The 72,089-nt window shown below is 44.8% G+C and overlaps 3 pseudogenes; all 3 read left to right on the top strand.

Moving 5' to 3' along the window:
* Positions 1–5,210: 5,210 nt before the first annotated feature.
* LOC135051916 (5S ribosomal RNA) lies at positions 5,211–5,329 on the top strand (annotated as a pseudogene).
* Positions 5,330–18,558: 13,229 nt separating this feature from the next.
* LOC135053526 (5S ribosomal RNA) lies at positions 18,559–18,677 on the top strand (annotated as a pseudogene).
* A 193-nt stretch (positions 18,678–18,870) lies between these two features.
* Positions 18,871–18,989, top strand: LOC135052185 (5S ribosomal RNA; annotated as a pseudogene).
* The last annotated feature ends 53,100 nt before the right edge of the window (positions 18,990–72,089 follow it).

Below are 72,089 nucleotides of genomic sequence, written 5' to 3' on the forward strand. Positions count from 1 at the left end.
TGTGTGTCAGGGCGTCATATTGTGAAAAAGCTGATGCCAGCGGTCCCTCCGTGGAAGACGTGTTTTGCCCGTATGGGCTTGTTCACTTCCTGGTTCTGAGGGGCGGGTGGAAATGAGGGGTTTAAAAGCCACTCCAATTAGGATGCAGACGAATCGCTGCTGACAATGTCAAAGCGAACGTAGTGGGCGGAAGTAAGATTACTTCCGCTGTTACGCGTCCGTCTGCAGCGTCATCTAACCAATAAGGAACGTAGGCGGGGATATAAGCCGGGGATAGTGAATCATAATGTCAGAATCCATAAATGCTATCTTGGTATAGGGATTAAGGTGGCGAAGCTGAGAATAATGAGATATAGGTAGCGTAAAGTGGAGTTATTATAAGTAAGTAAACGGATAACATCACAGAAATTATAATAAGTAGGTGATTGGCATGAATAACGTCATATATCAAAGGAAGGCAGAGGCGTGGGCGGGGATGGAAACCGGAAATCCTGGTCAGGATTAAGAATCATAAACCCCATCTTAGATTAGGGCTTTAAACCTGGCAAGACTATATAAAATATAAAATGAGGAGGTAGTAAAGGATATGAAGAATATAAATAGATAATACTCAAATTACTAGAAAAAGAATACAAATAAAATAAATACATTAAAAAGTTGGAGGCGATAAGCGCCATCATAAATTGGGGATGGAATAAACATGGGAGTGAATAAAGTGGTGAGAATGTGAAAAAAATTGTTGTGAAGGAATTGAATGAAAATGTCAATTGATTTCAAATAAACAGGGAGTGAAAGATGTGAGTGTCGCTCCAACTGTTAAAAGCATAAGTGACGCCCTAAAGGCTGAGGCCGATGTTAAAAGGATGGGAATAAAAAGGGGCATGGGTGAGTGAGGAGGCAAAAAGGTAAATTATGATTTATGGATTAGTAGTGGGAACATACTCACGGTTTTGTGACCATGGTTGTACAAAAAATTATATATAAAAACGTGACTGAGTCGGTGTAAAAAGAAGGAGTATGAGGAAGACAGGCTAACGTGACGAGTGAAAGCTCAGAAATGAGTGTGGTGACCATATTGGAGGGTAAGGTGTACTTTAACTACAAGTGTAGAAAGAAATGGGTAGAGAATACCCATGGTGTTATTTATCTATGGGTGACTACATTAGAAGTGGAAGAAGAGGGGTTAGGAAAAAGGGATGGAAAGGTGGGGGGGGGGGGAAATGTTAACTACTGTATTATTCTGATATATATTGTATTGTCATATTTATTAGGGGACTAAGAATAACTGCTGATGAGAATTTAAAGGGAAATTAAATTAAGGGACAATTGCTCAAAGAAAACCCCCATAATTTATGTCCCCATTCAGGCCAAAGGGCCTGAGACTGCCAAGGCGGAAAATCCATTCGCTCTCTTTCCTATAGAGTTCCTTGGTAATATCCCCTCCTCGTATGCCCAAGTGAATGCGGTCTAAGCCGAAGACCTTCAATTCTTTGGTTGATCCTTTGTGGTGAATATGAAAATGCCTGGCAACTAAGGTAAGTTGTTTCATGCGTGCAAGGTCTTTAGATGCGTTACGAATATTGCCCAAGTGTTCCAGGACCCTAGCCGGTTTCTGGACCTACATCTTCGCAAATTTGTTTAGTCTTTACCCTCTTACTTACAGGACACATCGGATCTGCTACGTAAGATTCATGATATACACTTTGATAGCAATTTTCTTTTGGTAACTCTAGATGTAGAGGCACTCTACACTAGCATCAATCATCATCAAGGACTCACAGCTGTTAAGTACTACCTGGATCAAGGAGGTGAAAAAGACTTTTCAGATTTCCTTCAGAGGTTGCTTGACTTTGTCCTTTCCAAGAATTATTTTGTTTTCCAGGACCAGTTTTTCTTGCAAGTACGGGGAACAGCAATGGGCGCAGCTTGCGCACCCACCTACGCAAACCTTTTTTTTGGGATGGTGGGAGCACTTTTGTATTTTCAATACCATCAATGAGAAATATACCACCCATGTGACGTTATGGTTGAGATATATCGATGATATATTCATCATCTGGAACAGAGAGAGAGGTATTTTGATGGACTTTATCAGACTTCTTAACACTAATAATCTCAATAACACACTGACTCACACCATTAGTTCTGAGACGGTTCCCTTTCTTGACCTGAACATTTACAAATCCAATATGGGCTACTTGGAAACTGAATTATATTGAAAGGAGACTGCAACAGTCTCCTTTTCCAAACTAGCTCACATTTCCCCCCAACCATTGAGAATATCCCCAAAGGGGAGTATCTCAGGTTGAGACGTAATTGTTCGGAGAATCATATTTTTAAAACCAAAAGCTGGTAACTTACCATCTGCCTCCTAGCCAGGGGTTATAGCAAATGTTCACTCAAACGAGCGTACTCAGCTACAACAGTGATCAAGAGAGAAAATATACTTTTTGTGAAGTAGAAAGAGGTCCAGGAACAGGAAGACACCATCAGATTCATAGGAACTTTCTGTTCCGAGTAGAAAATGTTAAAGAGTGCTATAACTAAACATTTATCCATACTGCAGTTGGACCCTGATCTATCTCCTTTTGTGAGTTCCCCGTTGCAGATGAGTTGGCGCAGATCCAAGAACATTAAAGATCATTTAGTCCGGAGCCACCAAGATCCATACCCAAGAAGCCAACTACAACAGGCTCCTTTCCCTGTGGACAGTGCAAGTCATGCCCACAGATATTACAAACAAATACAGTCACAGACAGGTATGGTCAATTAGTAACGTTGCAACACTTTTTCAACTGCAATACTCAAGCCATGATTTACTGCATAACTTGCAGTTGCAATATTAAATACATTGGCATAACTACACGCAAACTCAAAGAGAGGGTCCTGGAACACTTGGGCAATATTCGTAACGCATCTAAAGACCTTGCATGCATGAAACAACTTACCTCAGTTGCCAGGCATTTTCATCTTCACCACAAAGGATCAACCAAAGAATTGAAGGTCTTCGGCTTAGACCGCATTCACTTGGGCATACGAGGAGGGTATATTACCAAATAACTCTATAAGAAAAAGAGCGAATTGATTTTCCGCCTTGGCAGTCTCAGGCCCTTTGGCCTGAATGAGAACATAAATTATGGGGGTTTTATTTGAGCAATTGTCCCTTAATTTCATTTCCCTTTAAATTCTCATCAGCAGTTATTCTTAGTCCCCTAATAAATCTAACAATACAATATATATCAGACTAATACAGTAGTTAACATCCGCCCCCTTTCCATCCCTTTTTCCTAACCCCTCTTCTTCCACTTCTTCTCACCCACAGATAAATATCACCATGGGTATTCTCTACCCATTTCTTTCTACACTTGTAGTTAAAGTACACCTTACCCTCCAATATGGTCACCACACTCAGTTCTGAGCTTTCACTCGACACGTTAGCCTGTCTTCCTCATACTCCTTCTTTTTACACCGACTCAGTCACGTTTTTATATATAATTTTTAGTACAACCATGGTCACAAAACCGTGAGTATGTTCCGACTACTAATCCATAAGTCATAATTTACCTTTTCGCCTCCTCACTCACCCATGCCCCTTTTTATTCCCATCCTTTTAACATCGGCCTCAGCCTTTAGGGCGTCACTTATGCTTTTAACAGTTGGAGCGACACTCACATCTTTCACTCCCTGTTTATTTGAAATCAATTGACATTTTCATTCAATTCCTTCACAACAATTTTTTTCACATTCTCACCACTTTATTCACTCCCATGTTTATTCCATCCCCAATTTATGATGGCGCTTATCGCCTCCAACTTTTTAATGTATTTATTTTATTTGTATTCTTTTTCTAGTAATTTGAGTATTATCTATTTATATTCTTCATATCCTTTACTACCTCCTCATTTTATATTTTATATAGTCTTGCCAGGTTTAAAACCCTAATCTAAGATGGGGTTTATGATTCTTAATCCTGACCTATACCAGGATTTCTGGTTTCTATCCCCGCCCACGCCTCTGCCTTCCTTTGATATATGACGTTATTCATGCCAATCACCTACTTATTATAATTTCTGTGATGTTATCCGTTTACTTACTTATAATAACTCCACTTTACGCTACCTATATCTCATTATTCTCAGCTTCGCCACCTTAATCCCTATACCAAGATGGCGTTTATGGATTCTGACATTATGATTCACTATCCCCGGCTTATATCCCTGCCTACATTCCTTATTGGTTAGATGACGCTTGAGACGGACGCGTCACAGCGGAAGTAATCTTACTTCCGCCCAATACGTCCGCTTTGACATTGTCAGCAGCGATTGGTCTGCATCCTAATTGGAGTGGCTTTTAAACCCCTCACTTTTACCCGCCCCTCAGAACCAGGAAGTGAACAAGCCCAAACGCCAAAACGCATCTTCCACGGAGGGACCGCTGGCACCATTTTTCTCACAATATGACGCCCTGACACACATCTTTCTCCTGACTTCTCAGCTTTGTGTATCGTAAGCCTGTATCTGTCCTGAGGACGCATCTCACAGATAGCAGTTTACTACCTCAACACACTTATACCTATTGCACATATATTTATATGCTCTATATAAATGCGCCTGGGCAGATATCTTTGTGCTGAAACTGTCTAATTTCTAGGTAATTTGTTAAATTATAATTAGAGGTTAACATATTTATACATTGCCCTAATTAATATATAACGACCTATAGCATTGTCCTACAAATTGACAATATTGTTGTTTTCAGTTATCCAACTTGAATTTATTCTTAGCTTACTTTGGACAATATTCAGTATTGTACCAACTACACATTTTTCTTGTGAAGATCAGCACCTGATGCTTAATTTTTGTGCTTAAAATTGCACTTGGTGTCAGAAGTATAAGATCATTTATGTTGACTTATATATTATCTATAATTGTCTTGACGTTCAATGCAGTATTTCCATTGTATTGATTTATTATATATTCAGTAAGAAGATATTAGTATTTTCTTTCTTCTCTCTTCTTGCTTACTATTTTTCTGTGGACTCTCATCTGCGAACCAGGGTGCACAATACCATGGATGTGGGGTTTGTTGCGCCGTGCCTAACGTGGAAAGCAGATCCACACACTTTTATTTTATTCTCTTCAAAATATCTATACTCCTCTACTAATTTCTTATATAGGTGCACTCTCATTGGTATACAGATCACATATCTTCTCTACTATCATACCACGCTGCCAATGCCCGATCTCGTCCGATCTTGGAAGCCAAACGGCGTTGGGCTGGGTTATTACCTGAAGAGGAGACTTCCTGTGAATACCCGGTGTTGTAGAGTAGGAATTACTTTCCTCCCTTATGTGAAATGTGATGCCAACAGCAGCATCACCACTGATTTTTCTTCTTTCATCTATTGGTTCTCTTATACTGTATATTAGCGTTCAGGCCATATCAACAGATTTATTATCAGTCATTATTTGTGTGTCTATCTTTACCACTGGTGACCAGCAAAGTGTCAGGGCCGGTTCTTGCCCTTGTGGCGCCCTGGGCAAAAACAGGGGCGTGGCTTCATATGGGGGCGTGGTCAGTTACGCACCCATTTGTGCCCCTGTAGCGCAGCTGGAAGAAGAAAAAAAAAAGTATACTTACAATCCCCGCTCCTGATTCCAGACCTCCTCCTCCGCCGCTCTTCTCCAGTCCTCGGATCTATGGGAGAGACGTCGTTACGTCTCTCCCATAGCACAGCATAGACACTAGAGGTCAATTATGACCCCTAGTGTCTGTGCCACTATGCTGTGCGGTGCGCGATGACGTCATCGCGCACCACACAGCAAAGGTCCTCTCCATGAAGAGAAACTAGATACATAGCATCTAGTTTCTCTTCATGGAGAGGACCTTTGCTGTGCGGTGCGCGATGACGTCATCGCGCACCGCACAGCACAGGTCCTCTCCTTGAAGGGAAACTAGACGCGTAGCGTCTGGTTCCCTTCAAAGCGGGGGACCAGCGGCGGGAACAGCGGGGGGCACAGTGGTGGATCTTGCCAGGGTGCGGCGCCCTCCGGATGGCGCCGGCGCCCTCCAGAAGGCGGCGCCTCGGGCAAAAGTACTGCTTGCCCGTGGCAAGATCCGCCACTGCAAAGTGTATGGTATTGACCTAATTTAAATGGTCCTATTTGGACATACCTATCACTACTTTGACCATTCCTTGGTCCCATCAATACAGAATTTCTGTACTGGTCAGGGGAAATGGGTGTAAGACAACCATGTGTCTACAACCTTTCTAATCACTTCTTGTGAAAAATAGACCAGAACATTTTAACATTTTTTCATATTTCTCTTTATTATCCTTTGGATCACATGTTTGGGTAATTGTATTTTTAATTTTATAAAATAAAAATGATGTTTTAAATATCTTTCTTTACACATTTCAGAAATCTTCCTTTACTGTATAAGAGTGTACCCACACAAGAGCCTTCTCTCTCTCCCTCCTTGAGTACATGTACTTTCTGGCTCTGGGCGCACCACCAATTAGGACTATATCTGGTACATTTTCTTCCCAGGGTTATAATCATCCATTTTTGTTTTTTCACTTATAACTCAATTAATTTGACCAGTGCCCGATTGCCCCTTGCTTTGCCCTCAGTTACCTGTCTGATCTGTATTGCCACATCTTTTCTAATCTTTCCACATCTGCTCTGTTTTGCCCCATCATTGCTCCCCTTTCCACCGTTGCATTTTGATACAGCTCTCTGTATTATATGGCGGTCACTGTGATGCTCCCTGTATTATATGGTGGTCACAAAGTTTTTCTTGTTATAGTTAACTATTAAGTGGTTGAAGGTAGGCACTAGCTATGACCTCCATGGTGATAGCCACACTCATGGCACAGGTCACACCCCCTATTTAGACCACACCCACATCAAACTGGTCACATCACTAGTCACACCACCACAGCGCTTGTCACACCTCCTTCCAAGGCACACAATAGGCCCTTCATAAATTTTAGCTCCAGGCCCATGTGGACCTTAATCTGGCACTGGCTATATATATATAATTATTTACTTATTTATTTTTTCTGTCTCTTCATCTCTGACTAGTTGCCATTTCTTTGAATATATATATTTGCCTGGGTCCACCTTCACAACCAAATTAGCTACAGATCAAGTACAGTGCCTGTGTGAGACCAGGATATGGGCCATTTAGAATTACCTTTTCCCAGGACCTATTAATATCTGAAAGTGTTTCTGTTCTTGCTTTTGTGTTTTGATCAATAATTGTTTTAGTATACTTTTTTTATTATACTCTTTCCCCTGTTAAACTATGGAGGCATGCTTTCTATAACATTTCTCTGATGTCATCTCCTAGACATTCAGCTCTACAAAAGTCTCAAGTGCAAGTTAAATGGTACAAAGTGCCCACACCATAATTCCAATGCCAGGTCACCGTTACACAGACAATTCGCTGTATTGTCTACCTCTACCAAGGAGTATGATAGAACAGAACCAACGCACACAGCTAGTGCATTGTGTTACAATTTACAACAAATGGTTATGTCATTGTGGTTATGTCATTTTCCAATTAAATGACCTACAGCACATTTTAATTTCCATTTGGATACATTTTATATAACAAATAGAAAATGTCAAGTAATCTCTAACTACAGCTGGGTTGCAGGACACCAAATGAGAATACTATGAATTATATATTCCAGACAAAATGTCTTTGTTAGAGATTTGGGCACTATTAGAGCTGAATACATGGTGATATTAAATACAATTACAGAGTGTTCTGCTGCCTTTGACATTTCAGTTTTTACCTATCAAATAATTGCATTGCATAACTTTTAGATCATAGAAAGGCTCAGATTTGCCTGTAAAATATTTTTTTTTAATTAAAAATATAAATTAGTAATAATTTGTCATGCTGCAATTACTGATTACTAGGTGCTTCATCGCGCCCTACGGGCGCTCTTCACATCGTCGCAAGGGGCTACGCCCCCTTAACCCTTGCATGCCTTTCTGGGGTTCAATATTTGTATTATATGGAGTATTACCTGCATTCCTTTGTAAGTGGTTAAATATTGCACAATTAAAGTGCGTGCGATGGTGAAGGAGGCGCAGCCCCTTGCGACAGCGTGAACAGCACCTGCAGGGCATGATGTACAGAATGTAGCGGGTGCGGGGGGGACTGGGGATGGGGGAGGGTGTCTGTAGATGCTGCGGGTGGAGGGGGGGCAGAAGCGGGAGGGGCCCTGATGGGGAAGGGTCGGGAGGTGCTGCGGATGGGGGAGGGGCAGAGGAGTGGGGGCTGCAGATGGGGGAGGGGTCCGGAGGCACTGCAGGTGGGGGAGGGGCAGGGGTGCCATGGGTGGGAGAGGGACAGGTGCGGGGATGTTGCGAATGGGTGAAGGGTTCCAGAGGTGCTGTGGGATGGGAAGGGGTGGGGATGCCGGGGGTGGGGTAGGGGGTCCGGAGGCACCATGGGTGGGGGAGGGGCAGGTACAGGTGGTGCGGTGGATGGGGAAGGGGGTCTCGAGGCGCTGCAGGTGGTGGAGGGGCAGGTGTTGGGGTGCCGTGGGTGGGGGAGGGGTGGGTGAGGGGGGACCACGGATTGAGGAGGGTGTCTGCAGATGCTGTGGGTGGAGGGGGGGCAGGTGTGGGGGGAGACATATATGGGGGGTGGATGGTGGAGGGGGCCTGGAGGTGCTGTGGGTGGTGGAGGGGTGGGGGAGTGGGAGCCGCGGGTGATGTAGGGGGTCTGGAGGCACAGCGTGTGGGGGAGGGGTGGAGTGCCGCATGTGGTGGAGGGAAAGGTACGGAGGTGTGGTGCATTCGGGAGGGGTCTGGAGGCGCTGCAGGTACTGTACCTGCCAAAAAGGTAGTTGGAGGGTATGCAGTAACAGGGCCAGGACAGGGGTGACAGGGTCAGAACAGGGGTGACAGGGCCAGGACAGGGGTGACAGGGCCAGGTGAGGGGTGACAGGGTCAGAACAGGGGTGATGGGGCCAGGACAGGGGTGACGGGGCAAGGACATGGGTGACGGGGCCAGGACAGGGGCGACGGGGCCAGGACAGAAATTACAGGGACATGATAGGGGTGACATGGCCCGGGTAGGGGCGGCAGGACCAGGACAGGGGTGACAGGGCCAGTATAGGGTTGACAGGGCAAGCACAGGGGTGACAGGGCCAGGATAGGGGTAACAGGGCCAGGATAAGGGTGAAAGGGCCAGGATAAGGATGACAGGGCAAGGCCAGGGGTGACAGGGACATGACAGAACACAGGGCACGGGAGAGATTGGTATTAGGGACAGAACAGTGGTGACAGACAGATGTGTCTTACCGGAGTCACTGCTGCTGGTTGCTGCTGTTCCACTCCAACCTGTTGGGATCTGCTGCTGGTGGAGACTTGGCATGGCTGACTCTCTCAGGCTGGAGTCCTGCTTCCTCTGCTCGTCCGCATCCCTCCGCCCCTCCTCAGTCACACACCGCAGACCTCGCGCAGCTGCCGGGCACTGTGGTAAGGGGAGACTGGGAGTGACTGGTTATCCCCATGGAGAAGCTGCGGCTGGAGGGAGGAGGGGGTCATAGCATGCACGCGGCGCGGACCTCGCGGCTGCCGGGCACTGTGGAAAGGGGAGACTGGGAGTGACTGGTTAGCTCCCAGGAGACACTGCGGCTGGAGGGAGGAGGGGGTCGGAGCCTGCAAGCAGCGCTGACTTCTGCAGCGCTACCCGCCGGCTAAAGTGTGTGAAGGAGCTGGGCACACCTCACTGCGGGTGGCAGCGCTGCAGCTAGCGGTGGGGTTGCCAGGGCTGGAGATAACAGAGGCAGTACGGAACCTGCACAGCGGCAGGTGCCCCACAAAACTGCAGCTAAGAAGCGTGGATTGTGCCAGAAAGTGATGCTCCTCCGCGCCAGAGAGCCCCTGCTGAGTATGCTGATGTGGGGGGTCAAGCACATAGTGAGCCGGTGCCCAATCTGTCTGTATGGCATACCCCCTCACACACCCCCATACCTCCCAACTTTCCTGATTTTCGCGGGACAGTCCCATTTTTTGGGGTCTGTCCCGCTGTCCCACCCGTGGGCCGCAGTGTCCCCCGGTGGGGGGGGGGGGCAGTTGGGAAGCTCCTGAACTCGCTGTTCTGCTTAGCAGAGCTGCGGTGAATAGACGCAGCGTCTATTTAGTGGAGACAGTGGGAGAGGGGGCATCAGGGGGTACGGATTAAGGGGGGGTTCCGGCAGCAGAGCCGGATTAAGGGGGGGGCAGGGGGTATGTACCGTGGGCCCCACAGTTTTAGGGGCCCCCCCGGCTGGAGTAGCTCTGTCCCAGCTCTGAAGCTCCCCGTCCTGCCAGTAGCAGCAGCATTGTGCTACAGTCAGCACACTCTGCTGCGTGTTGGCAGGTCTGTGGTGGTGCAGGGAGGCAGCAGCCTCCCTGCTTTCTTCTGCCTGTGCGGGTGTGTAGGGGGGAGTGACCAGCCCCTCTGGATTTACCCCTAGCTGAGGGGCCAAAATCCCATAAAAATAAATAAATAAAATCTATCCGGAATTTGCATAAGGGGGCGTGGCCACGCGTCCCGCGATTGGGCCACGCCCCAAACCCCCAGCAGTCACAGCAATGAGATAGGGCCCCCCGTCTCAAGTGCCCTGGGCCCCCCAGACTCATAATCCGCCCCTGGGGGCATGCCAGCAGCTCACAGAGCGCTGGGCATGCCCCCTCACTGACGAAAACGGGGGCCCTCCCGTGAAGCCACTCCCCTTTTCGTTGGTCACGCCCCTTTTCGCTGCCTGTGTGTCCCTCCTGCCTGAAGAAAGCTGGGAGGTATGCACCCCTGCCTGTGCCATGCCCATACCATCTGCTTCTGCTCCTAGTCTCCTATAGATTTGCCCAGATCTGTGACTCATTTGACTAACTCCGCCCAGTGTTGTGACTCCACCCAGCGTTAGCAAATGAGTCACAAAGTCACAGATCTGGGCTATTATATAGGAGATTATTAATATGTCTCACCCATATCTGACCCTGTTCTGTACTCTGTATCACTGGCGTATCTATAATGAGTGCAGTGTGTGCGCACACCCTGCACCCATTATGTTTAATACTCACCTTCCGAAGTCCCTAGACACATCAGCAGTGCTGCAGAAATCACTGGGAAAATGGCGCCGGTGTTTTGCGCATTCGCAGTAGGAAAATCACTGGGAAAATGGCCACGCGCCATTTTCCTGGAGATCTGCGCATGTGACCTAAGCTCTGGAACAGCGCCTAGGTCACATATATATATATATATATATATATATATATATATATACACACACACACACACACACACATTAGGAAGTTAATAATGCCACAGTTTAGTATGGTGCTTTGTTTGGTATAAAATGTCTCGTGAATTGGACCCATCACCAAACTCGTCATGTTCACCGGTTTACGTATATAAATTATGGAGCTATAAATCAATTAAAATGATTGCAAATTAGATAGAGCTCTGTGCTTCAATCTCAGAGCTTGGACTTCTGGTAAGGGAATAACTTGCCTACAGTAGCTCAGACTATTGTGTACTATTACAAGGACGTGCAATGACATGAGACATTTTATTTTACAAGTGCTTCTGTTTTTATGCCTAGCGCATGGATTTGTGAATGATAACTAGACCTCATTTTGCACCTTTATGTAAAAAAAATATTTTTCACTTTTTTGACATGATCCTTTGGTAGGGTATTCTGCAATGTATTTATTGTAGCCCCTTGTTCACTGGCGGCGGTGTACTGTAGCTACATCTCTCCAAGCATCCATTACTGTAACCCTACTTAAACTGGGTACTAGCTCAGATTCTTCTCACCACTCTAGCTGCTTTTGGTGGATGTGAATAGGTACCTTGCACCTGCAGGTTCAGTAAGGTATCTCAATGCAAGGTATATTAATGAGTGCCAGGCTATTTTCTCTACATGAATGAAGGATCTATAGTTATAAAACATTCTTCACTCTCCAGCTCATTAGTTTACTTTCAATTAGTAACATGAATAGAAATCCATAGTCTCCTCAATCCTGCACAGTGCTTATATAATAGGGTTATAAACACTGCTCAGGGCTGTCTCTCTTGTCTCACAACTGCTGGTGAAACCATTCTCTAGCTCTACCACTTGACTATTTTACCCTGCCTTACAGCCGATTCAAAACTGTCCCTCTAGCTGGGTAGTTGCTGTCTGCACAAACTGCATGTTGAATTCTCCTGATCTAGACCCACAAACCTACAAAATGGTGCTATTATGGGTGCAGTTGTAAATAACAGAATGTAAACATCCTCTCATGCACGAGGTAACAAACAGGCGCTGCATGCCCATAAAATCTGCATACTTCAGGCATGCTTTAATCCCCATGGGAAGATGGCACATTGAGGTCATATGGCTTCCACCCTTGCTCTATGGTAGGTGCAGATGGAGTACTGCATGATTCTGCATCAAATGTTAGTCATTTTCTAAAGTGTCATTTGAAAGTGATGGCACCTGTGAAGAGTTGACATTCCACCAGTAGTGCAAGCTTGCTGACCATATGTTACTGTGTGTGTTATGATTCTCTAGCTCTCTTCCCAAGCTATTTTAGATTTCCCCTTCTAGCGTTTGCAAGACCTATCTCCTTCACATATGTTCTCCTCAACCTAAGTTGTGTTCTCACAGTGTTTACTGTCTGTTTTCTCAGTTGTCTCTATGACCTAGTATAATATAATTCTCACTGTCACCAACAATTAACTTACCGTACTTATTATTTTTAAAAAATAATAATATATTTTTATTAATGAAAACAGAAACATAGCATAATTTAGAAGCAGAATACAAGCAATGGTACAGTCAAATTTCACAGGGTTATAGGTACAGAGACATCAACATATCGCATTGTACAGTACATAAAATTGAACCATCCATTAATCAAGTAATCAATTAAGGGGGCGGGGAACAAGTGAGCTAAACAAAGACAAACAGGGGAAGACAAGGGAACAAACATAGACAGTACACCATGCATGTCAATTAACGATAGTACAATATAGTGGGGTTAGGGCAAGTTATGGGACATAACTGTCTCCTGGTGAGTGTAAAACTGTCAGATCCACAGGGTCACTGTATATATAGTGGACTGACCCCTTCTCTCCTGGTATTCTCTCCACTTGAACCACTTCATGTGTACATAGTCAGGTTAAGGGGGGATGCAGGGCATACTGTACCCCGGGCCCCCCTTTGTCGCCCCCCCCCCCCCCCCCCGGCCAGAGCACACTGACATCACTAGCTTTCCCTCTTAAGCAGCAGCAGGACCAGCAGCCAGAATGCGAGCATGGCAGTATGGAGTGCAGGCAAAGAAACAGGAATATCATGTTTCATGAGCTACTGATGGAGCTTTCTGACCAGAAGAGAGATAGAAGGGTGGAGAGAGCTGTAAGTGACACAGGGATCCCAGATTCTCCTCCTCCCTACCTGGGTGTCTGAGTCCTGTGTAAACTGTTATGCAACTAAACCATTTGGGTCTAGAGATAGAGACACACACAGGGAGTCCTCCTGACTCCTGTCCCAGTGTGTAAGTAGTACAGAGGCTGCTGCTATTCTTGCATGGGACAAGATAAATTATTTTATTTTTCTATTTGTATTTTAAGGTTAAGTTGTCTTTGTTCCACTACAAGAAAAGTTTATAAAATTGTTGTCTTTTAATTAGGTAGAGCTATAAACAGTACCCAGGCATTGTTAAACTATTAGTTAAAACTAATATACACCATTGGTTTAAATTTAATATGCACAATCTATACCTCCCACCATGACCCATTCCAGGAAGGACAAAATACTCTATACCCGGACTTCCTTCTTAATTTATGACTGCAATCACCTGTGTTGAAGTAAATTTCTTCTCAATTAAATAGTTCAACACAGGTGACGCCAATCATATATGTATTAAGTGGAAAGTCAAGGTAGAGAGCATTTTGTACCTCCTGGAATGGGACATGTTGGGAGGTATGCACAATTTAAAATACATTCCCCACCTTCCATCGTCTTAAGTGCCCCAGGCACCTCCAAGGCTTAATCCGACCCTGCATGTGTATAAGATAGGCAGAGGAAGAAGTACAAGCGTCTGTTTCAAACAGATAATGTTTGTGGATTGTAGTCACAATATGCTTTATACATGGCATGGAAGCTGATTTCCATAGTTGTGCTATAGCTGCCTTAGTAGATATCAGGATGTGCCCTAACAGATAGGCATCACCGCCAAGAAGTTGCTGCATAGAATAATGAAATAGCGCCATTACAGGGTCGGCAGGAACTGTCACCAGTAATACATCTTCTATAAGAGAAAACACCTCAGACCAGAGTGGACGGATTACTGGGCAATCCCAAAAAACATCATAGATACTCCCTACACAGTCACAGTCCCTCCAGCAATACTGGGAAGTGGAGATTCCATATACTGTGTTGCCGCTCTGGTGTGAAGTATGCATTCTGGGAAAGTTTATAAAACATCTCGGGCTGGCCCAAACATTTAGACATCAGAATCAGAATTAAAATAAGAATCAGCTTTATTGGCCAGGTATACTTGTGTATACTAGGAATTTGTCTTCGGTTCGCTATACAACAGCCAAGTAGGTAACAGATAAGCAGGTGGGGGGGCAAGTAAAGTCATACAGATAGGTATAGGGACACAAGTGAGTTACATGTACGTCTAGTCAGTCAATGTTCAGGAGTTCAGCAGGCGGACCACTTGGGGAAAGAAACTTTTGAGGCTTCAGGTGGACACGGCAGGGACGGTCCTGTAACGCCTGCCTGAAGGAAGCAAGTTATACATGCTGATCGGGCTCCCGGCGGCAAGCATACCGGCGCCGGAATCCCGACCACCGGCATACCGACAGCTGGGCGAGTGCAAATGAGCCCCTTGCGGGCACGGTGGCACGCTACACACGCCACACTATCTATTCTCCCTCCAGGGGGTCGTGGACCCCCAAGAGGGAGAAAAACTGTCGGTATGCCGGCAGTCGGTATGGTGGTCGGCGGGAGCCCTGCCGCCGGCAACCTGAAGACCACCCGCTGTGGCCGGGCTGTGGCTGGTCCTTTACTATCTTCGTTGCCTGCTTTTTAGCTCTGCACAGGTACAGGTCCTGGACTGAGGGAAGGTCGGCCCCAATGATCTTCTCGGTAGTTCTGACCACCTTTTGGAGCCTGCATCTGTCCCTCGCACTGGCAGAGCCGTACCATACCAGTATCGAGGTGCACAGTACTAGTACCGAGGAGCACATCTTAAATCAATTATATGAGATAGAGTCCCATTCATTTTCGTGAAGGATTCTAGATAAATCCTTTTTCCCATTTGGCATGAGCTGGCAATTTCCCCTTTTTTAAATTAGTCACAGTGAATTGATACCATTTTGTTATACCATTTTGTGTACGAACCTTGACAAAGGTCCCAGGGGGGACCGAAACGTCAGTATGATTTTTATATCCATGCTACAATAAAGAATTGATGTTTCTATACATGGACTGGTGAGTGCACTCCTAAACTTGCAATATATATATATATATATATATATATGTATGTATATATATCTATATATATCTATACTGTGTATGTATATATATATATATATATATATATATATATATATATATATACTGTATATATATATATATATATATATATACTGTATGCTGTATATTTCATATTAGATATTAGATAGTGTATATATATATATATATATATATACTGTATGTGTAATAAGAAACTAGAACGTATAGAGGAAGAAGTGATCAAGAACAAAGAAAAGAAGTTTACTAGAGACAGACAGGACTATGAGAACAATATGGTGAAAAATTGGGGTAGGTTCAACAGAGGAGAACGACAGGAGCCAAAAGGAAATAAGGACTACTGGCAATCCATCCCCAGAAAACAGAGGTACCCGCAGACCACTACAAGGGGAAAACCCTTGAACCCTATCAGAACCACCAATCGATTCTCGACATTACAGAGATTGGACTCCAACACAGAGGAGCCTTTTTTATCACCAAGTACTGCTCACCATCCCAGAGGTATGACAAGGACCACAGAAAAATGGAAAACCACCAATACATCCCCACGGAAAAGAAGGTTCGAAGAAGAAGAGGACGCCGTGGGGGTAGGAGGAAAGAACCTGTTCAAAAGAAGAAATCTCGAATAGAACCGGCAGCCCCAAAAGGTATCCATAACCTCTCCAGCCACGTATTGACGGAACACGAAACCACCTTGCTAAGTAAAGGTCTTTCGTTTGCACCCACCAAAGGAATGAATAAATTTGATGTCTTCATTGACTTAAACAAATGTATACGGAAAATCACCCTCAAACGTCATTTCCTTAAAAAAGAGGATGCAATTATACAAAACTATGAACAATCAAAATCTGGCCTAAAGCCCACTTCCAGATTCTACCCCCTTGAATCCAAGGGACATTATGTGGGCCTGTTCTACGACTTAGTGAAAAAGGACCTCTGTGACACTACCACCACACCAATTAAGGAAAGAAACCTCACGAATAAAGAAACAGAAGCAATAAAAAGACTTCAGGAGAATAGAAACATCGTTATAAAAGCGGCTGATAAGGGGGGGGGGTTGGTTATTATGGATAGAGAAGCCTATACCACAGAAGCTAACAGATTACTGGGTGATAGAGCTTCATATATTCCATTACAAAACGACCCTAAGGAAACCTTTGTAGAAGAATTAAGGACAATGCTTTTAAAAGGTTTCAGACGTGAAATCATCACTAAAGAGGAATTCCAGTATCTTTTAAATTCCAACCCCACCACCCCCATATTTTACTTCCTCCCGAAAATACATAAGTCTTTGGAAAATCCCCCGGGGAGACCCATAGTGGCAGGTATTGATTCCCTGACTTCACACCTTTCAGAGTACGTAGACCACTTTTTAAGAAAATACGTCATGGAACTACCGGCTTATCTGAAGGACACTACAACGGTTTTGAACCTGATGGAGAATTTCCAGTGGAAGGATACATACAGATGGGTCACAATAGATGTACAATCTTTATACACCTGCATAGAACATGACAAAGGGATTGAAGCCTGCAACGAATTCCTCAGCAAGGACCATCTAATCACAGAGGAGCACAGAATTTTCCTGTGCGAAATTATGCTTTTCATTTTAAAACATAATTATTTTAAGTTTTTAGATGGATTTTATCTCCAGATCTGTGGCACAGCCATGGGGACTATCTTTGCACCGAGCTTTGCAAATCTTTTCATGGGACAATGGGAGAACAAATACATTTTTACAAATAATCCGTACCAACACAACATCATTTTTTATAAACGATATATTGATGACATTTTGATTGTATGGGAAGGGGATCAACAGGTTTTTAAAGAGTTTTTAACACATATCTCGGTAAACAATATGAATCTCAGCTTCACAGCAATGGAGGACACCGAAAGAATTGAATTTCTAGACCTGGTCTTGACACACTCAGGTAGTGATATCATCACGAGCAACTTTATTAAGAAGGTAGATATGAATAGCTACGTGCACTACAAGAGTAATCACCGACAACAGTGGAAAGACAACATCCCTTTCTCCCAGTTCAACAGAGTAGCACGTAACTGTAAGAGAAATGAAGAAAGGGATCAGCAACTGGAAATCTATAAGGAGAGATTCAAGGAAAAGGGGTACCCTGCACAACTCTTGGAAGGAGCTATGGCTAGAACCAAAGAATTGGAAAGGGGCGAACTTCTGAAGTACAAAGTTAAGGAAAATATGGAAGAGAATGTTAAGTTCATCACGACATACAGCAGACATGAGAAATTTATCAAACAAACACTCAAAAAACACTGGCATATCTTACTAATGGACCCCATTTTAAAGGAATACCTTACTCAAGAACCCAAACTAGTTTTCCGAAAGTCGCAAAGTTTGAAGGACCTGGTGGCACCTAGCATGCTAAGAAACCCTGAAACTAGGAACCCCATGCCAAAATGTGTAGGCAGCTTTAAGTGTGGAAAGTGCAACATTTGTAAATACCTTCATCGCAACAGGAAATCCTTTAACAACACTACCACTAAGAAGGAATATCGAATTAAACAGTTCATCAATTGTAACACACCATCTGTAATATATCTTCTGGAATGTCCCTGTGGTCTGAAGTATATTGGCAAAACCAAAAGAATCCTGAAACTTCGTATCCAAGAACATATCAGGAATATAAAGAACAAAGTCCTCACACACGCAGTATCAAGACATTTCCATCAATGCCACAACTCGGATCCAGAGTCATTGACTTTTAAAGGTATCGAATTGGTATCGTTGGGAGAAAGAGGAGGAGACCTTTCCAACCTCCTCTCTAGGAGAGAAATGTTCTGGATTTATGAATTGAACACTCTCCATCCGGACGGCTTCAATGAAGGATACGAGATAGCACCCTTCTTGTAACGTAAGCCATCGCTCCTTCATACAATCTTGGTTCCACACTCTCTCCTACCTCCGCCCCCCCCCCCCCTCCCCTTTCCCCACCTATCTTCCCTCCCTGTCTCTGGTTTACAAGGAACCTCTGCTTCCTCATTACAGCCATACCACATTGGACATGCCCAATTCCGGCCGATCTTGGAAGCGAAGCAGTGTTGGGCCTGGCCAGTACCTGGATGGGTGACCTCCAGGGGAGACCAGGTGCTGTAAGAAAAGATTGCATAAGGAATCCCAAACCCAGCAATATCCCGATCTCAACCCTTATTTTATTGATATATGCTGCCTCCCTGTCTTTCTACATTATTTATCTATGTCCGGGTCCCTGCTTTACTAAAACCATACTCTAAATTAGCGAATATCTCTCGTCATCAGTCTGCTGCATACACTAAAGGCCTCTCCTTATTACTATTACAATCATACCAGTCTGGAGACGCCCAATACCGTCCGAACTTGGAAGCTAAGCAAGGCTGGGCTCGGCTAGTACAAGGATGGGAGACCCACTTGGAAGACCGGGTGTTGTAAATGCATGATGAAAAACTGTGTATATGCAGCAACTCATGAATGACGTCTTAAGATATTTCCAAAGTATGGAAATTACTATATTTATTTTAGTGCATCCTCATTTGCAGACTCTGCATAATTTTTGGGATATTTTTTATATATATATTTTTTTTATATATATTTTTATGTATATATATTTTTTTTATATATATATTTTTTTTTTTTATATTTTTTTATATAATACTTATATGTACATAGGATCATAATTTTTCCACTTATAAATTTCCCATGTTGGTCCTCTTATGGGCTATTATTAAGTATTCTATCCTAAAAAACCTAAGAATCCCTAATTTCCATACAGTTTTAATGAAGCAACTGTTTCTTTCATATTTATAATTATTGACCATTTACACTGAATCTATCCTTCTTCTGTTTTATACTCAATCCGGAGCTGACCCAGTTGTGGATCCAGTTTTTACATACAGACGATACTCTGTTAATACAGACTCTCAAAGCATGTCCGCCACAAGTCTTTCTCATATTACCTAAGAATGTCCGCCGTGCATTCAGACTACAAGAAAATGGCTGCCGCAAGATTTTGATGTTTCCACATAACAAGCCCGCCGGGTAACCAGGCAACCGTCCAGAGGGAATCAACAACACAGCAACCTCCGCCGCACAAGAACAACGCAGGCGCAGTACGATGCGCCGGACACCGGATGTGGGGCGGATATGACGTCACGCAGAGCCCGGACCGGAAGTCTGCGGCTCTGAGCGTCTATTATGAATTTTAGTTGTTTCTATTATTGTTTCTCACTCGTTTTTTCCTCTCCAAGGCTCAAATCAATATCTGCATCTCATATAGTGTGTTACCACCTATTTTTTACATTATCTGAATAGTTATGCTAATTGATCACAGGAAGTGATGTGGACATCACTTCCTTTTATTTTGGATATATAAGTATGGTTTGTCTCTAGTCTCAAATTACCCCTTGATGAAGTCCAGATAGGACGAAACGCGTTGGGTGCTACTCCTTGATCACAACCTCACTACTAAGTTAAGCTATTCTTGATTCCTCTTTTTAAAATCTTTTGAAAGTTTTTTTTTTTTTTTTTTTTTTTATTCCCATGTGCCTTTTAAACCTTTTTTAAGTATTTTTTACCTTCTATACCGGAGTGATACTTCTAAGATTTTTTAACAACACATGTGTTTTATGTCACCATGCCTTTTTCTTTTCTTCCTCTTTTTTAAATTGTAAAATTTTTTATTTTTTATGTTTTTTACATGAGTCATATATATATCTTTTTTATATGAGCTTGTATGATTTTATAACCAGTTTTGTATAGTGCGTTCCACTGCAATAAATTTGTATACCCCTTTTTTTATAACATCACACTGCTTTTAACAATTATTTGGCACCTTTGGTCGCTCTCTACCACCTCATCCCTTGTCCACATATATATATATATATATATATATATATATATATTTCATATTAGATATTAAGTGTTCTGTAAATAATCAAAAGTAATATTACAGCTTATTGGGAATCTATATTAAATGCGAAGAGAACCCTTTCACGATCTATGTGCGCAGATCATCAGATCTGCAAGATCTGCAATAGTGCAGTCACGTCTAGGCACTGGCTACTTGTCTTTCATAGACTCAAACTCACTCTTGAAAGCAGAAAGTGCTGCCTTTTAATGTCTCATTGTGACATCTTCTTGCTATCCCTGTCACTGTCATTTATGTCAGGGCCTGAAAGCCAGCTACGTTAAGTCCTGTGTCACAATGCAGTCATTCTTAACAGTCTAATCTGTGTCTGCTTGCCACAGTTTGGTACTGTAGGTCAGTAAACAGACCCGTCTGGGTCACATAAAATAGCAATCAGGTGTGTACTAGGCATAATGCAGAGTGGGTAGTAATTAAGTGGGCATTATTAGTCAGATGCAGCTACTTATATGGCTGCAAATAACAAGAGTTAGCAAGCATACCGCGCATGCACAGAGGCAATCTACGTATTTTTGTCCATTTCTGGCTGATTTGGAGTCAGACGGATCTTGGCCGGATTTTTTTTTAAATGGACAACTCGCCTTTTGCATGCAAGAGATCTGTCTCATGGGAGTTTCATGGATGTGCTATTCTCAGTATACAAATACAAATGTAAAGTAATAAGCAAAGCAAACAAGATTCAAAATGCATCAAACATAAAGTACACATATTCTTTATCCTCATAGGGGGTAATTCCAAGTTGATCGCAGCAGGAAATTTTTTAGCAGTTGGGCAAAACCATGTGCACTGCAGGGGAGGCAGATATAACATGTGCAGAGTGAGTTAGATTTGGGTGTGGTAAATTCAATCTGCAATCTAATTTGCAGTGTAAAAATACACAGCCAGTATTTACCCTGCACAGAAACAATATAATCCACCCAAATCTAACTCTCTATGCAAATGTTATATCTGCCCCCCCCCCCCCCCTGCAGTGCACATGGTTTTGCCCGACTGCTAAAAAAAATTCCTGCTGCGATCAACTTGGAATTACCCCCCATGTGCACTACAGGGGAGGCAGATATAACATGTCCAGAGAGAGAGAGATTTGGGTGTGGTGAGTTCAATCTGCAATCTAATTTGCAGTGTAAAAATAAAGCAGCCAGTATTTACCCTGCACAGAAACAAAATAACCCACCCAAATCTAACTCTCTCTGCAAATGTTATATCTGCCCCCCCTGCAGTGCACATGGTTTTGCCCAACTGCTAAAATATTTCCTGCTGCGATCAACTTGGAATTACCCCCATAGTTTCCTCTTTTATACATATAAATTAGGGATGCTAAGCCACTGTTGTGTGTGCACTTGTGCTTTTTGCTAGTCATCAAAATGCGCTAATCAGATTAATAGTAGTCTGTCATATGTTCCCATTACCCAGAAAACATGTAAACTATTCACGTGTGGTGCCTTGCACATTGTAAATGAGCCTTGCTGCATTTTAGATTAGACTGATTGCAAATTGTGCAGTATTTAGTGTGGGCCAGAAGCTCATAGGTGGCAGCAATGAGGGTATCAGATCTACCATATATGCAAATTATTTTGTAACTTTATGACTGTAAATGATCACATTTTTGTGCCATCTGCATGCTTCAATAACAAACATAGTGCATGGTGAAAAGCATATAGTAAGTACTGTATCATAATCGGCAAAATACATATTTTTCTAAATTATTTTTAATCAGTTTCCCTAATTGTAATTGCTTATTTTGTAAGTGGTATATAAGACAAATATGCTTCAATATTAAATCAGCCTAGTGATAAGGATCTTGCAGGAGAAATGTGGGTGGGTAAACTTCACGTGAGGCATGCTGATGCTGTATATACACTTATGTGAGGTTGTTGTCAGTGTGACTTGTGTTACAACCACTCCCCCCTTCCCACCTCACTGGCTCTGCCTCTTTGTAGTCTAGGGTGCTGGCATAATCTACTGTCCATTTCCCCCTAATACCCACTTACCAGTCCCTCACACACTTGGTTCTTGCAAAATAAAAATAATATTTCTCACCTACTCTAGGATGGTTGGTGAGACTGCAGTCCAGATGCACTGATGTCTGATGCAGATTGCTGTCCAGGCTCCACTGTTACCCTCGGGTAAATGCTGTATTTCTAGAGGAGGGTTTTATAAATGTTAGATTTATTTATTAATATGCAGTATAATGATTTCCTATTACCATTTGTAGCAATAGAAAATCCATTATAATAATTTTAACTTTAGAAAAGCAAATTTCAACATGCTGAAAAGAGCGCTAAAGGACATTAATTGGGAAATTTTGTTCCATGGTAAGAACACTGCTGAAATGTGGGATGCTTTTAAAATGATGCTCGATAAGTACACTGATATGTTCATTCCCATGGGCAGCAAACGCAGGAGTATTAAATACAAACCAATGTGGCTAAATAAGAAGGTTAAGGTAGAAATGGATAAAAAGAGGCGTGCTTTCAAATCGTTTAAATCCGACGGGAAGGTAGGGTCATTCCAGTACAACAAGGAATGTAAACAAAAAATGCAAAAAAAAATAATCAGAGCAGCTAAAATAGAAAATGAAAAGCAAATTGTTAAGGAGAGTAAAACAAACCCTAAAATGTTTTTTAAGTATATAAATGGTAAAAGGTTAAAAAAAGAGAATATAGGACCATTTTAAGGCGAGTTAGGAGTCTTGATTAATAATGACAAAGAAAAAGCAGAAATATTTAACACATTTTTTTAATCAGTGTTTACTAGAGAGGACCAGATGGTGGGAGTAGTGCTTAACAAAATCAGCTCCTACCTGTAATTTTTCAAACCCAGCCTGTGAGATGTCAGTTAGGAGTTGATTAGCTAGTACTTTATCTCCGTCCACTTTGTGTTATTCTACCTGCTCTCCAGTCCATCAGTATCCTGCATTTGGCACACTCACTTTAACTTTACGTGGATATCCTTGAGTGTTACATCCATTCAAACAGCCACCAACAATACTGTTACTCAACAAACTACTATGAGGGTTGTGCAATAAGTTTTCATTGTGCAGTGCAGAGGTAATTCAACTGTCTGGTTGTGAACTGTAATCTCTGTAAAGTTCTTGGGAAATGTCACGCCACAGAACTGTATATAAGCAGCAATACACATCGAAGAAGTCAGCATGTACACTACCTTCACAAACTCGTTATGGAGATCAACAGAGGCCACTGGAGAGCCATGATCTTCTATGACTACAAGAGTGGTCTCTAACAGCAGGAGAGTTTGAACGACTGCAAGCGACTTTTGGGGAGGAAATACCATCCTTTACCACTGTTTTGAGTGGTTTGCAGAATTTCAGCTCCGGAGACGATACCTGGAAGATGAGGAGCGCTGTGGCCAACCTGTGTCTGCATCACTGAGTACAAGGTTGCTGCCATGCGGGGCATAGTTGAGGTGGATTCTAGGCTGACCATGGCCCAATTAGAAAAGAATATAGGCATCTCATTAGGATCCATCTGCTTGATACTATGCGAAAAGCTTGGCCTGAGCAAGGTTTCTGCATGCTGGGTGCCCCGTCAGCTGACTCAAGAGCACAAGGCTCGGGTGACTTCGTACTGCAACATGCTGGCCAGGTTTGATGGTAGTTGCTAAAAATGTGGCTGGTTGATCATCAGTGGTGATGAAACCAGTATCTACAGTTTTGACCCTGATACTAGCCAACAGTCTGCCCAGTGAACCCCAGTTGGAGGTGCGCCGCCACAGAAGTTCTAACCTGAGCGGATTGTGGCCATGCAGATGGTGGCTACTTTTGTAGCTACCGTACCACTCGTGCAGCAGTGCACCATCACTGGGGACTGGTATGCCAACCAATGGCTCAATCAGCGAATTGGACCAGAAAGACCAGAGAGCAACTGGCAGCAAGAATAGACAGGTGTCTTAAGATGAGGTGGGAGAACAAGTGTGTACTGCGCTTTGTTTTTGGCTTGCCTTATAACAAAGTGACTAGTTTTTCTGATTTTTTAATGGTTCCCTATTATCGTTACCAAGTGATGATAGCACATGCTTGAGTTGCATTGTTAGTGAGAGGGAGAGAGTTGCATTGTTAACTGAGAGGAAGAGGTTGCAGAAATGCAGAAGGCTTCGCTCTTGTTGGACAAAGGAGTAGCTGTTGCGGAGGGATTAGCTCTCTCATATGGTGCTCCTTTCTGAGATCTGTGAGAACAACCCGGATGAATTGACTACCAGAACTTCTTGCTGCATGAATGATGCCACTTTCAGTGAGTTGGTGGGTCTGGTGAGGCCTCACATCCAGAGGCAGGATACTAAGCTGTGCAGGGCTATACCTGCCGAGGAGAGGCTTATCACAACATTACAATACCTGTGGACTGGCAGATCCTTGCAGGACTTGAAGTTCGGGTCTGTCATCTCACCGCAGGCTTTGGGGGGTCATCATTCCGGATACCTGCAAAGCTATATACTCCATACTCAGGCAGCAGTACTTCAAGGTAAGAACATTTTACTATATGTTTGCCCCATAAATCTCATTTGTTGCACCCCTTTAAGGTTAATGCTGCTGCCCCCAACTATCATATGCTGTACCCCTATATGTTTGATGCTTTTTTGAGTGACCCCAAAATCTCACCTGCTGCTGCCCTTTAAGGTTAATGCTGCTGACCACCACAAAACACCCCTGATTTTAAAATCTGTGCACCCCAATAATGATAATGCTGCTGGACCCCACTGTACACCCCCTGGATTTTAGATACTTCAGGGTATATGATGCTATACATGCACAAAAAAATTCAAGGATAAAATGCATGTATTAATTTTTTGTCGTGTTGCTGTGGATTTTGAGGCACAGTGAATTTCCCGAACTGTGGGGCGCCATCGACGGGAAGCACATCTGGATTATTCCACCTGCCAAATCTGGATGCTTCTTTAGTATTGTGATGATGGCCATAGTGGATGCCAACTATGAGTTTATCTATGTGGACATTGGCAAAAATGGCCATGCATCTGGTGGTGGGTCCTTCAAGGAGATACTATTTTATGAGTGGCTCGTCTGTAAAAGCCTCAATCTTCCTCCAGCTTCGCAGTGCATGAATGGATTGAACTTTGTCTTTGTTGCTAATGAGGCTTTTGCACTTCATGAGCATGTCATGAAACCATACGCTCAAAGGGGTTTGACGGCAGAGAGGAGGATCTTTAATTACCATCTTTCAAGGGCACGCCACACAGTGGAGAATGCCTTTGGGATTCTTAGCAATCGGTTTTGTGTTTTCCATTCAGCCATCAACCTCCGAGTGAATAAAATAGACTGGGTGGTGTTGGCATGTTGCGTGCTGCATAATTTCCTCAGACGCAAAAACATGTCACACAGAACCCCAACTGCAGCACTGCCAGAACCTCCAGACACCGTCGACCAGTGGTTAGAGAAGTGGCCCCTGGTGAAGCAAAAAAGGTCGGGAAGGAATATCTGGCCTATTTTAACGGAGAGGGGGCAGATTAATTAAATCCCTGAATAAAAAGTAATAATGTTGTCATTTTACCTGCAAATATTCTGTTTTTTGGTAATTTTTTTCTATTAAAACTGTGTGGTGTATTTTAATCAAATAACTTGTATATGTTTTAAACTACTACTTAGCATGTTTAATCTATGGATTTGGGTACTAAGGGCCTTTATACAGGTTGTCTTGTCTTTGTTTCTGCTTTACCATTAGGTGCCCACAGAGCAGCAAGACGGCACCCAGAATAATAAAGCACACTGCAAGCAGTTAATTCAACGTTTTCAAGTTTTTACTTCACTTTCTCAGATGACGAAGTGAAGTTAAACATGCAAACATGGATTTTACTGCTTGCAGTGTGCTTTATTAATCCACCTCGCTGCGGTGTATATATTGGAACCTCGCTGTGTGTTACCTAGGCTAGCACCAGCGGTCATCACACTTGGATACCGGAGTGCCGATAGACCGGCATTCCAGCACATCGTGGAGACACATACACTCAAAGATTATCAATGGTAAAGAACAATTACGCAAAAATGGGCAAACTGACAGCACCTGTTTTTTCCATCATTCAAAAAAGAAGTACCACAATGGTTATATATTTTGGCATAAATCCACAGTGGGACATTTGTATTGATCGATGGAAAAAACAGGGAGTGCTATCAGGTTGCATATATATATATATATATATATATATATATATATATATATACGGTCAAGTCACATTATTTTGACCAAATCTTATATTTGACGTCTGCAGTCCGTAGCCCATGAAGTACATCACTTGTCGTGCGCTGGCTTGGTGGGTATATAAGGGGTGCGATAAGGGATGATTATCAGCTTTCGGGCCAAGGGTGGCAGTATGTCTGAAACAGCGCAGTGTGTGAACTGTTTGCGTGCTGCTGTGGTGAAGGTGTATCATGACTGGTCAAATGGCACAACTGCAACTAACCAACGTGGAAACTGCGGAGCACCATGTGCCATTGATGTGTGAGGTGAACGTCGGCTACAAAGGTGCGTGAGGGCCGACCGGCATGCTACAGTGGAGCAGCTCACCGTCAAAATGAACCTGGGGGCTACCAGATGTGTGTCTAAAGTGTAGACCCCTGAAACCCCCCTATGTTCCCCTAGGTGTCTCACAACAATCCCCCCTCCACCACCCTATCCCTGCATATGGTGCAAAAAGAGAAACAACACTGTGAAGAAGAAATTGGGTTTGTTATATAACGCTATTAAGTAATAACAAACATTTCTGGACTGGATTCATAGACCATAGCAGGCGGCTGAGTGCTTCTGGAGAAAAAGATTGTGTCAACAAGGAAGAAGAAGATGTCAGTCACTCCAGCAATTTGTCTACTACAGTAAAAGCCAAATCCGTGAAGCTAACATCACTAGGGTCAAGAAGAGGAAACTAAATTTCCAGACAGTTTCCTTGTAAGAACACAAGAGGTAAGAAGTCACAACGTTCAATAACAAGGGCCAAATAAAGTCCAAAACCAACACTATGGTAGTCTGACCCACTCCCGGTCATCCTGGAACAAGACCCCAAGACAGCGCACAGAAACTTTTCTGATGCTCCCTATAAACTGCAGTAAAAAAAAACACAAATTAAAAAACTGTGGATTGCCTTGGAGAGTGGTCTGTGCACTCAGCCACGCTGAGTGGGCGCAATGCGAAGAGGAAGTGGGAAAGGTAGGAGGTGGCGTAGGGGTCCGCAACGCAGTATGGGTGGGTGGTTGCAGGGGAGGAACTGGTGGGAGATACTCCGGATAGCACGGGTAATTAAATGTGGGAGGGGGAGTTGGCCTGTCTATTGTATGTGATGGTTGCCCTGGACGTTCAGGCAATTGGAGATTGATCGCACATGCTAAACCATCATATACAATACTCTTGAAACTCTTACACTGGATGGGATCCAGTTTCGTCATTTCAGAGGTGATATTCATACCAAAAAAAAGAAATTCATCTGGGGGCTTCTGCAGAACCTCCTCCGCATGCTTCAAAAAGCTTTCTGTATGTGTCACTTGGGGGGCACTATGGCACATTTGAACTGGAGCTCCAGTGTGTCATAATATGAACTGGGGAACTGCTGACAGTATTTACATATTATACTGTTTACATCTCCAGCATATCATATTGACAATTTTATTGGTAGAAAATGCAAGTACTGTAAATGTGACACTAATTTATGTATAGTTATTTATTTATCTTTTTCCATGTTATGTGTACCAAATAAAACTTTTACATAAAAATGTTTTCAGCCTAATCATTTGTTAGAATAAACTCTTAATTACAAAAAATTTTAATGGGTTTTCGTTTCTAAAATATGTAATTACTTTGTTTTAAAAAAAATGAAAATCCTCACAACATTACACATCAATGAAAATGTAAACACATAGCTAATAAAATATACAATATATGTATTATAACAAATACAAAGAAAGCTTGTAATACAGTATGCGAGCCACAAATAAAAAAACATCAAATGCAATTGCTCGGAAAGTAAACAGTTCTATAAGGCTGGAAATGTATTCATCAAATTCAACAGCTGATAAGTAGATGGGTCAATACATCGCCAAACAAAACAGGTAAATCAGATGGTTAGGACAGGATGAATTAGATACATAGTGATGGGGGGGGGGGGGGTGTCCCCACTTCCCTAGAGATTTCAGACCTGGGCTGACCAGTTTGGGACTGGTTGCAGTTTAGGTAGGGGAACCCCACACTGTGTGTTCCTCTGCTACAGCTTCAACCTTGCGCTGGTTATTGGAAAATAGGGGAACCCCATGCTATTTCCACCCCTATTTTCCAATACCAGCCTAGTAACAAATTTATGTATTCAACCTTATGAGTAACTTTATTATTAGTACTAGGTACTGGGCAGCACAGTTGGTGTAATGGTTAGCATTACTGCCTCCCAGCACTGAGGTCTTGAGCATCATTCTCACCAGAGTACTAACTGTATGTAGTTGTATATTCTTCCCATGCTTGTGTGTGTTTACTTCAGGAACTCCTATTTCCTCCTATAATCCTAAAATATACTAATATAGCACTCGTGTGTGCTACTGTATATAAGTAACTAGTAATAAAACATAAATATATCATCCATAGACTGTGCGAATAAACACAATTTCTCTTTTTACTACATATAATACTGCCCACTAGTTGTTGTTTTTTTTAAATAGTATTCTAAAAGAAATATTTTATTTCCATACAACCTCTCTTCATCATCATTTCCTGTAAGATGAAGCTCACCATTGTATGTCATGATCTGATAAGGTAACAGGTGGGAGAGTAATTTATGTCGTATTATGTCTCCTATATCCGCTCACTTGATGTCTCTCATTCCACAATGTGTCTTACTCTGAATAGAGGCTGCCTTCTACTTTGAAGACATTGTGAAGCTTCTGTTCTTGGATATACCTGAGGATCACTGAACTGAGGATGAAAGGGAAATACACACTTAAAATTCAGTTTGCAGAAGTTAGTATTTGTGATTTTATATATATATATATATATATATATATATATACATATATATATATATATATATATATATGATACTGCAGCACTCTGAGTCGTTTGGAAAAAACTAAATGTATTCGAAATAAGTTTACATCACATGATGTAATCTTTTTTCGAAGACACTTTGTTTTTTTCCAAACGACTACAAGTGCCGCAGTATCAAACCTATATACTGTCCTCCGCACTGAGGGCACCAGGGCCAATCAACATCTGAAGCAGAGTGCCGGGCTGATATATATATATATACACACACACACACAAACCCAATGGTTTGCGACTTTGCGTACATCTCCAATGTTTTCAGGCCTGTGCATGCACAGGATCTGTATTGCACATATGCAGATTTCTGTCTGCAAGATCGCACGTAATGTTCCCTAAGCCACTGGCATATCCAGAATGGGTGCAGTATCTGTGGTGCACACGGGCCCCTGAGTCCAGAGAGGGCTACCGCCGCACACGCTCATGCAGCAAGCCCTCAGTGTGATGAAAAACTGGGGAATGACGTGGTCGCGGGCAAGGAGTCTACATTGTCACACTGGCTATGTCCAACCCTGGAGACACCACTGTTTCCAGATACTCTTCTTAGGAAACATTTATTTTGCAGCTTCAGGATGCAAGGGGAGAAGATACGTATTAATGGGTATTGATGATGATGATGATGATGATGATGATGATGATGATGATACCAACAACACAAAGTAAACACTTCTTGTGGACTGTTCACATACTGACCCTTCCAGCTGAACATCATTCATTAGTCTTTCTGCATTATTATACCAAATTGCAGCGATCTGTTTGGATTACTTATTTATTTCTATTTGGACTACAGTACTTCACGAAAGAACATTCACACTATATTGCTAAAGTGATAAACAACAGATGCGGGGGTAGTTGTATCTTATTACATTTTATTATTAAGACTGCCAAGGCTTTCTTCCCTCATGTATAACACTTCATTACTTTATATTGCGTGTGACTTTCCCATATACTGCTAACACTGTCAACCCACATCTGTAAGCTATTGCTGGGTGCAAATATGGGCTCTTGTACACCTGATCTATGCTTGCTGCAGAAATATTTCTCTATTCTGAGTTGGACACACTTTTTTTGGTGTGGATTATATATATAGTATAAGTGTAGTGCACAATGCATAGAACTGCAATTGTATCTCACAACCAAATATTTCAGTACTATATAAATGTGGCTAATATTAATATTAATATTAATAAATGAGGTTGATACTGCACAGGCTACACATTGCAATAAATACACTGTGTATGGTAAAAGCATAACTGCAACATCTGATTTTAATTTAATATTGTTCCTCTGTCCATGGTACTGATTAAGTACTGTATATAAAACTAATGCTATTGTATTGCTAATAATGGAGATAAAAACATATTATTTCCTCTGGTAAAATCAATAAAACTTATATTTTACATATATAATACAAAAGCACTGCTTTCTGTAAACAAGGTGCTATATAAATGAATAATGCATTATACATTATTCTGGCCTCTCCAGTTGAGTTTGATTGTAGCCATGTATACACCATGTGATCAGTGGTGCTGAGAGAGGGGGGGGAGAGGGTACAAATTACCTGGGCCTAGGTCTGATGGAGGGGCCCTATGGGGGCCCAGGTCCCCCACTCACCTTCATACCTGGATGCAGCAGCTTTTCTTCTCAGACCATCACACGTTGCTGTATGCTGGGCTGCAGTGTGGCTAGGGAAGTGCTTAAAATACAAAAAAAATTCTAAGGATGCATGGCCATTTCTCCTGTGATTAGGCAATGTCCCCTGAAAAGTACCTGGCCCAGCCGTGCTCTCTACTGCCTTGGTTGGAAGGCATGCCATGTTCCTGTGAGTGGGTGTTTCTCATGTGCTAGACACGCCTCCAAAGAGGTGTGGCCATGCCCCCAACATGCTGTGGTCACACCTCTTCCAGAAGGGGCATGGGGGCCTTGGAAGTTGTTGTACCGGGGCCCAGGATTTCTCTTGGCAGCCCTGCATGTGATAAGATGTGTCAGGGCTTTTCCATTATCTGTAAACATTCCCTTATCAAGAGCTGTCACCAGGGCTGGACTGACATCTGTCAGCTGTGGCAAATACCAGAAGGACCAATGGTCTGATGAGCCGAAATATGTAAAATACAGGCAACCAATGTAGGGACTGACAGAACAAAGCAGCAGCAGATTGTTTGCAAGGAAAATGAGTCTAGCAACTGCATTAAAATTTGATTGTAGGGGTGAAATTCTATTTAGGGGAAGACCTATGGGTGTACTGTAGCTATAGTGGGTGCAGTGGACGTGTGTATGTGTGTTTATTCAACTATTTATTTTGTTGTGGAACTACAAGTACCAGTGGGCCCTTTAATGCCCCACGTGCTGGTACCTGTGGTTCTTTAAGTACCAGCATGTGGGGGAGGCTTGCTGGGACCTATAGTTCCCCAGCAAAAGACAATATTTATTTATTTTTTACACTTTTTATGGCTATCAGCCCGTGAATCTACAGCCCACAGATAGCGGGGACAGCCTCGGCTTCATTTATGGCCCTTGGGTGCCTAGAGGAGGGGGATCCCTTTATTGTAGGGATCCCCACTCCCACAGGGAACCCCAGCCAGGGGTGACTGGTTGGGGGGGGGTGATGCTGCGGCCGCAGGGACCTCTATAAAAGTGTCCCCAGGCTGCGGCATTACCTCCCTGGCAAGTGGAGCCCGGTGCTGGTTTTAAAAATATAGGTGACCCCTACTTCTTTTGTCCCCTGTATTTTTGTCACCAGGACCGGTCCAAGAGCCCAGTGCTGGTTGTTTAAATACGGGGGAACCCTACTCAATTTTCCCCAGTATTTTTGCAACCAGGACCGGCTCAAAGAGCCCTGGGGCTGTGTATGCATTTGGCGGGGGGGACCTGCACCTTGTTTTTTTTTTTTTTTACTTTTTAACTGTTTCTTTACTTTTCCATACAGAAGCATGCACAGATATCACTGATCTGTGCATGCTTCTGTCAAACTCGCACAATGTAATAGAAAATGTAATAGCCTCAAACTTAAAAACTCGCAAACAATATAATAGCCTCAAATTTAAAAACTTGCAGGCTGTTTACATTGGGCGAGTTTGGGGACAAACTTGCACCTTCTAATGTGCGAGAAGGTGCGGGTTTGTCCCGTAAAAAAACCTGCACCCCATTACATCCAGCCCTGTGTGAGGCACAGCAGCTGACTGAGCAGCTGGGAGCAGTAGCAGATTATAGCAGGGTCAGTGATGTGCAGCAGTCAGGTGAGTATATAAGTGACGGAAGGATGTGGGGTGGGTTATGGGAAGAGGGTTTGGTTGAGGGAGTAGATGTGGTGGGAGGAAGGGGGGCTGCAGTACATCAGAGGAGACCGTATAAACTATGCTGTGAAAAAGGGGGTAAGGTAGGAGACCTTGCCTAAGTGCATCGGGAATAATGTATGGGTTATATAATGTTTCTTTGGTTGCACAGCCTCTCTCAATGGTCATTCAGTGCCTCTATATGGGCAATTAAGCTTTCTCTACTGGGACACATCCTTTTTTTCTATAAAGATATTCTACCTCTCTATGGTTACCCAATCTCTCCCTATGGTTGCAGAGCCCTTTACTCTGGGTGTACAATCTGTCCATGGTTGTAGTCTTTCTCACTTCGAGCATATAGCAATATACACTAACTCATTACAGACCAGTGAAAAAAACCTAGCCTTGCAGTGCTGCTAGGTCAGGCTTAGGCATACGGGGGGAGGGGGATATTAGAATTAAACTTATTAAGGATAGTAATTTATTGTTCTTTAACAAGTGAATTGTAATGAGTGTGTGTGTGTGTGTGTGTGTGTGTGTGTGTGTGTGTGTGTGTGTGTGTGTGTCCGACTAAACTTAATCTAGCAGTAGGATACGTGTTTTTTATTGTCATTAAGGGGCACTATTGTATGGTGTAATGTGTATAACGGGTACTACTGTGTAGCATAACATGTTTATGGGGTACTAGCGTGTGACATAACATGAATAAGGAGTACTGCTGTGTGGTGTAATGTGAATATGGGGTACTTCTGTGTGAATAAGGGTCTTTGCTGTGCGGCGTAATTTGTATAAGGGGTACTACTGTGCAGTGGAATGTGAATAAGGTTACGCTACTGTGTGGTGTAATTTGGATTGGGGTACTATTTGTGAGCATGCCTTTCCCAGTAAGACCACACATTTTTGGGGGCGTGCCTGCAGCATGCACTGTGCCTATTCATAACTTTATGGGAGGAGGGGGGAGGAGGCACCAGTGTTAGTTCTGGCACAGGGCACCAACATGTCTAGTTATGGCTCTGGGAGATAGACACCTCCTGTTTGCATTTACAATTATCCGAGTGATATGTCTGAGAACGCAGCCCTAGATCACCATCATGACCATCACAATCATCAGTTGCGATTCACAATAGTTTTAGGCACTGAAGCTGAAGCTTACTCAGGTTGGCTGTTGATCTGGGCAACCAGGCATTCAGCGACGCAGACCCTAGATCCGTTATGCCTTCAACGCAGGCGACCCCGATTTTGAAGAACGATGCCAGGTGCCGCCCCTGCTCCGTCCGCCAAATGGCAATCATGCTGCAGACCCCAAAACATAGTATTTCAATTAGGCAACATGGGCAGTGCAAAAATACACAAGATACATTCCACAAATGGATTTGCTTTCAACTCAGCATCAGCCCAATTTGTGTGAGCTTTATTAATAAAGGATAATAATTATAATTAATGCTGCTAAAAGCATGGACAAAAGCTATTACTTTTGACCCTGAAATCTTGAGCTATCCCATTCCCTTTGAGAATTACAAACTCAGGCTCAGGAATGTGCTCAGACATTTGTTTGCACCAGGGGGTAATTCCGAGTTGATCGCACGTAGCAACTTTTTGCCGCCTATGGGGGAGTGTATGGGGGAGTGTATGGGGGAGTCACGATCAACCTGATGCCGCCTATGGGGGAGTGTATTTTAGCATAGCAGGGCTGCGAATGCTTGTGCAGCCCTGCTATGCTGAAAAAGTTTCAAGTTCAACAAGACCAGGGCTGCAGTTACTCACCCAGTGCGACGGATCCAGCGATGAATGTCTCCGTCCCGATGTCAGACATCCGCCCTCCAAACGCCTCGACACGCCTGAGTTGGACTCACCACGCCTGGAAAACGGTGAGTATACGCCCCGGATTGCCTCCCGCCTGTCCGTCTTCTTGCGATCGCCTCTGCGATCACATCTATCGCGTGCGCATTTCCAACCCGTTCGCACCGCAGCGAAGAATCGCTGCGTGCGAACGGGTCGGAATGACCCCCCATGTTTTGGTAATTTTACAACTAAGTATAAAAGGTCTATCATTATAAAAGCTACAGGAAATTATTATTTGCATATTTAATCCAGTTTAGACAATAAATCCATGTATCATTACAAATAAAACATCTGAAAGCTAATGTCTTTTTCAGATGGACTGGCCACCAGCACATGTGCAGTGTTTTCTTATGATACAATGAAACTAACAGTGGTGGGTCTAGTCTGGTCATTCTGGGCCTAATTCAGAGTTGATCGCAGCAGCACATTTGTTAGCAGTTGGGCAAAACCATGTGCACTGCAGGGGGGGGGGGGCAGATATAACATGTGCAGAGAGAGTTAGATTTGGGTGGGGTGTGTTCAAACTGAAATCTAAATTGTACTGTAACAATAAAGCAGCCAGTATTTACCCTGCACAGAAACAATCTAACCCACCGAATCTAAATCTCTCTGCACGTTACATCTGCCCCCCCCCCTGCAGTGCACATGGTTTTGCCCAACTGCTAACAAATTTGCCGCTGCGATCAACTCTGAATTACCCCCTCTGTCACCTACATATTTTCAAGGCATACCTCCCAACATGGCCCTAGATACACCTATGAAGTGCTGTAATATAACATCATACCTCCCAACATGACCCTCTCCAGGAGGGGCAAATTGCTCTGCTCCTGGACGTTCCTCTTAATTTAGGATTGCCATCACCTGTGTTGAACTACTATTGATAAGAAAGGTGTTTCACTACTGGTGATGGCAATCCTATATTAAGAGGGAAGTCCAGGAACAGAGTATTTTGTCCCTCCTGGAAAGGGTCATGTTGGGAGGTATGTCAAGGGACCATTTGTGTGTTATGCTCCTTTCAGGGGTCCCACCTTGTCAGCATATCCTGTATACTGAAGTGAAAGCTTTATGAAGATCACTGTGATTCATGTAGGAATTGAAAACTATTTCATAGCTAGTCTCATGCCTGTTACATGCCTTAAAAAACTGTGAGTGCAGAGAAAGCAGAGAAAACTCTTGCGTCATGGCTTCTTAACTAAATTCTATATTTTACGAGCAAAAAGGAACAAGTTATCACCTGTGGTGTGTGATACAAGGGCTACGAATCACTGCAATATCTGAACTCACAGGAGATAGGGGCCCTGATAATGAGGTAGGCTTTCTATGCAGAGATAAGACATTGAATTTAACGTCAAGGCAGGGAAAGTAATAGGGTGTGAGAATAAGAAAGTGAGAGATTTTTTGAGAGTTATGTTGTTGTTGTTGTTGTTGTTGTTTTGTGTGTGTTTTTTAAAGTAGCAATCATTTACATGGCAAAATCAATCTGGTTTTGCCATATACAGTAGATGATTGCCACTTTAAAAAAACCAGGATAGCTCTCACAAAATCTCTCACTTTATGATTCTCACACCCTATTACATTACCCCATGTGTTGGAGAGGACACGTCTCCATAAACTGCTGCATTTAGCAACTGCAACCTTCATGGGTAATGGTAATATCAGCTCAGACACTAATTGGAATGAAATAGATACAGATGAAGCTCATCAAAAAACACACGGGCGGATGCAATTTTTTTTATGTGCCCAATCTCCTGTATAAAGTGAGTGAAACAATTGAATTAGCCCCACATAAACCTACGCATATTAAAAGTCAAAAGGGTTTATTATTAATCAACAGCTTATGTGCAGTTTGCTAACACCAAACAAATGTATTTATTAATCAGTTAGTTTACAAGATGAAAATGCATGCTACGTGTCATATGTGGTAAAACCCAAGCAGCAGATTTTTTTGTAGACATGTTACAGACCGATAATACAGGATGCAGTTTGAGCAATCTGGCCTGTCATAACAGAAAAAAAGATGATAATATATTTATTAGGGATACAACATTGGCTTATTAATCATTTTAGTTTATTATTTAGGTGTATTATTAGCATTCCCGCTAGGTTGCTTCAGCAGGAAGTTATGCTCTGCCCAATTTTAATGTGCCAAATGTTAATTTATAATGAGGGATTAAGAATGTTTTTATGAAGAGAGGCAATTATTATATTAAGATGGTCGCACCATTTATAATGCACTATAAATGCCAGCATGCACTTGCACCCTGGGCAGCCATCAAGGGGGGATGGACGGGACTTCAGTCCCAGGCCTAGACCAAGAGGGGGCCCTGGTGGCAGTAGAGTTGATCGGGACCACTGGCAGACAACTATGGACGGTGAGACAGAGGCTTACCAGGCAGCGGTATTTTGAATTCAGTGCCGGCCAATAGCCAATCAGAGAGCTTGCAGACCAGCAGCCAACCAGTAGCTGGTAAGTGTCAGCTCCTGATTGGCTGCCAGTCCACAAGTTCCTTAGTTCTATGCTGAATCCAAAATATGGCTGCCGGCTCAGCCTCTGTCTCTCTGTCCAAGTGTCCATAGCTGTCTGCCAGTGGCCCGATCAATGCTGCCCCCTCGCAATTCATGAACTGCTGTGATCTAGTGCCCAAAATGGTAAGCTCTGGGCAGGGACATTTCAAGAGAGGAGGGGACCCATGTGCAGCCGCCGTCGCGTGCCCCCTCCTTTCAGGCAGCAATAGACTCTGGCATAATGCCAGAGTCTACTGTACATACGCAGGTCTCCGGAAACATGGTGCCCACGCCTTGTTCCCAGGGACACCTCCGGTGCACATGCGCAAACCACTCGGAAATGGCTGCAGCAGCCATTTTCCGAGTGATTTGTGCCCGCAAAGCAGGGCCACCATCATGGGACTCCAAAGGGGTAAGTATAATATTTGGGTGCATTATGGTTTTGGCCCCCCTGGACCCAGGGGCCTGTGTGCACCACACACACTGCACCCATTATAGAAATGCCTATGGCTCTGGGGGCTGGAGCTGTGAGGGGGTGGTGTGTGTGTCTATGGGGCAGTATTTGTGTGTGGCTATGGGGCAGTATTTGTGTGTGTGTGTGTGTGTGTGTGTGTGTGTGTGTGTGTGTTTGTCTGTATATGGGGCAGTGTGTTGGTGGTGAGTGAGGGGGCCTGCCTGTTTTGTCAGTGCTAGACCTCAAAATTTCTGGTGCCAGCCCTGCTTGCACCTTTGTGCACACTGGTACTTGTACAGAAGCGTTTGCTTTATAAAATAATAAATTAATATTGGCTACTTAATAAATACTAGTGATGTGCACTAGAGATGAGCGGGTTCGGTTTCTCTGAATCCGAACCCGCACGAACTTCATGTTTTTTTCACGGGTCCGAGCAGACTCGGATCCTCCCGCCTTGCTCGGTTAACCCGAGCGCGCCCGAACGTCATCATGACGCTGTCGGATTCTCGCGAGACTCGGATTCTATATAAGGAGCCGCGCGTCGCCGCCATTTTCACACGTGCATTGAGATTGATAGGGAGAGGACGTGGCTGGCGTCCTCTCCATTTAGATTAGGGTTGAGAGAGAGAGATTGACCTGAGGCTGTGATACTGTAGAAGAGAGTGTGTGACTGACGACCACAGTGACCACCAGACAGTGCAGTTGTTTGTTTTATTTAATATATCCGTTCTCTGCCTGAAAAAAACGATACACACAGTGACTCAGTCACATACCATATCTGTGTGCACTGCTCAGCCCAGTGTGCTGCATCAATGTATATATATACCTGACTGTGCTCAGCTCACACAGCTTATAATTGTGGGGGAGACTGGGGAGCACTGCAGTGCCAGTTATAGGTTATAGCAGGAGCCAGGAGTACATAATATTATATTAAAATTAAACAGTGCACACTTTTGCTGCAGGAGTGCCACTGCCAGTGTGACTAGTGACCAGTGACCTGACCACCAGTATATATAATATTAGTAGTATACTATCTCTTTATCAACCAGTCTATATTAGCAGCAGACACAGTACAGTGCGGTAGTTCACGGCTGTGGCTACCTCTGTGTCGGCACTCGGCAGCCCGTCCATAATTGTATATACCACCTAACCGTGGTTTTTTTTTCTTTCTTTATAGTCATACTAGTTACGAGTATACTATCTCTTTATCAACCAGTCTATATTAGCAGCAGACACAGTACAGTGCGGTAGTTCACGGCTGTGGCTACCTCTGTGTCGGCACTCGGCAGCCCGTCCATAATTGTATATACCACCTAACCGTGGTTTTTTTTTCTTTCTTTATACATACATACTAGTTACGAGTATACTATCTCTTTATCAACCAGTCTATATTAGCAGCAGACACAGTACAGTGCGGTAGTTCACGGCTGTGGCTACCTCTGTGTCGGCACTCGGCAGCCCGTCCATAATTGTATATACCACCTAACCGTGGTTTTTTTCTCTTTCTTTATACATACATACTAGTTACGAGTATACTATCTCTTTATCAACCAGTCTATATTAGCAGCAGACACAGTACAGTGCGGTAGTTCACGGCTGTGGCTACCTCTGTGTCGGCACTCGGCAGCCCGTCCATAATTGTATATACCACCTAACCGTGGTTTTTCTTTCTTTCTTTATACATACATACTAGTTACGAGTATACTATCTCTTTATCAACCAGTCTATATATTAGCAGCAGACACAGTACAGTGCGGTAGTTCACGGCTGTGGCTACCTCTGTGTCGGCACTCGGCAGCCCGTCCATAATTGTATATACCACCTAACCGTGGTTTTTTTTTCTTTCTTTATACATACATACTAGTTACGAGTATACTATCTCTTTATCAACCAGTCTATATATTAGCAGCAGACACAGTACAGTGCGGTAGTTCACGGCTGTGGCTACCTCTGTGTCGGCACTCGGCAGCCCGTCCATAATTGTATATACCACCTAACCGTGGTTTTTTTTTCTTTCTTTATACATACATACTAGTTACGAGTATACTATCTCTTTATCAACCAGTCTATATTGGCAGCAGACATAGTACAGTGCGGTAGTTCACGGCTGTGGCTACCTCTGTGTCGGCACTCGGCAGCCCGTCCATAATTGTATATACCACCTAACCGTGGTTTTTTTTTCTTTCTTTATACATACATACTAGTTACGAGTATACTATCTCTTTATCAACCAGTCTATATATTAGCAGCAGACACAGTACAGTGCGGTAGTTCACGGCTGTGGCTACCTCTGTGTCGGCACTCGGCAGCCCGTCCATAATTGTATATACCACCTAACCGTGGTTTTTTTTTCTTTCTTTATAGTCATACTAGTTACGAGTATACTATCTCCTTATCAACCAGTCTATATTAGCAGCAGACACAGTACAGTGCGGTAGTTCACGGCTGTGGCTACCTCTGTGTCGGCACTCGGCAGCCCGTCCATAATTGTATATACCACCTAACCGTGGTTTTTTTTTCTTTCTTTATACATACATACTAGTTACGAGTATACTATCTCTTTATCAACCAGTCTATATTAGCAGCAGACACAGTACAGTGCGGTAGTTCACGGCTGTGGCTACCTCTGTGTCGGCACTCGGCAGCCCGTCCATAATTGTATATACCACCTAACCGTGGTTTTTTTTTCTTTCTTTATACATACATACTAGTTACGAGTATACTATCTCTTTATCAACCAGTCTATATTAGCAGCAGACACAGTACAGTGCGGTAGTTCACGGCTGTGGCTACCTCTGTGTCGGCACTCGGCAGCCCGTCCATAATTGTATATACCACCTAACCGTGGTTTTTTTTTTCTTTCTTTATACATACATACTAGTTACGAGTATACTATCTCTTTATCAACCAGTCTATATATTAGCAGCAGACACAGTACAGTGCGGTAGTTCACGGCTGTGGCTACCTCTGTGTCGGCACTCGGCAGCCCGTCCATAATTGTATATACCACCTAACCGTGGTTTTTCTTTCTTTCTTTATACATACATACTAGTTACGAGTATACTATCTCTTTATCAACCAGTCTATATTAGCAGCAGACACAGTACAGTACGGTAGTTCACGGCTGTGGCTACCTCTGTGTCTGCACTCGGCAGGCAGTCCATAATTGTATACTAGTATCCATCTCCATTGTTTACCTGAGGTGCCTTTTAGTTGTGCCTATTAAAATATGGAGAACAAAAATGTTGAGGTTCCAAAATTAGGGAAAGATCAAGATCCACTTCCACCTCGTGCTGAAGCTGCTGCCACTAGTCATGGCCGAGACGATGAAATGCCAGCAACGTCGTCTGCCAAGGCCGATGCCCAATGTCATAGTACAGAGCATGTCAAATCCAAAACACCAAATATCAGAAAAAAAAGGACTCCAAAACCTAAAATAAAATTGTCGGAGGAGAAGCGTAAACTTGCCAATATGCCATTTACGACACGGAGTGGCAAGGAACGGCTGAGGCCCTGGCCTATGTTCATGGCTAGTGGTTCAGCTTCACATGAGGATGGAAGCACTCAGCCTCTCGCTAGAAAAATGAAAAGACTCAAGCTGGCAAAAGCAGCACAGCAAAGAACTGTGCATTCTTCGAAATCCCAAATCCACAAGGAGAGTCCAATTGTGTCGGTTGCGATGCCTGACCTTCCCAACACTGGACGTGAAGAGCATGCGCCTTCCACCATTTGCACGCCCCCTGCAAGTGCTGGAAGGAGCACCCGCAGTCCAGTTCCTGATAGTCAGATTGAAGATGTCAGTGTTGAAGTACACCAGGATGAGGAGGATATGGGTGTTGCTGGCGCTGGGGAGGAAATTGACCAGGAGGATTCTGATGGTGAGGTGGTTTGTTTAAGTCAGGCACCCGGGGAGACACCTGTTGTCCGTGGGAGGAATATGGCCGTTGACATGCCAGGTGAAAATACCAAAAAAATCAGCTCTTCGGTGTGGAGGTATTTCACCAGAAATGCGGACAACAGGTGTCAAGCCGTGTGTTCCCTTTGTCAAGCTGTAATAAGTAGGGGTAAGGACGTTAACCACCTCGGAACATCCTCCCTTATACGTTACCTGCAGCGCATTCATAATAAGTCAGTGACAAGTTCAAAAACTTTGGGTGACAGCGGAAGCAGTCCACTGAGCAGTAAATCCCTTCCTCTTGTAACCAAGCTCACGCAAACCACCCCACCAACTCCCTCAGTGTCAATTTCCTCCTTCCCCAGGAATGCCAATAGTCCTGCAGGCCATGTCACTGGCAATTCTGACGAGTCCTCTCCTGCCTGGGATTCCTCCGATGCATCCTTGCGTGTAACGCCTACTGCTGCTGGCGCTGCTGTTGTTGCCGCTGGGAGTCGATGGTCATCCCAGAGGGGAAGTCGTAAGCCCACTTGTACTACTTCCAGTAAGCAATTGACTGTTCAACAGTCCTTTGCGAGGAAGATGAAATATCACAGCAGTCATCCTACTGCAAAGCGGATAACTGAGGCCTTGACAACTATGTTGGTGTTAGACGTGCGTCCGGTATCCGCCGTTAGTTCACAGGGAACTAGACAATTTATTGAGGCAGTGTGCCCCCGTTACCAAATACCATCTAGGTTCCACTTCTCTAGGCAGGCGATACCGAGAATGTACACGGACGTCAGAAAAAGACTCACCAGTGTCCTAAAAAATGCAGTTGTACCCAATGTCCACTTAACCACGGACATGTGGACAAGTGGAGCAGGGCAGGGTCAGGACTATATGACTGTGACAGCCCACTGGGTAGATGTATGGACTCCCGCCGCAAGAACAGCAGCGGCGGCACCAGTAGCAGCATCTCGCAAACGCCAACTCTTTCCTAGGCAGGCTACGCTTTGTATCACCGCTTTCCAGAATACGCACACAGCTGAAAACCTCTTACGGCAACTGAGGAAGATCATCGCGGAATGGCTTACCCCAATTGGACTCTCCTGTGGATTTGTGGCATCGGACAACGCCAGCAATATTGTGTGTGCATTAAATATGGGCAAATTCCAGCACGTCCCATGTTTTGCACATACCTTGAATTTGGTGGTGCAGAATTTTTTTAAAAACGACAGGGGCGTGCAAGAGATGCTGTCGGTGGCCAGAAGAATTGCGGGACACTTTCGGCGTACAGGCACCACGTACAGAAGACTGGAGCACCACCAAAAACTACTGAACCTGCCCTGCCATCATCTGAAGCAAGAAGTGGTAACGAGGTGGAATTCAACCCTCTATATGCTTCAGAGGTTGGAGGAGCAGCAAAAGGCCATTCAAGCCTATACAATTGAGCACGATATAGTAGGTGGAAAGCACCTGTCTCAAGCGCAGTGGAGAATGATTTCAACGTTGTGCAAGGTTCTGATGCCCTTTGAACTTGCCACACGTGAAGTCAGTTCAGACACTGCCAGCCTGAGTCAGGTCATTCCCCTCATCAGGCTTTTGCAGAAGAAGCTGGAGACATTGAAGGAGGAGCTAACACGGAGCGATTCCGCTAGGCATGTGGGACTTGTGGATGGAGCCCTTAATTCGCTTAACAAGGATTCACGGGTGGTCAATCTGTTGAAATCAGAGCACTACATTTTGGCCACCGTGCTCGATCCTAGATTTAAAGCCTACCTTGGATCTCTCTTTCCGGCAGACACAAGTCTGCTGGGGTTGAAAGACCTGCTGGTGACAAAATTGTCAAGTCAAGCGGAACGCGACCTGTCAACATCTCCTCCTTCACATTCTCCCGCAACTGGGGGTGCGAGGAAAAGGCTCAGAATTCCGAGCCCACCCGCTGGCGGTGATGCAGGGCAGTCTGGAGCGACTGCTGATGCTGACATCTGGTCCGGACTGAAGGACCTGACAACGATTACGGACATGTCGTCTACTGTCACTGCATATGATTCTCTTAACATTGATAGAATGGTGGAGGATTATATGAGTGACCGCATCCAAGTAGGCACGTCACACAGTCCGTACTTATACTGGCAGGAAAAAGAGGCAATTTGGAGGCCCTTGCACAAACTGGCTTTATTCTACCTACAGATGTAGCCACCTTTATCTTGAGTGGCCGCGGCGTTTGTCCCGTTCGACCATACGCAGCGTACTGTGGCGTAGCGAGGCGCGCCTAGCCACAGAGAGGCTATCTAATCGCACGGAGACAGACATTTGACGTTTGGCGTTACCTTTACGTGTAATACCTGCGATCAGCCACCAGATGTCGCTTTTTACAATCACCACTGCGCATGCGTGTGGTCTCCCGTAAAATACAATACTGACATACATAATAAGGACTACTTTACTAAGGCGTCTCATTACGCTGCATACAGTAAATACTGTACTCATTACGCTGCATTATTTAATACAGTACTGTATATACAGTACGACACAGACGCAAATAGTACAGCATACAGTATATGATCCATCTACAATACTTTATGAATACTGTATGTGAGCGTCCAAGTCCCGCAGACAAAACACAGTACTGTAAAACCAGTAGTGTACACTGTCGCAAATGGATGTGTGTTACAAGTTCACTATTGCCTCTCAAGATTAGGAATTTTCTACAGTATGTTATCGTCCTAATCCCGTAGCCATTACAGCATAATCAAAACCAACGGATTTATACATTTGTCTGCGGCGAAGTGGTGAAGTGTTTCGCTTCCTATACTCAGAGTCCAGGGTTCGATTCCTTAAGTACGAATGTGTCACGATCCGGGTATCTGGACGCCATTTCTTACCCATCAGATGCCTCCTAAGGCTGGCTCAGCGCTCCAGGACCGGATCCCATCTGTTATCCTGATGTGTACATTCCTGTATCCTCTCCTGTCACTCTGGGACGCTGTCACAGTAAACGCCATATTACACCTGGCATGGCGTCTCCCGCGGCCTCCGCCGCCGTCCCTGAACTTCTGCATGCAGAGTGTCTGAGTGGCGATTACGTCAGCCGCGGCCTCCGCTGTGTCCGCGTGGTTGGATGTGCATCTGTCAGCCTGGCGCCTCCTGTCTCCGGTGGCCGGCGCCGCCATTACTGTTTTCATTACCACATGGATTACAAACCAAACTTCCCTCCAAGTGTCTGCATGGGCGCAGCCATCTTGGATTCTGTCAGCTGATCATTTCCACCAATCTGTTCTCAGTATTGATAATCTGCATAATTGCCTAGCCAATCCCTTCCTTGCTGCAGGTATAAATACACTGTGCCTGAGCAAGGAAGGCGTCAGTGCTTTGGTTGTCAAACCTAGTTCCTGTTTGTCTCTCTCCTGTGATTGTCTTCCAGGTTCCAGCTCCTGTCTCAAGACTTCCACCATAGAGACCCGCACCAGCATTCCACCTGCGGTGTAGCCTGACTCTCCAATCCATTGTGGATTCATCTGTTTCCAGCTACAACATTACCTGCTTCCAGCTCAGCTTCCAGCAGAGTACAGCTTCCCTTAAAGGGCCGGTGTCCTTTCTACACTTTACCACTCTCCACCGGTATTATTATTTCTCCGCTCTCAAGTTCTACATTTCAGTTCATATTTCATCGCTCCCAAGTTCATTTATTATTTAACTGGTTCCAGCCAGTATCCACTCCGTGCTAACAACAGTCTGGTTCCAGCCAGTATCCACAGCAGCTGTTTTACCTTCAGCAACCCAGCTTTTCCTGGAACACCAGCTGGCACAATCCTGGGTTATCTCCATTGCTACAGTCGGGCCTGGTAAGGACTTTCCATCTAGAAGATCATAAGAACTATCTCACACTACCAGTGCCCTGTGGCTCCTGCCATCCTGTAGTACCCAGGAACTGTATTTATTATTTGCTGACTTTTACGTTTTCTTTTACTGCTGCTGTGTTGCGGAGTTGTCATAATAAACATCATTGACTTTTATCCAAGTTGTCGTGGTCACGCCTTCGGGCAGTTATTATTCATGTTACTTACATGTCCAGGGGTCTGATACAACCTCCCAGGTTCCGGTACATCTCAGCCCCTACAACTGAGGCTGCCTCCCGTCAGCTCAGGTCCTCAGTTGTGACAGTAAGCACTGACCTAATGAATCCAGCCGGAGACCAGGATCAAGCGGCCAGGCCGATGCAAGAACTGGCAGCCCGACTAGAACATCAGGAGGCTGCACAGGGCCACATCATCCGCTGTCTCCAGGATCTCTCTACTCGGCTGGATGGGATTCAGACAACTCTCCGTGGATCAGGCGCATCTGGTGCGTCAACCACAGTGACTCCAGCTATAACCCCACCCACCTTACCCATTTCTGCTCCACGTCTTCATCTTCCAACGCCAGCAAAATTTGACGGATCTCCAAGATTCTGCAGGGGATTTCTCAACCAGTGTGAGATTCAGTTTGAGCTACAACCTGGCAATTTTCCCAGTGACCGTACAAAAATTGCCTACATCATCTCTCTTCTCAGTGGCTCCGCCCTTGACTGGGCATCACCGTTATGGGAGAGGTCCGACACCCTGCTATCTTCTTACACTGCATTCGTGTCAACATTCAGGCGCATCTTCGACGAGCCAGGCCGGGTAACCTCAGCTTCATCCGAGATTCTCCGTTTACGCCAGGGGTCACGTACTGTAGGACAATATCTGATACAGTTCCAGATCCTGGCATCCGAACTGGCATGGAACGACGAGGCCCTGTATGCTGCATTCTGGCATGGCTTATCTGAGCTTATTAAAGATGAGTTAGCTACCAGAGACTTACCTTCTAAGTTAGATGAGCTAATCTCACTCTGCACGAAAGTTGATTTACGTTTCAGAGAGAGAGCAACTGAGCGTGGAAGATCATCTGCTCCAAAATCTTCTGCTCCTCCTCCTCGTCAACTGTCACCATCTAAAGATGAGCCCATGCAAATTGGCCGTTCCCGTTTAACTCCTGCTGAGCGCCGAAGACGTCTCTCTGAGTCTCTTTGTCTTTACTGTGCAGCTCCGTCTCACACCATCAATGCCTGTCCCGAACGTCCGGGAAAACTCCAAACCCTAGCTCGCCCAGGAGAGGGCCGGCTAGGAGTAATGATCTCCTCTCCATCTCCTCAAGATTGTAATCTCCCAGTCTCGCTTCAAGTTGCTCAACGTTATCGGAACGTCATTGCCCTCCTTGATTCCGGAGCAGCTGGGAACTTTATTACTGAAGCCTATGTTAAACGGTGGTCCCTACCCACCGAGAGACTTCCTTCCTCCTTTTCCTTAACTGCCGTGGATGGCAGTAAAATTTTTGATACTGTTATTGCTCTAAGGACTCTACCAGTTCGTCTGAGAGTGGGAGTTCTTCATTCCGAACTTATTTCACTTTTAGTGATTCCAAGAGCCACACATCCTGTGGTCCTGGGCCTTCCATGGCTCCGTCTTCACAATCCTACAATTGATTGGACGACTACGCAAATCCTGGCATGGGGTTCCTCCTGTGCAGAGACATGTTTGTTTAAAGTATTGCCTGTCTGTTCTTCCTCCCCCAGGTCGTCTGATGTTCCACCTCCTCCATATCAAGATTTCACGGATGTGTTCAGTAAAGCTTCTGCTGATATCCTTCCTCCTCATAGAGAATGGGACTGCCCGATTGATCTCGTTCCAGGGAAGGTTCCACCTCGAGGCCGAACTTATCCGTTGTCTCTGCCTGAGACGCATTCTATGGAGGAATACATTAAAGAGAACCTAGCAAAGGGGTTCATTCGACCTTCTTCTTCCCCAGCCGGCGCAGGCTTCTTTTTTGTAAAAAAGAAAGATGGTGGTCTGCGGCCGTGCATCGACTACAGAGGTTTGAACGACATTACCATCAAGAACCGTTATCCTTTACCCCTGATTACTGAGCTCTTTGACAGAGTTAGCGGAGCTACCATCTTTACAAAGCTGGACTTGCGAGGTGCATACAATCTCATACGGATCCGTGAGGGTGACGAGTGGAAGACCGCCTTTAACACCCGTGACGGACATTATGAGTACCTCGTCATGCCCTTCGGATTGAGCAATGCTCCAGCTGTCTTCCAGCATTTTGTCAATGAGATTTTCAGAGACATTCTATACCGTCATGTCGTGGTCTATCTAGACGATATCCTCATTTTTGCCAACGATTTAGAGGAACATCGTTTTTGGGTTAAAGAGGTTCTGTCCCGTCTCCGTGTCAATCATCTCTATTGCAAATTAGAAAAATGCGTCTTTGAAGTCAAGTCCATTCCGTTTCTAGGGTACATTGTGTCCGGTTCCGGACTAGAGATGGATCCTGAGAAACTACAAGCAATTCAGAATTGGCCGGTACCCTTAACCCTCAAAGGGGTCCAGAGGTTCTTAGGGTTCGCCAATTATTACCGAAAGTTTATACGAGACTTTTCCACCATTGTGGCGCCTATTACTGCTTTCACCAAGAAGGGTGCTAACCCGTCCAAGTGGTCTGAAGAAGCCATGCAAGCTTTTCATCTTTTAAAACAGAGGTTCATCTCTGCGCCTGTCCTGAAACAGCCTGACATCGACTCTCCTTTCATCCTAGAGGTGGATGCCTCCTCCGTTGGAGTAGGAGCAGTGTTATCTCAGAGGGCTAAAGATGGCCATTTACATCCTTGCAGTTTCTTCTCCCGGAAGTTCTCCCCAGCTGAGCGCAACTATGCCATTGGCGACCAGGAGTTGCTAGCCATCAAGCTCGCTCTAGAAGAGTGGAGGTATCTGTTGGAGGGAGCTTCTCATTTAATCACCATACTTACAGACCACAAGAACCTTTTATACCTGAAGGGCGCACAATGTCTCAACCCTCGTCAGGCCAGATGGGCACTTTTCTTTTCCAGGTTCGACTTTAAACTCCAGTTCTGTCCGGGCTCTCAGAATCGCAAGGCCGATGCCCTTTCCCGCTCATGGGAGCAAGAAAATGAGTCAGAGTCTTCAGACAAGCATCCTATTATAAATCCGTTGGCATTCTCCACGGTAGGGATGGACTCTACGCCCCCATCAGGGAAAAGTTTTGTGAAGCCGATGCTAAGGAAGAAGCTCATGCATTGGGCCCATGCTTCCCGTTTTGCCGGACATACAGGTATCCAAAAAACCCTGGAGTTTATCTCTAGGTCCTATTGGTGGCCAACTCTGAAAAAGGACGTCTTGGAGTTTATTGCATCTTGCCCAAAGTGTGCCCAACATAAAGTATCCCGCCAGTCGCCTGCGGGGCAACTGGTTCCACTATCCGTTCCCCGTCGACCATGGACCCACTTGTCGATGGATTTCATTACAGACTTACCCATGTGCAACAAGTTCAATACCATCTGGGTGGTAGTTGACCGGTTCACCAAGATGGCACACTTCATTCCTCTCACCGGTCTTCCGTCAGCTTCCAAGTTGGCTCAAGTATTCATACAAGAGATCTTCCGACTCCACGGGCTTCCTGAAGAAATTATCTCAGATCGAGGAGTTCAATTCACAGCCAAATTCTGGCGAAGTTTATGTCAAGTCCTCCAAGTCAAGCTAAAGTTTTCCACGGCTTACCATCCTCAGACCAATGGTCAAACCGAGAGGGTGAATCAGGACTTGGAGGCCTTCCTCCGCATCTATGTGTCCTCCTCTCAAGATGACTGGGTTCAATTACTTCCCTGGGCCGAGTTCTGTCATAACAACCAGTATCATTCTTCATCTGCTTCAACACCATTCTTCACTAACTTTGGATTCCACCCTAAAGTCCCTGAGTTCCAACCGCTTCCAGCAACTTCTGTTCCCGCAGTGGATATCACCTTGCATCAGTTTGCCAATATCTGGAAGAGCGTACGATCAGCTCTGCTCAAGGCATCGTTCAGGTACAAGAAGTTTGCGGATAAGAAGCGTCGAGCAGTTCCTGCTCTCAAGGTGGGTGATCGGGTATGGTTATCCACGAAGAATTTGAGGTTAAGAGTTCCCAGTATGAAGTTTGCACCTCGCTATATCGGTCCTTTCAAGATTGAACAAGTCATCAATCCTGTTGCTTACAGACTCCAGTTGCCTCCCTTCTTAAAAATACCCAGGACATTCCATGTTTCCCTGTTGAAACCGCTGATCTTGAATCGGTTTCATTCCTCACTTCCTCCAACTCCGAAAGTCCAAACTCAACGAGGCGTTGAGTATGAAGTGGCCAAGATCCTGGACTCACGTCACCGTTACGGTCAACTACAATATCTTATTGACTGGAAGGGTTATGGTCCTGAGGAACGTTCATGGACCAATGCTTCTGATGTCCATGCTCCTGCCTTGGTCCGGAGATTCCATTCCAAGTTTCCTCAAAAGCCAAAGAAGTGTCCTGGGGCCACTCCTAAAGGGGGGGGTGCTGTCACGATCCGGGTATCTGGACGCCATTTCTTACCCATCAGATGCCTCCTAAGGCTGGCTCAGCGCTCCAGGACCGGATCCCATCTGTTATCCTGATGTGTACATTCCTGTATCCTCTCCTGTCACTCTGGGACGCTGTCACAGTAAACGCCATATTACACCTGGCATGGCGTCTCCCGCGGCCTCCGCCGCCGTCCCTGAACTTCTGCATGCAGAGTGTCTGAGTGGCGATTACGTCAGCCGCGGCCTCCGCTGTGTCCGCGTGGTTGGATGTGCATCTGTCAGCCTGGCGCCTCCTGTCTCCGGTGGCCGGCGCCGCCATTACTGTTTTCATTACCACATGGATTACAAACCAAACTTCCCTCCAAGTGTCTGCATGGGCGCAGCCATCTTGGATTCTGTCAGCTGATCATTTCCACCAATCTGTTCTCAGTATTGATAATCTGCATAATTGCCTAGCCAATCCCTTCCTTGCTGCAGGTATAAATACACTGTGCCTGAGCAAGGAAGGCGTCAGTGCTTTGGTTGTCAAACCTAGTTCCTGTTTGTCTCTCTCCTGTGATTGTCTTCCAGGTTCCAGCTCCTGTCTCAAGACTTCCACCATAGAGACCCGCACCAGCATTCCACCTGCGGTGTAGCCTGACTCTCCAATCCATTGTGGATTCATCTGTTTCCAGCTACAACATTACCTGCTTCCAGCTCAGCTTCCAGCAGAGTACAGCTTCCCTTAAAGGGCCGGTGTCCTTTCTACACTTTACCACTCTCCACCGGTATTATTATTTCTCCGCTCTCAAGTTCTACATTTCAGTTCATATTTCATCGCTCCCAAGTTCATTTATTATTTAACTGGTTCCAGCCAGTATCCACTCCGTGCTAACAACAGTCTGGTTCCAGCCAGTATCCACAGCAGCTGTTTTACCTTCAGCAACCCAGCTTTTCCTGGAACACCAGCTGGCACAATCCTGGGTTATCTCCATTGCTACAGTCGGGCCTGGTAAGGACTTTCCATCTAGAAGATCATAAGAACTATCTCACACTACCAGTGCCCTGTGGCTCCTGCCATCCTGTAGTACCCAGGAACTGTATTTATTATTTGCTGACTTTTACGTTTTCTTTTACTGCTGCTGTGTTGCGGAGTTGTCATAATAAACATCATTGACTTTTATCCAAGTTGTCGTGGTCACGCCTTCGGGCAGTTATTATTCATGTTACTTACATGTCCAGGGGTCTGATACAACCTCCCAGGTTCCGGTACATCTCAGCCCCTACAACTGAGGCTGCCTCCCGTCAGCTCAGGTCCTCAGTTGTGACAGAATGCATGTTACTGTAGTTTTTTCAGACACTTTATTATTTTTTTTATTCACATACTGTAAACCAGGGCATACAGTAGCTGCATGAGCGGTTCTATGCGATCGAGTCCGGTGTACCATAATGTGCAGGTTCTATGCAGGTTAAGGTTCTATGCTCCGTACACAGTACACATACAATTCTGTAGCTGGGCAGACTGAATAGAAATGGCTACCACCTATGACTCCTTGCCCCACAGAGGCCCTAGGCTACGGAGCAAGTAATAGTCCAGATTGTACAGACTATGGGGCAATGCTGAAGGAGCGTCACAATCCCCTAGCTAAAATACACAGTATGCATATTATGGTACACCGGACTCGATGACATACTGTAGCACACTGGCAAAATGGCCGCCGCCCCTGAACCCTTGTGCAGGTTATGGGGCAATGCTGAAGGAGCGTCACAATCCCCTAGCCAAAATACACAGGGGAGGGATAAGCTACTGTAGGATTGCATACAGTATTACGGTACACCGGACTCAATCGCATAGCACACTGTCAAAACGACCACTACCCATGAACCCCCACCTCCTGAACCCCCACCTCGTGGCAGGCAGCAGTTGGGTATGGAATGAGAAATGGCATAAGCTGTGCAGGCTACGGGGCGATGCTGAAGGAGCGTCACAATCCCCTAGCCAAAATACACAGAGATACTGTAAGCGAGGTCTATGCACATTACAGTACTGTACGTTACACCGGGCTCGGTCGCATAGCAAACTGACAAAACACAAGTTTTACAGTACATACAGTAAAGCAGGCCAAAGCTGCAGGAGAGAAAAGAAAAAACACCTGCGCTATGTTGTACCAATGGGTTATTCCCTCTAATCTCTCATAAAATCAAGATAACATAATTAGATACAAATCAAAAAGGACGGTAGGTTTTATATTGAATTAATATAACAATTTATTAAAATATTTATTTAAATATTTATTTAAAAACATAGAATTTGTGACATCTGTATTTGACTAAAATAGACTCAATTCATAAGTCATCAGCTTAAAACGTTCAGTTCATGGGTCAACGACAATCACTTATCCCCTAGGAGAATTTAAATAGTACCCCAGGCTAGGATTCTCTCCAAATTATGGTCCACAGTATAGATGTTTGGTGAGTGACAGCTTTTGAAAGTCCCTCTTTTAAGCACAATGTGCAAGCTTTTTCATGCAGGTAGGGATTTATTTCTCAATCTCACCATAGCAGGTTGGGTCCAAAGTGGAGAGACCAATTCGTGCCGTCCGGGTCAATCAAAGGTAGAAATTTCTCCAATTTAGCAGGGGATAAGTAGTGAAATCTGTCCAGCAATATCGTCTCGTTAGCTATCAGCTTCCTCAGGAAATTTCACTCCTGAGGAAGCTGATAGCTAACGAGACGATATTGCTGGACAGATTTCACTACTTATCCCCTGCTAAATTGGAGAAATTTCTACCTTTGATTGACCCGGACGGCACGAATTGGTCTCTCCACTTTGGACCCAACCTGCTATGGTGAGATTGAGAAATAAATCCCTACCTGCATGAAAAAGCTTGCACATTGTGCTTAAAAGAGGGACTTTCAAAAGCTGTCACTCACCAAACATCTATACTGTGGACCATAATTTGGAGAGAATCCTAGCCTGGGGTACTATTTAAATTCTCCTAGGGGATAAGTGATTGTCGTTGACCCATGAACTGAACGTTTTAAGCTGATGACTTATGAATTGAGTCTATTTTAGTCAAATACAGATGTCACAAATTCTATGTTTTTAAATAAATATTTAAATAAATATTTTAATAAATTGTTATATTAATTCAATATAAAACCTACCGTCCTTTTTGATTTGTATCTAATTATGTTATCTTGATTTTATGAGAGATTAGAGGGAATAACCCATTGGTACAACATAGCGCAGGTGTTTTTTCTTTTCTGTTTTGTGACTTTATTGGGGATTACCACCCCCTACACCAGCTGCTACTGACAGCGCACCCCATCCATATTTCTCCAAAGCTGCAGGAGAGTTTCTACTGTAAAGGTTCTATGCACCGTACGGTAATGTACACATACCTGTACAATTCTATAGCAGGGCAGACTCAATTGAAATGGCTACCGCCTGTGACTCCTAGCTCCTAGGAGGCACTCAGCTATGGAGCAAATAACAGCACAGATTTTGCAGGCTACGGGGCAATGCTGAAGGAGCGTCACAATCCCCTAGCTACAATACACAGGGGTGATAGAGATAATCGAGTGGCTGGAGGGGGGTCCCCTTGATTTAAGGGGCCCCCACTCCTCCAGGGTACTCCGGCCAGGTGTGACTAGTTGGGTATTTAATTCCATGGCCGCAGGGACCGGTATAAAAGTCTCCCCCGGCTGTGCATTATCTGTCCAGCTAGTGGAGCCCAGTGCTGATTCAAAAAATATGGGGAACCCCTACGCTTTTTTTGTCCCCCTTATTTTTTGCACCAGGACCAGGCGCAGAGCCCGGTGCTGGTTCTAAAAAGATGAGGGATCCCGTGTCCATTTTTTCCGTATTCCTGCCGGAATTCGACTGCAATTGCATATACAGTACTGTACCCCTTAATGTCACTGCTTACAGTATACAGTATTTAGACATGAGCTTGTGTACAGTATCTGTCATGAGGTGCTTTTTTCACTGACACTATAACTTTTTTCTATTGTGATATACTGTACAGAGGCGGCAAACTAGCCAAACGGGAATAATCAGCTTCTGCAGAATAAAATGAGATGCTACAGTACATGCCTATATTCTGTGAGTGACTGCGGCTCTATGAAATTAAATCAGAAAATTTAAATATGAAATGCATTACTAATGTGTGGCATTACTGTACTGTATGTGTATAAGGTGTACTACAATATTTTCTGGTGTAACATAAGGAAAGGGCACTACTGCATGGTCTAATGCAGTGGTTCTCAAACTTGGTCCTCAGGACCCCACACAGTGCATGTTTTGCAGGTAAACCAGCAAGTGCACAGATGTATTCATTACTAACTGACACATTTTAGAAGGTCCATACAGTAGGTGGAGCTAATTTTTTCACTTGTGATTCTGTGAGACCTGCAAAACCTGCACTATGTGGGGTCCTGAGGACTGAGTTTGAGAACCTGTGGTCTAATGTAAATAAAGATGAATGTGGTGGGGTGTAATGTGAATAAGGGGCATTACTGTTAGGAGTAATGTGGTACTATGATATGATGTCATGAGAATAAGAGACACCACTGCATGATATAATGTGAATAAAGTTGCAGTACTGTGTTGTGTCATTTCATCTTCGGGTATTATTGTGTTACCATGCCCCTTCCCAGCAAGAACATACTGTACACTGTTTTGGGCTGGCACTAAATGTGCACATTGTTCTTATTTAGATTATAGGGGGTAGGAGCGCCAAAATGGGTGATGGTGCTGGGAAAGGGGTGCAGGGTTAGAGGCGGAACTACGTAGCATCTGTGCAAGAGGGCATCAGCCAAAATCTAGCCTAGGGCATCATGTTGGTCAGGTTTGGCTCTGATAATACTGTATACTGTACTCTTACTGTACTTTGCATTCAATACAGATACTGTTTGCACACAGGTTTTACATGAATCATTGGCAATGCTGCAGGAGTGTCTCATTAGGCAATCTAAAATATACCACGACTATGGGTGGGGATACAGTAGGGAAGTTCTGTCACCATAAGCTGTCTGCTGTGTATAGCATATTTCCATCTGAGATGCATTTGTGTGTTTGTAATAAGAAAAAAACATTTTACTGTACATTTAGTGGATACAGTATTTCTCCCCCATAATGACGTATCATACTGTACAGGTACCCTCATGTACTGTACCGTACCATACTGTAAAATTGAATATTTATTGGAAAAACATCAATATTAATGTAAAAATAAAGTATTACAACATCCGATTCCATGTACTGCACTGATCAAAATGTACAGTACTCTTATTCAGGACTTATAAAACTGAAAATAACTGTTCATACAGTACACATCAATAACATTACTACTGTATAATATTCTACATTAGTTTATGCAATAATCAGACAAAGGCAATTTTATCATTTTTTTTAATAATGCACCAATTTAAAATTTTAAACAGAAAATACAGAACTACATATTTGTGGCTTGACCATTTCTTTCAACTACAACAGGTAATACTTTATACAGGTGATTTATATAATTATTACAATGTTCAGGTGTGAGTACTTCTAGCCAAAATTTCTTTATCCCATCCACCAGTTGCTGTTTTGTTGTTGGCTTTGCAACACTCCTAACGTACCTCTTCAATTGAGCCCACACTAATTCGATTGGGTTCATGTCTGGTGATCTATATAAAAATAAAAAAAAAGCGTATAGAAAAAATTAATTACATTACAGTAAATAGAGAAAATTAAACATACAATATTGTACTGTTTATTAAACAAAAATTTTTTTTACAGTACTAGAGTGCTATCCAAAATTTTACTTGTACACTGTTGAAAGAATACTCACTCTGGTGGTGTGCGTTCCCAATTCATACCTTTCTCTTCCATAAATTTGGCTGAGGCGGAGTGTTTAGGATCATTGTCTTGGAATATCCTATGGTGAGTTGGGTAATATTTATTCACAAATGGCACCATACATTTCTCTACTATTGTTTCTTGGAAAAATTTCTTATCCATGATTCCTACAGAAATCAAAAAATGTTGTTCATTAATAAGCAACTCCTTTTATTGTGCAGTTACACGTACTCTACAGTACAACATGTATTTTTACAGAACACAGGCACAGAATAAAGTATAGTACTGTACCTTCGAAAAATAATAGGGGACCAGCTCCTAATCGTGATATGCCTCCCCATACATGGACTTTCAATGGATGCTTTGGGCGTGGTTTTAAAGAGATATGGTTACGTTTCCTGAATGACATTCTGGAGAACCGCTCAAGGGCAACAGACGATTCATCTGTGAAAATGACATCATCAAATGTTTCACCACTCTCAATCCATCGCCGTGCCTGTTCCACTCTCTTTTCTTTATTCACATCTCTTATCATTGGAGATATCCTGTGAAGAGCCAAAAATAATGAAATCAGATACAGTTATGAAATTACAGATTTACAGATTACTGTATATACAGTAGACTGTATGTGCAGTATACTGTATTATATACCTACTGTATACATTAAACTGTACATACAGTACATTAAGTTACATACAGAGTAATATATATATACATACTGTACATACACACAAACACACACACACAGTATACAGTATGTAATCATCACAATAAGCCGGCAATGCTTCATTGCTGTCTCTGAGTGCCTATACAGTAGGTATCTCTTTTGGGATAGAATATATACAGTATATACACACACACATACTGTATATAGTATAAAGTACACACTCTGTATAATGATTTATGGCATTATTATATCACGTATCAAGGGATTATTAACAGTGCATTTACTGTATGGTTTATACTGCTTTCAGTATTTTACCTTGTTGCGCCAAAGGTCCATCCCATTTTCCGTCGCATCCTTCTGATGCTGGTGGCCGATATGTCCAGGTCATACTTGGAATGGAGAATTCGTTTTATTTGCAGAGCAGTACGCTCATCATCCTCACGAGTTAGTTCCTCCACAATTTGTTGCACTCTCCTACAGTACAATACAGTATGAAAAATATGATTTCATGAACAGCACAATCACAGTTACAATTGATGAAGTTTTTATTTTATTTCAAAAAAATTGTTTATGGTATAAAGCAAGTCATTTAAACATTACAGTAGTGTACAGTACGTACCATGTGCATTTTGTAGGAAATACAAATCTGGGCGTTGTTCTCTCGAATGCATGATAGCGCACCGTTTCTAAAGTGACTATAATGCCACTTTCCTTGAGCCATGCATGGATCTCTTTGATGGTTTTATTTTCTTTTTTCATGTTGGCGATTATCTTGCTCATCGTTTTGTTGATAGTTACTGGCATGTTGTCCAACTATAATTCCTGTATGGAGAGAAAACATTTGTGAATACTGTAGTCTAAAATTTACACATCTGAAAATGCATAAGAGTTTTATGATAGAAGTTAATACTGTACATGTTTACTATCCAGTACCTGATGTTCAAATTTAAGTATTGTATACTGTACAGTACTGAAAATACAACTTCAGTGTTATGGACTGCAATTAGTTTCCTGTATGAAACAGATACAGTACAGTAAATAACCCTCCTTGGAAGTGCATGGGCCCTGTGAGACTTACAGTAGTGTACAGCATAAGGGTCGACTGACATGATGTACAAGCATTACATACAGTACATGTCAGTACTGTATGTAAATTCTTCAATTATTGCCTAACAACAATGCTGCTTACTGTATATTAAATACTGTAGGCCTAGAAATGTGCATCTCAATATAGTAGTTAAAAACACAGGGGCCTATGTGGATAAGCGAGTTCTATGCACACTAAAAATGGCCACCGACCGTGAACCCCCAGCACGTGGCAGCGCTCGGATATGTAGTGAGATACAGTATGGCATACATTTCACACTCCAGGGGGCAATGCTGAAGGAGCGTCACAATCCCCTAGCTCAATTACACTGGGATAAGCGAGGTCTACTGTATGCACATTACGGTATACCGAGCTGGATCGCTTAGCAACCTGACAACATGGCCGCCGACCGTGAACTCCCAGAACGTGGCAGCGCTCGGATATGTAGTGAGATACAGTATGGCATACATTTCACACTCCAGGGGGCAATGCTGAAGGAGCGTCACAATCCCCTAGCTCAATTACATTGGGATAAGCGAGGTCTATGCACATTACGGTATACCGAGCTGGATCGCTTAGCAACCTGACAAAATGGCCGCCGACCGTGAACTCCCAGCACGTGGCAGCGCTCGGATATGTAGTGAGATACAGTATGGCATACATTTCACACTCCAGGGGGCAATGCTGAAGGAGCGTCACAATCCCCTAGCTCAATTACACTGGGATAAGCGAGGTCTACTGTATGCACATTACGGTATACCGAGCTGGATCGCTTAGCAACCTGACAACATGGCCGCCGACCGTGAACTCCCAGAACGTGGCAGCGCTCGGATATGTAGTGAGATACAGTATGGCATACATTTCACACTCCAGGGGGCAATGCTGAAGGAGCGTCACAATCCCCTAGCTCAATTACATTGGGATAAGCGAGGTCTATGCACATTACGGTATACCGAGCTGGATCGCTTAGCAACCTGACAAAATGGCCGCCGACCGTGAACTCCCAGCACGTGGCAGCGCTCGGATATGTAGTGAGATACAGTATGGCATACATTTCACACTCCAGGGGGCAATGCTGAAGGAGCGTCACAATCCCCTAGCTCAATTACATTGGGATAAGCGAGGTCTATGCACATTACGGTATACCGAGCTGGATCGCTTAGCAACCTGACAAAATGGCCACCGACCGTGAACTCCCAGCACGTGGCAGCGCTCGGATATGTAGTGAGATACAGTATGGCATACATTTCACACTCCAGGGGGCAATGCTGAAGGAGCGTCACAATCCCCTAGCTCAATTACATTTGGATAAGCGAGGTCTATGCACATTACGGTATACCGAGCTGGATCGCTTAGCAACTTGACAAAATGGCCGCCGACCGTGAACTCCCAGCACGTGGCAGCGCTCGGATATGGAGTGAGAGATGGTATACATTTTAAAATACACCGGGATAAGTTGTACAGGCCATGGAGCAATGCACAGGGACATTCATCATTTACGTACAGTATATAAATAATTGTAAACCGTAAATGAAAGAATTACCGGTCAAATACTGTATGACGAAACTGTGTCAATGAGCTGGAACAGTATGGCCTGTGAAGAAGTTTTCGAAGGCAGAAACGGAGAGCAAATTATCAGGAGATTTCTGAAAGGTCGGAGAAGATCCACACAGCAAGTCTGCTTACGAGGAAACAGCTTTGCAAAGTGGGTAGCGGGGCGGTGACTGAGACGCTCTTTTATTCACAATTCACAATTTATGCAATACACAAACGCCCACTGTAGTACTGTTTTGCTCACTTACAGTACTGTACTGTAGGTTGCATTTAGCGTAAAGAATCGCTCCTGCAGATGTACTTTGATTTACTGTATGTGAAACCTGTGTGCATCCTTCCATTGGATGTACTGTATTGGAGAGAAATTTTTTTTTTTTAAAGTGAATGTCACGGGAACACATTAAAAATAAGGTTGGCACTTCCTTCCCATTGGTGTTGGTTTACAGTATGCCGTAGTGTACTCGGACGCTCATGTAATTGCATTTCAAAGGCACAGTATTTTCCATCGTCTCCCCCCTACCCCCATCGCCCTTCCCCCCTGGGGGCCTGCACAGGGAGGAAATTCAGGTCCTGTGCAATACACAAACGCTGAAGATCTACAGTACTGTTTTGCTCAGTTGGTAGCGTCAGAATACACTCATTTCATTCCTGCTGTTTAGGTGCATTTAGCGTAAAGAATCGCTCCTGCAGATGTACTTTGATTTATGTGAAATCTGTGTGCATCCTTCCATTGACTGTCTTACAGTGTAAATAAAATAATACAGTGCATTATTACAGAAAAAAAAAAAAAAAGAAAGAAAGAAAGCACATCAGGTCTCGAACCCTGGACCCCCAGCGAGGGAGGTGGGAGCCTTCACCCCTAGCCCACGACGCCTCATGAGAGATTTCCAATTTCATGTGTGAAAGTACTGCAAACAGCGGCCGGCCCCCGCCCCATTGCTGTTGGTTTATGCCTTAGAGGACTCGGACGCTCGCATTTGTAAAGCACGGTGTTTTCCTCCGCCTCCGGCTAGCCTGTTGCCCTTCCCCCATGGGAGCCTGCACAGATCATGCAGTAGACAGGGAGGGAATGCAAATGCTGGTCATGTGCAATACACAAACGCCCACTGTAGTACTGTTTTGCTCACTTACAGTACTGTACTGTAGGTTGCATTTAGCGTAAAGAATCGCTCCTGCAGATGTACTTTGATTTACTGTATGTGAAACCTGTGTGCATCCTTCCATTGGATGTACTCTATTGGAGAGAAAATTTATTTTTTTAAAGTGAATGTCACGGGAACACATTAAAAATAAGGTTGGCACTTCCTTCCCATTGGTGTTGGTTTACAGTATGCCGTAGTGTACTCGGACGCTCATGTAATTGCATTTCAAAGGCACAGTATTTTCCATCGTCTCCCCCCTACCCCCATCGCCCTTCCCCCCTGGGGGCCTGCACAGGGAGGAAATTCAGGTCCTGTGCAATACACAAACGCTGAAGATCTACAGTACTGTTTTGCTCAGTTGGTAGCGTCAGAATACACTCATTTCATTCCCGCTGTTTAGGTGCATTTAGCGTAAAGAATCGCTCCTGCAGATGTACTTTGATTTATGTGAAATCTGTGTGCATCCTTCCATTGACTGTCTTACAGTGTAAATAAAATAATACAGTGCATTATTACAGAAAAAAAAAAAAGAAAGAAAGAAAGCACATCAGGTCTCGAACCCTGGACCCCCAGCGAGGGAGGTGGGAGCCTTCACCCCTAGCCCACGACGCCTCATGAGAGATTTCCAATTTCATGTGTGAAAGTACTGCAAACAGCGGCCGGCCCCCGCCCCATTGCTGTTGGTTTATGCCTTAGAGGACTCGGACGCTCGCATTTGTAAAGCACGGTGTTTTCCTCCGCCTCCGGCTAGCCTGTTGCCCTTCCCCCATGGGAGCCTGCACAGATCATGCAGTAGACAGGGAGGGAATGCAAATGCTGGTCATGTGCAATACACAAACGCCCACTGTAGTACTGTTTTGCTCACTTACAGTACTGTACTGTAGGTTGCATTTAGCGTAAAGAATCGCTCCTGCAGATGTACTTTGATTTACTGTATGTGAAACCTGTGTGCATCCTTCCATTGGATGTGCTGTATTGGAGAGAAATTTTTTTTTTTTAAAGTGAATGTCACGGGAACACATTAAAAATAAGGTTGGCACTTCCTTCCCATTGGTGTTGGTTTACAGTATGCCGTAGTGTACTCGGACGCTCATGTAATTGCATTTCAAAGGCACAGTATTTTCCATCGTCTCCCCCCTACCCCCATCGCCCTTCCCCCCTGGGGGCCTGCACAGGGAGGAAATTCAGGTCCTGTGCAATACACAAACGCTGAAGATCTACAGTACTGTTTTGCTCAGTTGGTAGCGTCAGAATACACTCATTTCATTCCCGCTGTTTAGGTGCATTTAGCGTAAAGAATCGCTCCTGCAGATGTACTTTGATTTATGTGAAATCTGTGTGCATCCTTCCATTGACTGTCTTACAGTGTAAATAAAATAATACAGTGCATTATTACAGAAAAAAAAAAAAAAGAAAGAAAGAAAGCACATCAGGTCTCGAACCCTGGACCCCAAGCGAGGGAGGTGGGAGCCTTCACCCCTAGCCCACGACGCCTCATGAGAGATTTCCAATTTCATGTGTGAAAGTACTGCAAACAGCGGCCGGCCCCCGCCCCATTGCTGTTGGTTTATGCCTTAGAGGACTCGGACGCTCGCATTTGTAAAGCACGGTGTTTTCCTCCGCCTCCGGCTAGCCTGTTGCCCTTCCCCCATGGGAGCCTGCACAGATCATGCAGTAGACAGGGAGGGAATGCAAATGCTGGTCATGTGCAATACACAAACGCCCACTGTAGTACTGTTTTACTCACTTACAGTACTGTACTGTAGGTTGCATTTAGCGTAAAGAATCGCTCCTGCAGATGTACTTTGATTTACTGTATGTGAAACCTGTGTGCATCCTTCCATTGGATGTACTGTATTGGAGAGAATTTTTTTTTTTTTTAAAGTGAATGTCACGGGAACACATTAAAAATAAGGTTGGCACTTCCTTCCCATTGGTGTTGGTTTACAGTATGCCGTAGTGTACTCGGACGCTCATGTAATTGCATTTCAAAGGCACAGTATTTTCCATCGTCTCCCCCCTACCCCCATCGCCCTTCCCCCCTGGGGGCCTGCACAGGGAGGAAATTCAGGTTCTGTGCAATACACAAACGCTGAAGATCTACAGTACTGTTTTGCTCAGTTGGTAGCGTCAGAATACACTCATTTCATTCCAGCTGTTTAGGTGCATTTAGCGTAAAGAATCGCTCCTGCAGATGTACTTTGATTTATGTGAAATCTGTGTGCATCCTTCCATTGACTGTCTTACAGTGTAAATAAAATAATACAGTGCATTATTACAGAAAAAAAAAAAAAAAGAAAGAAAGAAAGCACATCAGGTCTCGAACCCTGGACCCCCAGCGAGGGAGGTGGGAGCCTTCACCCCTAGCCCACGACGCCTCATGAGAGATTTCCAATTTCATGTGTGAAAGTACTGCAAACAGCGGCCGGCCCCCGCCCCATTGCTGTTGGTTTATGCCTTAGAGGACTCGGACGCTCGCATTTGTAAAGCACGGTGTTTTCCTCCGCCTCCGGCTAGCCTGTTGCCCTTCCCCCATGGGAGCCTGCACAGATCATGCAGTAGACAGGGAGGGAATGCAAATGCTGGTCATGTGCAATACACAAACGCCCACTGTAGTACTGTTTTGCTCACTTACAGTACTGTACTGTAGGTTGCATTTAGCGTAAAGAATCGCTCCTGCAGATGTACTTTGATTTACTGTATGTGAAACCTGTGTGCATCCTTCCATTGGATGTACTGTATTGGAGAGAATTTTTTTTTTTTTAAAGTGAATGTCACGGGAACACATTAAAAATAAGGTTGGCACTTCCTTCCCATTGGTGTTGGTTTACAGTATGCCGTAGTGTACTCGGACGCTCATGTAATTGCATTTCAAAGGCACAGTATTTTCCATCGTCTCCCCCCTACCCCCATCGCCCTTCCCCCCTGGGGGCCTGCACAGGGAGGAAATTCAGGTCCTGTGCAATACACAAACGCTGAAGATCTACAGTACTGTTTTGCTCAGTTGGTAGCGTCAGAATACACTCATTTCATTCCCGCTGTTTAGGTGCATTTAGCGTAAAGAATCGCTCCTGCAGATGTACTTTGATTTATGTGAAATCTGTGTGCATCCTTCCATTGACTGTCTTACAGTGTAAATAAAATAATACAGTGCATTATTACAGAAAAAAAAAAAAAAAGAAAGAAAGAAAGCACATCAGGTCTCGAACCCTGGACCCCCAGCGAGGGAGGTGGGAGCCTTCACCCCTAGCCCACGACGCCTCATGAGAGATTTCCAATTTCATGTGTGAAAGTACTGCAAACAGCGGCCGGCCCCCGCCCCATTGCTGTTGGTTTATGCCTTAGAGGACTCGGACGCTCGCATTTGTAAAGCACGGTGTTTTCCTCCGCCTCCGGCTAGCCTGTTGCCCTTCCCCCATGGGAGCCTGCACAGATCATGCAGTAGACAGGGAGGGAATGCAAATGCTGGTCATGTGCAATACACAAACGCCCACTGTAGTACTGTTTTGCTCACTTACAGTACTGTACTGTAGGTTGCATTTAGCGTAAAGAATCGCTCCTGCAGATGTACTTTGATTTACTGTATGTGAAACCTGTGTGCATCCTTCCATTGGATGTACTGTATTGGAGAGAAATTTTTTTTTTTTAAAGTGAATGTCATGGGAACACATTAAAAATAAGGTTGGCACTTCCTTCCCATTGGTGTTGGTTTACAGTATGCCGTAGTGTACTCGGACGCTCATGTAATTGCATTTCAAAGGCACAGTATTTTCCATCGTCTCCCCCCTACCCCCATCGCCCTTCCCCCCTGGGGGCCTGCACAGGGAGGAAATTCAGGTCCTGTGCAATACACAAACGCTGAAGATCTACAGTACTGTTTTGCTCAGTTGGTAGCGTCAGAATACACTCATTTCATTCCCGCTGTTTAGGTGCATTTAGCGTAAAGAATCGCTCCTGCAGATGTACTTTGATTTATGTGAAATCTGTGTGCATCCTTCCATTGACTGTCTTACAGTGTAAATAAAATAATACAGTGCATTATTACAGAAAAAAAAAAAAAAAGAAAGAAAGAAAGCACATCAGGTCTCGAACCCTGGACCCCCAGCGAGGGAGGTGGGAGCCTTCACCCCTAGCCCACGACGCCTCATGAGAGATTTCCAATTTCATGTGTGAAAGTACTGCAAACAGCGGCCGGCCCCCGCCCCATTGCTGTTGGTTTATGCCTTAGAAGACTCGGACGCTCGCATTTGTAAAGCACGGTGTTTTCCTCCGCCTCCTGCTAGTCCTCCATTCCCATTATGCATTAGCGAACTCAGACGCTCATATATTTTAAAAGCACGGTGTTTATACATTGTACTGTACATTCTTCCTTTTACACAATTACTGTAGTTGCGTCTCCATACACATACTGTACAGTACTCCATACTTTTTCCACCGCCTCCCGTTACGCCTACAGTATTGCCAGAGCTGTAGATCAATCCGCCGCTATACTGTACGATCGAAAGTACTGGATTAGTGGAGCATTAGCGACACAGTGGTGGAGATGTGTAATGCATGATGAGTATCTAGATCGCCTCAACGCGCCTGCCTGTGATGAAACTCAGCTATCGCATTAGCGTGACTAAACGCCCGTCTCGGCGGAGAAACAGTCAAGATAAAGGTGGCTACATCTGTAAGTTGCCCTCCCACAAGTGTGTACTCCGAAAGAGTGTTTAGTGCCGCCGCTCACCTTGTCAGCAATCGGCGTACGAGGTTACATCCAGAAAATGTGGAGAAGATGATGTTCATTAAAATGAATTATAATCAATTCCTCCGTGGAGACATTGACCAGCAGCAATTGCCTCCACAAAGTACACAGGGAGCTGAGATGGTGGATTCCAGTGGGGACGAATTGATAATCTGTGAGGAGGGGGATGTACACGGTGATATATCGGAGGGTGATGATGAGGTGGACATCTTGCCTCTGTAGAGCCAGTTTGTGCAAGGAGAGATTAATTGCTTCTTTTTTGGGGGGGGTCCAAACCAACCCGTCATATCAGTCACAGTCGTGTGGCAGACCCTGTCACTGAAATGATGGGTTGGTTAAAGTGTGCATGTCCTGTTTTGTTTACACAACATAAGGGTGGGTGGGAGGGCCCAAGGACAATTCCATCTTGCACCTCTTTTTTCTTTTCTTTTTCTTTGCATCATGTGCTGATTGGGGAGGGTTTTTTGGAAGGGACATCCTGCGTGACACTGCAGTGCCACTCCTAAATGGGCCCGGTGTTTGTGTCGGCCACTAGGGTCGCTAATCTTACTCACACAGTCAGCTACCTCATTGCGCCTCTTTTTTTCTTTGCGTCATGTGCTGTTTGGGGAGGGTTTTTTGGAAGGGACATCCTGCGTGACACTGCAGTGCCACTCCTAGATGGGCCCGGTGTTTGTGTCGGCCACTAGGGTCGCTAATCTTACTCACACAGCTACCTCATTGCGCCTCTTTTTTTCTTTGCGTCATGTGCTGTTTGGGGAGGGTTTTTTGGAAGGGACATCCTGCGTGACACTGCAGTGACACTCCTAGATGGGCCCGGTGTTTGTGTCGGCCACTAGGGTCGCTAATCTTACTCACACAGCTACCTCATTGCGCCTCTTTTTTTCTTTGCGTCATGTGCTGTTTGGGGAGGGTTTTTTGGAAGGGCCATCCTGCGTGACACTGCAGTGCCACTCCTAGATGGGCCCGGTGTTTGTGTCGGCCACTAGGGTCGCTAATCTTACTCACACAGCTACCTCATTGCGCCTCTTTTTTTCTTTGCGTCATGTGCTGTTTGGGGAGGGTTTTTTGGAAGGGACATCCTGCGTGACACTGCAGTGCCACTCCTAGATGGGCCCGGTGTTTGTGTCGGCCACTAGGGTCGCTTATCTTACTCACACAGCGACCTCGGTGCAAATTTTAGGACTAAAAATAATATTGTGAGGTGTGAGGTATTCAGAATAGACTGAAAATGAGTGTAAATTATGGTTTTTGAGGTTAATAATACTTTGGGATCAAAATGACCCCCAAATTCTATGATTTAAGCTGTTTTTTAGTGTTTTTTGAAAAAAACACCCGAATCCAAAACACACCCGAATCCGACAAAAAAAATTCGGTGAGGTTTTGCCAAAACGCGTTCGAACCCAAAACACGGCCGCGGAACCGAACCCAAAACCAAAACACAAAACCCGAAAAATTTCAGGCGCTCATCTCTAATGTGCACCGGACATTTTTCGGGTTTTGTGTTTTGGTTTTGGATTCGGTTCCGCTGCCGTGTTTTGGATTCGGACGCGTTTTGGCAAACACCTCCCTGAAAATTTTTTGTCGGATTCGGGTGTGTTTTGGATTCGGGTGTTTTTTTTACAAAAACCCCTCAAAAACAGCTTAAAAAATAGAATTTGGGGGTCATTTTGATCCCATAGTATTATTAACCTCAATAACCATAATTTCCACTCATTTTCAGTCTATTCTGAACACCTCACACCTCACAATATTATTTTTAGTCCTAAAATTTGCATCGAGGTCGCTGGATGACTAAGTTAAGCGACCCAAGTGGCCGACACAAACACCTGGCCCACCTAGGAGTGGCACTGCAGTGTCAGACAGGATGGCACTTCAAAAAAATAATCCCCAAACAGCACATGATGCAAAGAAAAAAAAGAGGTGCACCAAGGTCGCTGGATGGCTAAGCTAAGCGACACAAGTGGCCGACACAAACACCTGGCCCATCTAGGAGTGGCACTGCAGTGTCAGGCAGGATGGCACTTCAAAAAAATAGTCCCCAAACAGCACATGATGCAAAGAAAAATGAAAAAAAAAAAAAAGAGGTGCAAGATGGAATTGTCCTTGGGCCCTCCCACCCACCCTTATGTTGTATAAACAGGACATGCACACTTTAACAAACCCATCATTTCAGCGACAGGGTCTGCCACACAACTGTGACTGAAATGACTGGTTGGTTTGGGCCCCCACCAAAAAAGAAGCAATCAATCTCTCCTTGCACAAACTGGCTCTACAGAGGCAAGATGTCCACCTCCTCCTCATCGTCCGATTCCTCACCCCTTTCACTGTGTACATCCCCCTCCTCACAGATTATTAATTCGTCCCCACAGGAATCCACCATCTCAGGTCCCTGTGTACTTTCTGGAGGAAATTGCTGGTGGATGTCCCCACGGAGGAATTGATTATAATTCATTTTGATGAACATCATCTTCTCCACATTTTCTGGAAGTAAGCTCGTACGCCGATTGCTGACAAGGTGAGCGGCTGCACTAAACACTCTTTCGGAGTACACACTGGAGGGTGGGCAACTTAGGTAAAATAAAGCCAGTTTGTGCTAGGGCCTCCAAATTGCCTCTTTTTCCTGCCAGTATACGTACGGACTGTCTGACGTGCCTACTTGGATGCGGTCACTCATATAATCCTCCACCATTCTTTCAATGGTGAGAGAATCATATGCAGTGACAGTAGACCAGGGCCGGCTCCAGGCCTACTAGCACCCTGAGCGAGAAAATGTAAAAGCGCCCCCCAACCCCTATGCGCGCGCCGAAGGCGCGCTTCGGGGAAAGTGGGTGTGGCCTCCTGGGAAAGAGGGTGTGGCCTCGTAACTTCATATAATTAAACTATAAATAAATATATTTTTTCACACCCCCTCTATGCACACAATTAGCAGCCTTACGCAGAACAGCCACAGTAGTGTTCCTTACACACAATGTCTCCAGTGTAGTGCCAGCTACACATGACATGCCCCGCAGCAGTGCCAGCTACACATGACTTGCCCCGCAGCAGTGCCAGCTACACATGACATGCCCCGCAGCAGTGCCAGCTACACATGACATGCCCCGCAGCAGTGCCAGCTACACATGACATGCCCCGCAGCAGTGCCAGCTACACATGACATGCCCCACAACAGTGCCAGCTACACACAATAGGCCCCCCAGCAGTGCCAGCTACACATGATAGTGTTCACGTTTTAGGGCAGGGTGCTGATCACAAGGAGGGCACATTTTTAAGTAAGGAGGGCAAAATGATGTACATACTGTAATGCTTGGTGCTCCTCCACCCACATGCTGAAGCAGGGACAGTGCGCGCCGAAGGTGCGCAGCAAAAATTTAGGGGCGTTGCTTCGTGGGGAAGGTGCATGACCACAGAATAGTGGCAATTCGCATTACACCACATAGTAGTGCAGCTAATACACATTGCACCAGGTAGAACCTCCTATACACTTTGCATCAGGCAGAGCACATTAGACACTTTGCGCCAGGCAGAGCACATTAGACACTTTGCGCCAGGCAGCGCACATTAGACACTTTGCGCCAGGCAGCGCACATTAGACACTTTGCGCCAGGCAGCGCACGTTAGACACATTGCCTAGCCACAGACGCCTAGTAGATACACTACATGATATGCCCCCCAGCAGTGCCAGCTACACGTGACATGCCCCCCAGCAGTGCCAGCTACACGTGACATGCCCCCCAGCAGTGCCAGCTACACGTGACATACCCCCCAGCAGTGCCAGCTACACGTAACATGCCCCCCAGCAGTGCCAGATACATAAATGGCCACACAGTGCAGATATGCCCCCAGTGCCAGATACATAAATGCCCCCACAATGCCAGATACATAAGTGCCCCCACAGTGCCAGATAAATAAATGCCCGCCGTGCCACAAAACATAAAAGCCCCCACAGTGCAGACATGCCCCTACAGTGCCAGAAACATAATGCCCCCACAGTGCAGATATGCCCCCACAGGCCCACAGTGCCAGAAACATAATGCCCCCACAGTGCAGATATGCCCCCACAGTGCCAGAAACATAATGCCCCCACAGTGCAGATATGCCCCCACAGTGCCAGAAACATAATGCCCCCACAGTGCAGATATGCCCCCACAGTGCCAGAAACATAATGCCCCCACAGTGCAGATATGCCCCCACAGTGCCAGAAACATAATGCCCCCACAGTGCAGATATGCCCCCACAGTGCCAGAAACATAATGCCCCCACAGTGCAGATATGCCCCCACAGTGCCAGAAACATAAACGACCCCACAGTGCAGATATGCTCCCACAGTGCCAGATACATAATGCCCCCACAGTGCAGATATGCCCCCACAGTGCCAGATACATAATGCTCCCACAGTGCAGATATGCCCCCACAGTGCCAGAAACATAATGCCCCCACAGTGCAGATATGCCCCCACAGTGCAAGAAACATAATGCCCCCACAGTGCAGATATGCCCCCACAGTGCCAGAAACATAATGCCCCCACAGTGCAGATATGCCCCCACAGTGCCAGATACATAATGCCCCCACAGTGCAGATATGCCCCCACAGTGCCAGATACATAACCGACCCCACAGTGCAGATATGCTCCCACAGTGCCAGATACATAATGCCCCCACAGTGCATATATGCCCCCACAGTGCCAGATACATAATGCCCCCACAGTGCAGATATGCCCCCACAGTGCCAGAAACATAATGCCCCCACAGTGCAGATTTTAACTTACATGTCACTGCGGACTGCGGTGCTGGGAGCCGGGAGGGGGGAGTACTGCTGTGGGCGCGGGCGGGTGGGCGGACGGATGAATGATTCCGTCTGCGGTGCGGCGCCGGCGTCTAACGTCAGACGCCGGCGCCGCACAGCGCGCTGCACACAAGCGGCCGGGACACACACACAGATTGAAGGCTGGCTCCAGGCAGGAATATGGCGGCCGCAGCATGCGGCGCCCTATAAGAGTGGCGCCCCGCGCGGCCGCTCTAGTCGAACATGCCTGGAGCCGGCCCTGCAGTAGACGACATGTCAGTAATCGTTGGCAGGTCCTTCAGTCCGGACCAGATGTCAGCATTCGCTCCAGACTGCCCTGCATCACCGCCAGCGGGTGGGCTCGGAATTCTTAGCCTTTTCCTCGCTCCCCCAGTTGCGGGCGAATGTGAAGGAGGAGCTGTTGACGGGTCACGTTCCGCTTGACTTGACAATTTTCTCACCAGCAGGTCTTTGAACCTCTGCAGACTTGTGTCTGCTGGAAAGAGAGATACAACGTAGGTTTTAAATCTAGGATCGAGCACGGTGGCCAAAATGTAGTGCTCTGATTTCAACAGATTGACCACCTGTGAATCCTGGTTAAGTGAATTAAGGGCTCCATCCACAAGTCCCACATGCCTAGCGGTATCGCTCTGTTTTAGCTCCTCCTTCAATGTCTCCAGCTTCTTCTGCAAAAGCCTGATGAGGTGAATGACCTGACTCAGGCTGGCAGTGTCTGAACTGACTTCACATGTGGCAAGTTCAAAGGGTTGCAGAACCTTGCACAATGTTGAAATCATTCTCCACTACGCTTGAGTCAGGTGCATTCCCCCTCCTTTGCCTATATCGTAGGCAGATGTATAGGCTTGAATGGCCATTTTGCTGCTACTCTATCCTCTGAAGCATATAGAGGGTTGAATTCCACCTCGTTACCACCTCTTGCTTCAGATGATGGCAGGGCTGGTTCAGGACTGTTTGCTGGTGCTCCAGTCTTCGGCACGCGGTGGCTGAATGCCGAAAGTGGCCCGCAATTGTTCGGGCCACCGACAGCATCTCTTGCACGCCCCTGTCGTTTTTTTAATAATTCGGCACCACCAAATTCAATGTATGTGCAAAACATGGAATGTGCTGGAATTTGCCCAGATGTAATGCACGCACAATATTGCTGGCGTTGTCCGATGTCACAAATCCCCAGGAGAGTCCATTTGGGGTAAGCCATTCTGCGATGATGTTCCTCAGTTTCCGTAAGAGGTTGTCAGCTGTGTGCCTCTTCTGGAATGCGGTGATACAAAGCGTAGCCTGCCTAGGAACGAGTTGGCGTTTGCGAGATGCTGCTACTGGTGCCGCCGCTGCTGTTCTTGCTGCGGGAGGCAATACATCTACCCAGTGGGCTGTCACAGTCATATAGTCCTGAGTCTGCCCTGCTCCACTTGTCCACATGTCCGTGGTTAAGTGGACATTGGGTACAACTGCAATTTTTAGGACACTGGTGAGTCTTTTTCTGAGGTCTGTGTACATTTTCGGTATCGCCTGCCTAGAGAAATGGAACCTAGATGGTATTTGGTACCGGGGACACAGTACCTCAATCAAGTCTGTAGTTGCCTGTGAATTAACGGTGGATAACGGAAACACGTTTCTCACCGCCCAGGCTGCCAAGGCCTGAGTTATCCGCTTTGCAGCAGGATGACTGCTGTGATATTTCATCTTCCTCGCAAAGGACTGTTGGACAGTCAATTGCTTACTGGAAGTAGTACAAGTGGTCTTCCGACTTCCCCTCTGGGATGACGATCGACTCCCAGCAGCAACAACAGCAGCGCCAGCAGCAGGAGGCGTTACACTCAAGGATGCATCGGAGGAATCCCATGCAGGAGAGGACTCGTTAGACTTGACAGTGACATGGCCTGCAGGACTATTGGCTTTCCTGTGTAAGGAGGAAATTGACACTGAGGGAGTTGGTGGTGTGGTTTGCAGGAGCTTGGTTACAAGAGGAAGGGATTTAGTGGTCAGTGGACTGCTTCCGCTGTCATCCAAAGTTTTTGAACTTGTCACTGACTTATGATGAATGCGCTGCAGGTGACATATAAGGGAGGATGTTCCGAGGTGGTTAACGTCCTTACCCCTACTTATTACAGATTGACAAAGGCAACACATGGCTTGACACCTGTTGTCCGCATTTGTGTTAAAATAATTCCACACCGAAGAGGTGATTTTTTTTGTAATTTGACCAGGCATGTCAATGGTCATATTCGTCCCACGGACAACAGGTGTCTCCCCGGGTGCCTGACTTAAACAAACCACCTCACCATCAGAATCCTCCTTGTCAATTTCCTCCTCAGCGCCAGCAACACCCATATCCTCATCCTGGTGTACTTCAACAGTGACATCTTCAATTTGACT

Source organism: Pseudophryne corroboree, chromosome 2, assembly GCF_028390025.1.
Source record: "Pseudophryne corroboree isolate aPseCor3 chromosome 2, aPseCor3.hap2, whole genome shotgun sequence".
Classification (NCBI taxonomy): Eukaryota; Metazoa; Chordata; class Amphibia; order Anura; family Myobatrachidae; genus Pseudophryne; species Pseudophryne corroboree.